The sequence below is a fragment of the Aphelocoma coerulescens genome, unplaced genomic scaffold (assembly GCF_041296385.1).
Source record: "Aphelocoma coerulescens isolate FSJ_1873_10779 unplaced genomic scaffold, UR_Acoe_1.0 HiC_scaffold_60, whole genome shotgun sequence".
NCBI classification, from domain to species: Eukaryota; Metazoa; Chordata; class Aves; order Passeriformes; family Corvidae; genus Aphelocoma; species Aphelocoma coerulescens.
This window is the reverse complement of record NW_027183949.1, coordinates 371,903-441,000: the sequence shown is the minus strand read 5'-3', so window position 1 is coordinate 441,000 and position 69,098 is coordinate 371,903. Positions and strand designations below refer to the sequence as shown.

Genomic DNA, 69,098 nt, shown 5'->3' with positions numbered 1-69,098 from the left:
TTAAAACCCACCCCAAGCTCCCAGATTCAGTCCTTGTTTTATCTAGCACTGCACCCTTGAGCCAGATGTCTTCTTCTTCTCTTCCAACCATGCCTGCTGGGAAAGCAGCCCCTGCATGCCTTGTTCCTCTGCTAAAAGTTCACAGACACGGCAAAAATGGAATGAAGCCTTTTGGTATCAAGCCCAAGGCTTTGTGTGCCAAGGCAGAGGCAGGCAGGACGCAGAGCTGCCAGCAAAGGAAGGGGCCAGCCAGGTGGGGCAGCCGGGGGGATGAGGACAGCCTGCAGGGACAGAGGCGCAGGGCAGGGACAGCGTGGCACAGCCTGGGCTGGAGAGGGCAGAGGGATGGGCAGCAGCTGCAAGGCCCTGACAGAGCCAACTTGTGCAGCACTTGGGCCACGGCTGCTGTCCCTGGCCCTGAGGCCAGCAGGAGACAAGTGACCCTTGCAGCCCTGGGGCCTCAGTGCCTCCTTGTCCCTGCCCAGCAGCCTGGCAGGGGCCGCCCCATGGTGCTGCCCTTGGCACTGCCCATCCCCACATCCCAGTGCCCCGGCAAGAGCCCTGAGCACTGAGGGAGGGACAGGATCTGCCTTGCCAGGGGCTGGGGCTCAGGCCTTGGCCCTTTGCATTCCTCAAACACATCCAGCTTTGCTCAGCAGCAGAGACACCTTTCCCTTGCTTGTCCCCCCCTGTCATCACTGCCTGCAGTGTTCTGCTCTGACTGGAACCTGGGGACACTTTCTCAGTCCTGTCCCTCAGTGGCACCCATTAAAACTTCAAGAAACTTCAGTGTTTCACTTTAACTTTGAGTTGTTGACAAGTTTTTTGGACACACTCTCAGGGACTGAGACCAATGTAAACAACACCAGAGCCCCAAGAGGGTCATTACAGTCCTTGTGCTGTGTCTGTGCTGCTGAGCTGGGCCGGGCTCCTGGCACAGAGGCATCTCCTGGCAACCAAAAAGACATTTCTCCTAATGAGCAGCTCCTTTCCCAGCCCAGCAGGGCTGCAGGCACTGCCTGCAGGTGCCTGAGAGGAGTGAAGCAGACAGAGGCTTAAAGCCGCTGGAAGGACAATTCTGAGCTTATTCATGGAGAAATCTTCACCACTCCTGACACAGTGAGTCTCTGGCTGCAGGGATCCTCTAGAGCTGGCCCATGACAGGACTGCCATGGCTGTGAGGATGGCTCTGCTGCCGTTCCTGCTTTGGGGGAGGATGTGCTGCAGAGCGGGGCTGCCCTGGGCACCATCAGAGGGACAGGGCAGGACGGCTCCTGCTGCCAGGGCCGGCTGCAGGCTGTGAAGGTGGGCAGCAGCCAGGGGTGCCCAGGGCTGTCCTGCAGAGCAGCTCCTGCAGCCCTGAGGGCTCTTTGCCAGGCCAGGGCATCTGCCACCTGCCAGGGGCAGCTCTCAGCCTGCCTGGGAGCTCCCCATGGGCGCTGGAGCGGAGCTGTGGCTGCAAGGAGTGACTGCTGCAGGGCAGGTCCTGCTGCTGTGGAGAGGCTGCTGTGGGGGCCAGGGCTGCTCCGAGCTCCAGCTCATGCCCAGCTCATTTCTGAGGGGACTCTTCATGAGCACATTCAGGGCATGGGATTCCTGCTTGAGTCTCTGCTTTCCTCAGTCTATGCTCCCACTTCTCCCAGGCTCAGCTTGGTGGGAATAGAAACTCAGCTGTGCAGGGCAGAGCAGGGCCTGAGGCTCTTAAACCATCCCGCCGAGGATTCCTGGGAGCCTCAGCAAGTGCCTGCACCTCGCCAGGCTCCAGCTCCAGCCAGCATCACCTTTCCATGGTGCCCAGGCCCGGGGGAGCTGTTCTTTAATCGCCGCAGCCCCGAGCGGCTGCCGGGCAGGGCTGGCCCAGGGGCTGGGCTGGGCTCCGGCAGCAGCGGCAGGGACGGAGCCCGGGCCGCAGGAGCAGCTCCCGGCTGGGCCAGCTCCAGCAGCAGAGCCGTGGGCAGGGAGGGAGGGAGGCAGCGCTGAGGGCAGCCCTGCTGAGGGGAGCTGTGGCAGCTGCCGGCGCTGCCCTGCAGTGCAGACACCGCCCTGAGCAGCGCAGCTCCGGTGTCCCCTCGCAGCCAGCACAGCCCTCAGCCCGGGGGCTCGGGGCCCTCAGCCCGGGGGCTCGGGGCCCTCAGCCCGGGGGCTCGGGGCCCTCAGCCCGGGGGCTCGGGGCCCTCGGTGCCCTCCTGGGCCGGCAGAGCAGCAGCAGAGATGAAGGGCATCTCTGCGGCCACGGGCCCGTTCCTGCTGCCCGGGGCCTGAGGGCGACTGTCCTGCCCTGGTGCTGCCCGGGAGGGGCTGGGCAGCGCTGGGCAGGGAAAGGCTTTTCCTCAGGGCCCGGCTCTCTCTCCTTGCCCTGCTCAGCTGCTCCTGCCGCTGCTGAGGGGCTCTCTGGGAATGGCACTTCCAGCTGCAGGCTCAGGCCCAGCCCTGGGGCTCCTCCTGTGCAGGCTGAGCACAGCAATGGGGTGTCCCAGCTCCCTCTGCCCCGGGAGCTCTGGGCAGGCCGGGCTGGGAGGCTGGCAATGAGCCGGCTCTCCTCCAGCAGTGCCATGGACAGGAGCCTCGCTGTGCCCTCGGGATGCCATCCCAGCTGTCAGCTGCCTTCCAGGAGACACTGGGGCCGGGAGTGTCCTTGGCCAGCAGTGGGGCTGAGACTCTCAGAAAGGCTGAGCCACTTTGCTCTGCTGTGGCTCCCTCTGCTCTCAGCTGTGCCAGGCTGATTTTCAGGGGAACACAGTGACTGCCCTCGATCTCAGGAAGGGCAGCTGGGGACAGATGGAGCGACAGAGCAGCTCCCCTCACCCTTCACTGAGTTACAGCCAATGCTCTTGCATTGCTCAGCTCTCTCTGCTCTCCCTGGGCACAGCAGGAAACCCTCTCAAAGTGCCTTTGGCCATCACCGTTCCTTGGCCCTGGCACAGGAGATGCTGCCCAGCTCCTCTGCCTCAGGAGCAGTTCTGTTTGACAAAGTCCAACCCCAGGACTGGCCCTTGTCCCCCTGTCCCATGACCCCACTGCTGCAGAGCAGAGCTGATTCCTCGGTGTCCATGGGCACAGCCCCTGCTCGTCACGGCAACGGGGCCAGATCCCAGCAGAGCTCCAGGCACGAGGCTGAGGGAAGGGCTCTGAGAAAAGGAAAATTGGGTGGCACAGAGAGGCAGGGGCAGGGCTGGGAGAAAGGGCTTGGGCATTGCTCAGGAAAGTCTCCCCTGACTTGTCACTGTCTCCTCCTAGAACAGATCCCCATGGCCAGAGGCAGCAAATGTCCAACAGCAGCTCCATCAGCCACTTCCTCCTGCTGCCATTGGCAGACACGCGGCAGCTGCAGCTCCTGCACTTCTGCCTCTTCCTGGGCATCTCCCTGGCTGCCCTCCTGGCCAACGGCCTCATCATCAGCGCCGTAGCCTGCGGCCAGCACCTGCACAGCCCCATGTTCTTCTTCCTGCTCAACCTGGCCCTCACCGACCTGGGCTCCATCTGCACCACTGTCCCCAAGGCCATGCACAATTCCCTCTGGGGCACCAGCCACATCTCCTACTCAGCATGTGCTGCTCAGGTGTTTCTCTTTCTGTTCTTCATCTCAGCAGAGTTTTCCCTCCTCACCATCATGTGCTACGACCGCTACGTGTCCATCTGCAAACCCCTGCACTACGGGACCCTCCTGGGCAGCAGAGCTTGTGCCCACATGGCAGCAGCTGCCTGGGCCAGCGCCTTTCTCTATGCTCTGCTGCACACGGCCAATACATTTTCCCTGCCCCTGTGCCAGGGCAATGCCCTGGGCCAGTTCTTCTGTGAAATCCCACACATCCTCAAGCTCTCCTGCTCACACTCCAGCTCCCGCAGGGAACTTGGGCTCCTTGCAGTTAGTATCTGTTTAGCCTTTGGGTGTTTTGTGTTCATGGTTTTCTCCTATGTGCAGATCTTCAGGGCCGTGCTGAGGATCCCCTCTGAGCAGGGACGGCACAAAGCCTTTTCCACGTGCCTCCCTCACCTGGCCGTGCTCTCCCTGTTCCTCAGCACTGGCTTTTTTGCCAACCTGAAGCCCCCCTCCATCTCCTCCCCATCCCTGGATCTGGCCCTGTCAATTCTGTACTCGATGGTGCCTCCAGCCCTGAACCCCCTCATCTACAGCCTGAGGAACCAGGAGCTCAAGGCTGCAGTGTGGACACTGGTTGCTGGACGATTTAGGAAACATTAAACTGGTTGCCAATTTTTGCAAATCACTTGTAAAAAAACTCGTCTTTGATAGTTCTTGTGGTTTAGTTCTGGGGTTATTTTTTCTGCCTTCAGTAATTTATTGTTGTCCACAAAGCAAGGGCAATATTTCTTGCCTTTCTCCTTTTGTTTCTCTCCGCCTTGGCTGTGGCCCCAGACTGTGTCAATGAGGAGCTGTGCTCTCGCTGCTTTTAATGAACTCAAGGGTCTGCCAGCAAAGTTCCCAGCAGAGATGCCCCTTTAGTTGCCTTCTGTGGAGCTGCAGCAGCAATGTCTGTGTGCAGAGCTGGGGGCAGATCAGGGGGGCACAGCAGCTGTGCCCAGGAGCAGCAGCCCTTGGTGCTGCCAGTGCTGCTCCCGTGCCACTGCCCCGCTGCCCTCCTGCCCCTGGTGTTGCTGCAGGGCCTGAGTGCTCTGGGGCTCGCTCCCAGCCCTGGGGTGGCAGTGCCGGGGCTGCAGCAGGGACAGGCCATGGGCACTGCTGGGCCAGCGCTGACGCCTCAGGGCAGGGCCTGGGGGCTCCAGGCTCCTTGCCCAGGCTCTCTCAAGAGCACGCCCAGGCCAGTGCTCAGCAGAGAAAACCCCCGTGAGCAGCCCCAGGGTGGCCGTGGGCAGGGTGGGGGCAACCAGCATGGCTGGTGCTCTGCAGGGTCCCTGGGGGAGCCGGGAAGGAGCAGCAGAGCAGGGGCTGATCCATCCCCCCTGCGCTGGACACCCCAGGGCAGCGTCCCAGAGCGGCCTCATGCACCTGCCAGCAACATCCCCCCTCTGCAGCCCTGGCCTCTCCCCAGCTCAGAGAGGGGCTGGATCCTTGCAGGCACACACACGGCAGGACTGGCTCAGGAGCCCCTGTTTGCACTGCACAGCCCAGGCGTGAGCACCCCACGGTCTTGGTGTGGGGAGAGGAACCTGAGTGAGCACAAATGCCATCAGCCCCTGGGGGCCAGCAAGGGCTGGGGGGCGGCAGGGAAACCTCTCAGCTTTGTCGTGGCCTCTCAAGTCAGCCAGAAAGTTTGTTCCCATCAGCTCTGAGTTTCCTGTCCCACTGCAGACGTTGTTGCTCAGAGCCAGGGCTGCCTGGCAGCCACCCCCAAACAGCCCTGAGCATTTCCTCTGCTTCACCTTTGCTTTCTTTCCTCTTTCCTGCTCCACATTTCTTGCTCTTGCCCTTCCCTGTCCCCTCCCCTGCAAACAGCCCAGCCCTGGTTGCCCTTTCCTCTCTGGCCCCACTCCCCATTTCAGTTCCTGCCTTGGCACCACGGGAACGTCCCTTGGGGAGCAGGATCATCCTACAAGTGCTGCAGGAATTGTCTGCAGGGCCCTGCAGTGCCTCGAGCTGTTCCCTTGCCAGAGGCACCAGAGGCCAGGGGGGCACATCTGGGCTGCTGTGTCTGGGTGTGGGGCTCCCTGTTGTGGGGCAGTGAGGAGGAGCTGCAGAGGCTCCGCAGGACTGACAGGATGGGCTTTGGGGCCCGTGTGGAGAAGCTGAGGGACAGGGGCTGCTGGACCTTCTGAAGAGGAGGCCCAGGGCTCATCCTGCAGCTGCTTCAAGGGTGGTTTCGAGAATCACAGAATCAACCAGGCTGGAAAAGACCTTGGACATCATCAAGCCCAAGCCGTGCCCTGACACCTCCTTGTCTCCCCTGAGCCTCCTCTTCTCCAGGATAAACAAGCCCAGCTCCCTCAGCTGCTCCTCACAGCACTTGTGTTCCAAACCCCTCACCAGCCTTGTTGCCCTTCTCTGGACACGCTCCAGCCCCTCAATGTCCTTCCTAAATTGGGGGCCCAGAACTGGACACAGCACTCAAGGTGCGGCCTCACCAGTGCCCAGGACAGGGGAAGAATCCCTGCCCTGGTCCTGCTGGCCACTCCATTCCTGATCCAGGCCAGGAGCAATTGGCCTTCTTGGCCACATGGGCACACTGCTGGCTCATGTCCAGCCTGCTGTCCATCAGTGCCCCCAGGTCCCTTTCTGCCTGGCCGCTGTCCAGCCACTCTGTCCCCAGCCTGTAGCGCTGCAGGGGTTGTTGTGGCCAAAGTGCAGGAGCTGGCACTTGGTCTTGTTGAACCTCCCATGGTTGGATTTGGGCCCTGCATCCAGCCTGTGCAGGTCCCTGTGCAGAGCCCTCCTACCCTCCAGGAGATCCACACTCACACCCAGCTTGGTGTCATCTGCAGATTTGCTGGTGCTGGACTCAATGCCCTCATCCAGATCGTCAATGAAGACATTGAAATCCACGCTGGCCGGGTCTGATCCCTTGGCCACCCTGTCGGTGCCGTGGGATGGCACTCAAGGTGATCTGTTCCATAACCTTGCTGGGCACCGAGGTCAGGCTGACAGGCCTGGAGTTCTCCAGATCCTCCTTCCAGCCCTTCTTGTGGATGGGGTCACATTGGCACCTCCAGTCCTCTGGGAGCTCCCCAGTGAGCCAGGGCTGATGGTAAATGATGGAGAGTGGCTTGGGGAGCTCATCCAGCAGCTCCCTCATCCCCCTAGGATGGATCCCATCTGCTCCCAGAGACACCTGTGAGCATCTGAGGGGCTCAGCAGTCACCAGCTGCTTCTTCCTGGATTACAGGGGCTGTTCTGCTCCCTGTCCCCATCTACCAGCCCAGGAGGCCACTTGTCCTGAGGACGACTTGCCTTAATCTTGGAAACTGAGACAAAGAAGGGGTTAAGTAGCTCAGCCTTTTCCTCATCTTTAGTTACTAAATTCCCTTGACCACCTAACAGACAATGCAGGTTCTCCTTGCCCTTCCTTTTGCCAATAATGTGTTAATAAAAGTATTTTTTATTGTCCTTCACAGAAGTGGCCAGATTGAGTTCTAACTGGGCTTTTGCCTCTCTAAGTTTTTTCCTACATGACCTAAAAACTCCCTTAAACATTTCCTGAGACACCTGACCCTCCTTCCAAAGGTGATGCACCCTCTTTTTTCCCTGAGGTCCTTCAAAAGCTCCTTGCCCATCCAGGCTGTTTGTTTTCCTCCTTGGCTCATCTTTTGGCACACAGGGACAGTCTGTTCCTGCGCCTTCAAGATTTCAGTTTAGAAGCACTTCCATCTTTCCTGGAGCCCTTTGTTTTTAAGGGCTGCTTCCCAAGGAACTCTCCAAATAAGTCTCTTGAATAGGCCAAAGTCTGCTGTGGCTTTTGTCGAGGTGGACAGAACAGCACACACTTGTTGTAATCCAAAGTCGTAGAAGTTTTGATTTTCTCTCCTGCTGTTCTTATACCTCTTCACAATGGCTGTGGCCTGTTGAGATTGGCTGCTGAGCAAACAATGCCAAGGCTGTCTAACAAGCAATGACCATTCAGGCAGTAAAACAATCAGCTGTACAAGCAAAGGTAGAGCTGCTACATATTATCCACAAGCTCTTCCTTGTACACTCTCCATGTCCCATTACAAGAACAGCCTCTCCTTGTGTCCAGAACATCTTCTCTCACTGATTATCTTCTTGGCCTTCTCTGTGGGTTTCACTGAAGCTGCAGAATTTCACTGTCATATTCTCACAGGTAAATTCTGACTGTCTTTAGGTCTAATTCTGTGAGGCCCCCAGTCCAGCTGTCAGCCTCATCAGCACAGCAGTGAGATTTGTGTCCCCTGGCTGTGGCTGCTGTCCCTCGCACTGAGGCCCATGAGCAGACACCAGTTCCTGCCAGCCCCAGGGCTTGTGGCCTCCTCCCGCAGCCCCCAGAGCTTTGGAGGGCTCCTGCTGCTCTCCTGCCCTCCCCATCCCTCACCCCACATCCCCCTGCTGCGGGACAGCCACCAGCATCCTGTGAGGCCACCGATGCCCATGGCCAGGGGATGGGGTCAGGGCTTGGCTGTGCTGCTTGGCCAAGCCCAGGCAGGGCTTTCACAGCCACATCCCAGAGCCCATTTCCCACCTGGAGCCGGGGCTGCCTCTGAGTTCTGCTTCCCCAGCCCCAGGGACGCTCTCCTTGTCTGCTCATTGCCCCCACGCTCTCTTGGCAGCGATGGCCTCAGTGGGGGCTGCTGACATCCTCAGCAACTTGGAGGTTGCTGCTCAATTCTCCTTCTGCAGAGGCTTCTTCAGCCTTCAGCTCTTCAGTTCAGGAATTCAGTGCCAAAGGACCATTAACATTCAAAACACCCTAACAGGACAAGTCCCCAGGAATCATTGAGGCTTTAATTCTTTTGTGGCTAATTAGAGCAATACCGGAAGTGTTTTCAAAGAGAACACATTATTTTAAAAATTTAATGAAATATTATCTTTTCCCCACTTTATTCTTTTCTTGTTTATACATTAACAATTCAAAACACCCGAACAGGACAAGCCCCTGGGAATCATTTATGCCTTCAATTCTTTTGTGGTTAATTAGACAGATTTCAGAAGTCTATTCCAAGTGAATATACTGTGGTAACAATACAAGGAGAAATGATTTCTCTTCTGTGCCCTGGTTACCTTCTTCCTGTTATATACTGATATCGGGGATCTCCAGCTGATATTGATCCTGGCTCCTCCTAATGCAGTCTGAATAGATCTGAACATCAAGGCCCTTTATGGCTGACAATCAATCACACTTTGTCCCTACCCCCACCCCACCATTTCCCTCATCCAACCCCTGGCACTCAGAGCAGCCTCGTGCAAATCTGAGCTTCCTCCACTCGCACTGAGGGACAGGACTGAGAAAGTGTCCCCAGGTTCCAGTCAGAGCAGAACACTGCAGGCAGTGATGACAGGGGGGGACAAGCAAGGGAAAGGTGTCTCTGGTGCTAAACAAAGCTGGATGTGTTTGAGGAATGCAAAGGGCCAAGGCCTGAGCCCCAGCCCCTGGCAAGGCAGATCCTGTCCCTCCCTCAGTGCTCAGGGCTCTTGCCGGGGCACTGGGATGTGGGGATGGGCAGTGCCAAGGGCAGCACCATGGGGCGGCCCCTGCCAGGCTGCTGAGCAGGGACAAGGAGGCACTGAGGCCCCAGGGCTGCAAGGGTCACTTGTCTCCTGCTGGCCTCAGGGCCAGGGACAGCAGCCGTGGCCCAAGTGCTGCACAAGTTGGCTCTGTCAGGGCCTTGCAGCTGCTGCCCATCCCTCTGCCCTCTGCAGCCCAGGCTGTGCCACGCTGTCCCTGCCCTGCGCCTCTGTCCCTGCAGGCTGTCCTCATCCCCCCGGCTGCCCCACCTGGCTGGCCCCTTCCTTTGCTGGCAGCTCTGCGTCCTGCCTGCCTCTGCCTTGGCACACAAAGCCTTGGGCTTGATACCAAAAGGCTTCATTCAATTTTTACCATGTCTGTGAACTTTTAGCAGAGGAACAAGGCATGCAGGGGCTGCTTTCCCAGCAGGGATGGTTGGAAGAGAAGAAGAAGACATCTGGCTCAAGGGTGCAGTGATAGAAAAAACAAGGACTGAATGTGGGAACTTGGGGTGGGTTTTAAGGAAATGGGTGAATTGTAATACGCATGTAGCGACTGGATGTGAGCAACACACTTGCAGAGTCACGTGTCCACGTAAGGTTAGGAGTTATCCCCTGCTGGAGCTCAGGCCTGAATAAATGATGCTCTCTTTAACACCAAATCAGTGTTAAGGAGTCTTATGCTGATATTTCGGAGATTTGGTGACAGCAGAGACTCACAGAACAAGGAGTCAACAGTGACACTGTGGGACCCCATGGAACCAATGGTCCATTGTCATAGTGCAGATCCAAGGATCCGTGGTGGCACTGTGGAACCAAGGAGATCGTTGTTGACAGGATGAACGCTCATGGAACCATGAGCCACTGTGACACAGAGTGGCCACATGGAGCCAAGGGCCCATTGTGACTCTGCAGATCCAAGGAGACTCTTGTGACTGAGGAACCTCATGGAACCAAGGGTCCATTGTTACACTGTGGGGCCCTGTGGAACCAAGGGGACCACAGTGACATTGTGGGGCTTCATGGAACAATGGAGACCATTATGGCACTTTGGGACCCACTGGAACCAAGGGGCCATTGTGACACTGCAGAGCCTCCTATAACCAAGGGGCCATTATAGCATGGCAGGGCCTCATGGAATCAAGGGGACCATTGTGAAACTATCGGGCATCATTGAACCAAGCGTCCATTGTGGCACAGTGGGGCCTCATGAAACCAAAGGGCCATTTTGACACTTTGAGGTCTTGTGAAACCAAAGGACCCTTGTGGCACTTCAGGGCCTTGTGGAACCAAGGTGACCATAGTGACACTGTGGGGCTCAATGGAACCAAGGGGCCCTTGTGACACTGTGGGGTCTCATGGAACCAATGGTCTACTGTGACACTGCAGGGCCTTATGGAATCACTGAGACTGTTGTGACACCACAGGCCCCATTGAACCAAGGGGCCATTGTGACACTACAAGGCCTCATGGAAACAAGGAACCATTGTGACACTATGGGACCTTCTCTGGCCAAGGGGCCGTTGTGTCACTGTGTGGCACCATGGAACCAAGGAGAGCATTGTGACACTCCAGGGCCCCATGGAACTAAGGATTCATGTAACGGTGTGGGGACTCATGGAATCAAAGGTCCATTGTGATATTGCAGGGCCTCCTGGGCCTGGGCAGCAATGGCAAATTGATTTCTCAGAGCTGCCCAGGAAAGGGGGAGATCGGTACCTGTTGGTGCTAACAGATTCCTTTTCAGGATGGCCAGAAGCTTTCCCTGCCTGAACTGCCAAAGCACGAGAAGTAACAAAAGTATTGCTACAGGAAATAACACCCGGTTTTGGAGTCCCATCCACAACGTCCTCAGGCAGAGGCCACACTTTATTTCAAAAATTGTACAGCAAATGAGCCACCACTGAGGCAGAGACTGGGAACTTCACACTCCATATCATCCTCAGTCGAGTGGCCAAGTAGAGAAAATGAACCATTTGATTAAGCAGCAAGTTACAAGATTAAGACAAGAGACAAAATTACCTTGGCCTCGGGTTCTTCCATTGCCATTATTATGAATTCGAACCAAGCCGAGAGTAAAAGAGAAATTGAGTCCTTTTGAAATATTGTACGGGAGGCCATACAGGGTCCAAGAAGGCATCACCCCCACCCAAGTAGGGGAGGAAACCCTACACAAATACATGATGGCCCTAAACAAACAGCTCAAAGAAATTGAAAAACATGCAGCTAGGGCTCGAAAGAGAGAATTAGACGGAGCAGTACATGATATACAACCCCGAGATTATGTATATGTGAAATCTTTTGCAGAAAAGGCCCCAGAACCACAGTGGGAAGGACCATTCCAGGTGCTCCTGACCACCTTTACTGCAATCAGGATCAAAGAACAAGCTGCCTGGATTCATCCTACCCGAGTGAAGAAGGCTCCTGAAAGATTCTGGAAAGTCACGCCGAGTGACAATGAACTGAAATTAAAACTTACTGAGGAAAGAGTTACAAACGCAACTGTTTGGGAAGGAAGGAACATCTGGGGATGTGAATTGTGTTTGTTCCAGACGGATTCCATGAAGCTCAGCAAGAACCCATGAAATTTACCCAAACTGGCCCAGAATGCTGTGACAAATGCTTAACTGGCTGTTCTGAGTTCAGACTTAAAATAGAGGGATGTGCAGTTAAAGATTTTAAACTTGACTTTAACATAACCCAAATTTGTACTCAAACTGAGGTTAAGGCAACTCCCATGTTTTGGATCCAAACCGCCCCTTTTTGGCTCCAAAGTCCCCCTTTTGGGACGAAACTCGTCCTTCTTGAGGCCAAATTCGCCTTTTTTAGGGTCAGAGTCCCCTTTTTTTATTCCAAACTCCCCTTTTTAGGTCGAAACTGCCCCTTTTTGGTGATCAAACCCCCAGATTTGGGCCAAATTTTTCCTTTTTGGGTCCTAGGTCCTATTTGGGTGCCCAAACTCCCTTTTTCAGCCACAAATTCTCCCCTTTTTTGGACCCAAATGCCCATTTTGGGACACCAAACTCCCCTTTTTCATCCCAAATCGCCCTGTTTAGCCCCAAATTTCCCCCCTGGATCTCATTGGGTCCCCTGGGTTGAACTTTTAGGGGTCAGGCTCCCATTGTTTTAAATCCAAACTCTCCTTTTTAGGTCGAAACTGCCCCATTTTGCTGCTCAAAGCCCCAGCTTTGGGCCAATTTGTTCCTTTTTGGGTCCAAATTCCCATCTGGGTGCCCCAAATCCCCTGTTTTGGCCCCAAATTCTCCCTTTTGGACCCAAAATCATATGTGTTTTAATCCAAACTGCCTTTTTTTCGCTCCAAAGTCCCCCTTTTGGGACCAAACTCTTCCTTTTTGAGGCCAAATTCCCCTTTTTAGGGGTCAGAGTCCCATGTTTTTATTCCAAACTCCCCTTTTAAGGTCAAAACTGCCCCTTTTTGGTGCTCAACCCCCAGGTTTGGGCCAAATTGTTCCTTTTTGGGTCCAAACTCCCATCTGGGTGCCCCAAATCCCCTTTTTTTGCCCGAAATTCTCCCTTTTTGGTCCCAAACTCCCATTTTTTGGATCCAAACTGCCCCTTTTTGGCTCCAAAGTCCCCTTTTGGGACAAAATTCTCCCTTTTTTATGCTGAACTCCCATTTAGGGGTCAGGCTTGTTGCAGTGGGGATACTGTAACACGATGTATCAAACCAGGAGGCCCGTAGAACAGAAGTATATATATGGACAGACTCTTGGTCGATGTTTCAGAGATGTTTATTTCCCAGCCGCATGGCCGGGGCTCTGCCCAGGAACCCTCCCAGTCTGGACCAAGGGTCCCTGCCCGCGCAGGAAACACAAACCAACCAACGGGAACGAGGCTGCCCAGGGGCAGCGAAACCTCGTGCCTCCCTCAGGGCCCCTCTCCCAGGGCCACATGGCAGGGGGAGGGACCCCGACATTTCACCCATTTATTTTTAACAAAAGAGATGTAAAACTTAACATTGAAAGCAACAAGGACAGTTTCAAAACAAAACAAGCCACCCTCCTGAGTCTTTAAATGTCCAAACAGATTCTGTGGAACATCTTAGGGCTGACAGAAGGGAGACAGAACTCTCTGAGCATGCTTTGTGGGGAAACCGAGGCAGGAGAGGGTTTCATTTCTTCCCTTCCCCTTTTCATCCCCCACTCAGCATTGGAAAGGGATTTTTGGGGAAACAGCTGGCAAAGGTATGGTTTTGTGAGAGAAACCATGGGTGAAAAAGCGGATTGGGAATACACTGGGGGTAATAGGACATAGGGTAGAAGGGAAAGGTGGGATTAGGAAAGGGAGACTGTAGGGGGGCCCTACAATGGAGATATTGTCTGACATGACTGCGATTTTTAGCATATATACTGCCTTTTACAGAAACACCATCAGGCCCAGTGACTTCTGATGCTTGTAACCCTTTTCTACCTTGTATAATTTTGAATTCCCCCACCTCTCCATCTCCCAAGCTTGGGATGCATTTTTCAGGGTTATTCTTTTTAATAGCAGTTCTATGAATGAATATGTCTTGCTGGTTGTCACATCTTGTTATAAAACCATAATTTTGTTTAACATTATACCATTTTGCTATTCCTAAAACCTTAGCTACAATGATATTTTCCTTTTTCCGAGTGGCTGCTGTTTTCTGTCTCGGTGCGTTCTTGCTTTCTCTTTCGCTTGCTCCCCTGTTGGAATTTCCAGGGCTGCTCGTGCCTGCGCGCTCTTCCCGGGGTCGCATTTGAGGCCGCGAGGGCCGGGCCGGGCCGCGCCGCTCAGTTCTCTGTGCGTCGCCTCCTCTGGTCGCAGCTTTGCTGCTGATGCCAGGCGCTGCAGCCACGTCTTGGCCGGGCCCCCAAGCGATGACTCCCCCATGCCCTGCTTCAAGCATGCGTTTCTGCTGGGCGCGGCTCCGCTCCGCTGCCACCGCCGCCCGCGCGCCGCCCCTCTCGGTTGGGCATTCACGGGGCTCACTCCGCCATGCACCGCCAGGTCCTGCCACTCCTGCTGCGCCTCGCTCCGCCACCGACACTGCAGCTCCCGCCGGTCTGCCCGCACGTGGGAACTGCCTTGCTGCTGCTCGCAGAGCACTCGATGCACGTGGGCGAGGCCGCATGGTGCCTGAGGCAGGCTTCCCTTCGCCAGGACACATTGCTCAACAGTCTCAGTAATTAAATAATATTAATGAAAATATTCTTCCATCGGCATAGATTTTGACTCAAAAATTAACTGTGTCCAAAGGGTGTTCCAAAAGTCTTTGGTAAGAATTAAATCCCAAGAAACATAGAAAAAGTTCTTAAACAACCATGCCAGGAAGTGTTTCAGTTCTTTTTGAGCTTGAATTAAGCTAAAATTTACAAATCGTTGTTCAAGAATCATTTTACGTTTAAGATAAATGTCCATTTGCGGCTCTGAGAGCCAAGAGTCTTCCCATGGTTCCTCCATAGTTTAGATATGGAATAGCAAAACAAAAACAAGAAGAGGAATCCAAAGTTTCTTTATTCACACATCAGTTGCTTAGGGATCGGGGATGGTTCTGCTCTCAATTCGCCACCATTTGTTACAGTGAGGATACTGTAACAGGCATATCAAACAAGGAGTCCCATGGAAAAGAAATATATATGGACCGATTCATGATAGATGTTGAAGAGAAGTTTATTTCTCCAGCCGCATGGCCGGGGCCCTGCCGAGGAACTGTTCAATCACGGGACCCGAGGGTCCTTGCCCGTGCAGGGGAACACAAACCAACCAGTGGGGAACGAGGCTGACCAGGGGCTCGGGAAACCCCATCTCTGTCCCAGGGCCCCTCTCCCAGGGCTACATGGCAGGGGGAGGAGACCCCAACAGTCCTCGGTTATTTTATTAACAGCTCTTAAATCCTGTGCTATTCGGTGTGATCCATCAGGCTTTTTGACAGGTAAAATGGGAGTATTGAATTCAGACTGGCACTCTTTCAAAAGTCCTATCTGCAAAAAGTTTTCAATTACGGGGCTAATTCCTTCCCTGTCTTCCTTCTTCAAAGGATATTGTTTAACTCTAACTGGTTGTTTTCCTTCCTTAAGCTTAACTTGTACAGGGAGTGCATTCTTTGCTCTCCCTGCTATGTTAGAAGCTCATACCCCAGGGAATACTTGATCTATTATTTTCTTGCCTGTCTCTTCTTCATTTTCAACTTTGGTTTCAGTTGCTATCAACATCAGACTTAACAATTCTATGGATTATTGATCGTTAAGCTCCAAAGTAACTTCTCCATTTTTAAATTCTATTTTTGCCTCTAGTTGCTCCAGTAAATCTCTTCCCAAAAGGGCTGAGGGGGCATTAGGCATGTATAAAAACGTATGAATTCCCTGTTGTCTCCCGAGTTTCTCTTTCAATGGTTTGCAGAAGTATGCTCTTTCAGATTGACCAGTTGCTGCCCTCACTGCAACAGACTCATTTGTTCTTGGCATTAAAGCCTTATTTAGCACTGAGGATGTTGCCCCTGTGTCTATTAAAAACTCCATTTCTTTTTCTTGGTTCCCTAGTTTAATTATAACCAGAGGGTCCCCTAGGGTGGGAACCTCCGGTGCCCTTCAGTCTTCTTTAGCACCAGCAGCCACTCCCTCCCTCTTTTGGTCTTCTCTTCTTTGATGGTCGCCTTTTCTTTGTTCTGGGCATTGGTTCTTCCAATGTCCGATTTCCCTGCAAAAAGCGCGCTGATTTCTCCCTAACCGGGGTGGTCCTTGCCCATGTGCCCCTCCTTCTTTTTCTTTTACTATTGCTATTAATTTCCTCATCCCTTGCTTACATCCTTCTTCTCTATTGCTAAAAACGCTCCATGCTCCTTCTAGCAAAGTCTCTCAATCCCGTGCTGTCGGCCCCGTATTTTCTGAAGTTTGTGTCGAAGGTCCCCTGTAGATTGTCCTAAAAATAAGCTCACCAGGTGTTGCGTCCCTTCCTCAGATTCGGGGTCTAATGTCGTATGACGACTCATTGCATCTCGCAAGTGTCCTAAAAACTCAGAGGGTGTTTCAGAGGGACCTTGCTTAATTGCAGATAGGGCTGAGCAGTTCATGGTTTTAGGAACTGCCCTCTCCAGTGCCTTTGCTATGAAATCTTGGTAACCCTCTAATCTTTCCATGTCACTGTCATCATTAGGATCCCACTGCGCATCTTGGAGAGGAAAAACATCCTTAACTCTCATTTGGGTTATTTTGCAAGCGTCCTCTGCTAAACTCCCTGCTGCTTTCAAAACTAATCGTTTTTCTGTCTCTGTAAGAGCATCTAGCAACAGGTGAAGATCTAACCAGTCAGGTCTATATTGTTTAACCATGAATCTAAATTTCTTTGCAACACCTATTGGGTTGCTCCGATAACATTTAGCAATCTTTTCCCAAGCCTCCAGATCTACTGTAGAAAAAGGGATTTTAACTAACATTGTTTTTCCCTCAGAACTTCCTGCCTCTCTCCAAGGTGCTTGTATGATTTCTTTAGCTTGTTTCCAGGTATGTGATGCTATGGGGCCCTCTGGGAAAAGCAGCTCTTCCCCCTCACTGCCACTGCTGGAAATAGTTGAGCTTTAGGGATCTTTTTCCAAGAGGGTATAGGTGAAGTGGAAAATGAAGCGGAAGCTGAAGTTGGGACTGGAGTTAATTCAGCTGTACTTAGAGCTGGAGCTGGAGTTGAGATGGTAATAGCTTTAATTGGAGTGGGGGATGGAACATAAGCTGGAGTTGGGATTGAGATCAAAGTGGGGGTGAGATAGGAGCTGAGGTAGGAGTTGGTCCCCTGGGAAATGAGGTGGGGGGTGACGTAGGAGTAAATTCCTCTCTTTTAGGAGGTGGTTTAAACCAATCCCCCAGCTCTTGCTCCAGTGAGTCAGCTGGATACACTTTATCAGGCTGTGTGCAGCGTTGGTTTCTTGAACAGGTACTGCAACATCCTTTAGGCTTTCCCTTATTAATTTTATTATCCTTTTCTAGGGCCGATACTGAGGGATAGGAAGGGGACTTAATTCCACAGTCCCTCTGCCACTCGGGGTGGTTTTGGAGGGAGAAAAATAAATCAGCATAGGTTACTTCTTCCCATCTCTGCCCTCGTCTCAAAAAAAGCATAAGCTGTAATAGGGTCTCATAATCTACAGTTCCAGCTGGTGCCATCTAACACCTTCTTTGAGCTTATGAAGTGGCCACCATTGTGTGCAAAACTTGAGAAGAGTCTTTTTGTTTTCTGTACAACCACAACCCACAAATTCTTTCCAGTGTGTCAGAATACACCTTAGAGGACTAGTTTGAGGGAGCTCTTTACTCTGGCTGCTTCCCATTACTTTCTCTTACAGCCCTTTCTGCACAGTCCACAGCTCAGGTTAAAATCAGCTTTAAGGGCTGTCAATACTGACTACACTTTCTGCACTGGGTTACAAAGCAATAATAACATCTGGTACAAACCTCACACTGCAATAATGTCCACACACAATGCTGGCTTCTAAATACACTAAAAATTAGAAAAATTTCTGCAAACACAAGCTATTCCGCTCACTTAGTCAAAATCCTGTATTTTGCTACCAGTTGCTCCCATTTCAAAGCTACCAAGTTCCTTCTTGGGGTTTGATATAACTTTTAAATAAAATTTTTCAATTGTGAATTCTTAGGGATCTAACTCAAACTGATGAGGCAAATGAATTTTTAGTTATCTCGCCAGCTTAAAATAGATTTAAACTTCCTTTCTTCTTCAGCTGCAATTATAACTTTTGACACAGGCTGGTGGTATTACCTGTACAATACACCTCAGACAGCAACACTGTCTCTATCGCTTCTTAGGGTCCGAGCCCTTTTAGGGTGAACACAGGGTGTTACAGCCGATACCATCCCCTCATAACCAGATATACACCCCACAATTATAAGTAAAAAACATAAATAGAACAAACCACAGCACACAGTGTTCACTTTCAAACATTCACCATACACACTTCGTCTTTCTCCAGCCACCTCGTTGTGGCTGCAAACTCTTCTCTTGCTCTGTGTTAAGCACGTCTCAACAAACCGTCACACATCAGTTCACACAGTTAACACATGCTCCCCACAGCATAAACACTCATGCCCTGCATACCACAATTAAACCGCTGGTTCTCGTTGACAGCCCGTGCCCTCTACGGCACCAACAACAGCATAAACATCTGTGCCCTCTCTATGGCACAACAAACAAGCATTTGCCTTTAAAACTGCTAGCCCTGAATTGCTGGCAAACCAAAACCAAGCCCTCCACGGCACAACAAACGGCAAAATCCCCTCTGCCGACAGGCACTGCCTGAGCCTCCCCGGCCCGGCACCGCAGCTCCACAAGTGGCCTTTAGCCGGCCACTGGACACCAGTGCAGCTTGCAGGCACACTACACAGGCACCAGCTGTGCGGGGGACGTCTCCCTCCGACTGACCAAGGGCCTTTCATGACCACGCGTACGCCTTACAGGTCACTGTTCCACTGCTCCAGTGGTTTCTTTAAACACACCGTATTGTCCAGAGTTTCAGTAGTCAGGAGTCCTTGTCTGTTGCTGGATGGACAATCCGGGCAGCGGAGCCCTCTCTCCAGGAATATCCCGGGAGCTCCCTGAGGGGTCCACCAACCCGGGCTGGTCTCACAGCCAAACAGAACTTTCTCCTGGCTGGCTCGCCAGAATGATTCATTAAATCCCGATATCCACAGACAAAAGACCCTCTAACTGATTAAAGTTAGAAAGTGGTGTGTTTATTCAGGCACTGGCGGGCAGCATGGGAGCAGCCTCCTAAAGACATGCCAGTGAAGCACAAGGTTCTTTGTTCTCTCTTTATTACTCAAAGTTTTACATCTTCTACATATGTATGACCCCAGCACCTCCCATCCTCTGCTTCGTATTAAAATGAGATCATTAGTCTTTCACGCATGCACAGTTTCTCTCTTGAATTGGGTCAGTGGTCTCCAATTGGGTCAGTGGTCCTGAAAGATGAAGTCAGGAATGTCTTCCTCACAGTGACCTTTTTACCTTCTTGCTGTTGGCAGGCCTTCATGACCTCTTGGCACAACCCAAGATCTCCTACTTTTGATTAATTATGAAAGCCAGGAGCTGTTCTTAGTTCTACTGGTTTCAGTCAGTTTCAATTTGTTTTGATGACAGTTCATTTATTCTATTTCCTTCTACGAACAAAATTTAAAACAAAATATCATGGCAAATACAACATCACTTAGCTCTAGCTTAGGCATCTACTAATATTAACTTATCTTGTTTCTCTATTCTATATTTAATTAATTAAAATGTCCTCTAACTCTTAGTTAAAATTTCAACCTTTTAGAACCTTGACAATATGACACCGTGGGGAATCATGGAATCAAGGAGCCCATTGAGACACAGCGGGGCCTCATGGAAACAAGGGGACCATTGTGGCAAAGCAGGGCCTAATGGAAGCATGGAGAGCATTGGGACATTGTGGGGAATCATGGAAGCATGGAGAGCATTGTGACACTAAGGAAACTCCTGGAACCAAGATGACCACTGGCACATAATGGAACCTCATGGAACCAAGCCTCCATGATGACTTTGTAGGACCTCATGGAGCACAGGATCCATTGTGACACAGCAGGACCTGGTGGAACCAAGGAGCCTTTGTGATACTCCAGATCCACATGGAAGCCAGGGTGCACTGAGACACAGCGGGGCCTTGTTGGAACCAAAGACACCTCTGCAAAAAGCAGGCTAGCTCATAGAAGCAAGGAGTCTATTGTTACAACATAAAACCTATGGAACCACGGGGCCATTGTGACACTGCGGGCCTCGATGGAAAAAAGTTGATAGTATGTTTGATAGTAATGAATCTCATGGAAACTATGGGACATTTTGACACTGCAGAACCTCATGGAGCCAGGGAGACCTCACTGAGGAACCTTATGGAACCAAGGGGCCATTTTCACACTACAGAACCAAGGAGATCATTGTTGATGGTACAAACCTCATGGAACCAAGGGGCCATTGTTATACAGCGAGGCCGCATGGAACCAAGGGGTGCATTGTGACACTGCAGGGCCCTGTGGAACCAAATATTCATTGTGACACAGAGGGGCTGCTTGTAACCAATTGCGATACTGCGGATCCAAGAGACCAAGGTGACACTACGGCACTTCATGGAACCAAGGGGCTGTTGTGCCACACCAAGGCCTCGTGGAACCAAGGAGAGCATTGTGGCAGAGCAGAAGCAAGGAGGCCATTTGGACAGTATGGACCCTAAGGGAACCAAGGCTCCATTGTTCTACAGCAGGGCCTCCTGAAACCAAGGAGCCATTGTGAAACTGTGGGGCATCATGGAGTCAAGGGCACCACTGATACCGAAATCTGCTGGAGAGAAACCTTCTCACACAGTTTGGAGGATTTGAAAGCAGCTATTCTTTATTACAGCATGGTGGTCACTCGGGTGATCCTTCATGCATTTGGGTGCACTGAACATGGAGTGAACAGAGTTTTTATCAGACACACTGATTACATATTCATTAGCTATCCCCACTTCCTTTGACTTTATTTGACATCGTTGTAGCCCTTATCACAAGTCCGATCTATTTCTCCAAGGCTGTGCTGTTCTGTCCTGCTGTCCTTGATAAGAGTTGATGTTGTTCTGTCCTACTGTCCTTGTCACAGTGCTCACCCCACATGAGGGGTGTCTGCAACCCACCCCAGCCAATGGGCTTGGGGTGGGCAAGTGTTCCCAAGGGAACGGGGATGGGACAACTGGGCTGGACTGACCCAAGGGATGTTCCATTCCGTGTCACACCATGATCAGCAAGAAACTGAGACAAGCAGGAGGTGGAGGGCATTAATTTCTTTTTTAAGACATTTTTCTTTCAAACAGCACCTACACATACAGAACCCTCTCCTGCCACAAGGTGGTTGAACATTTTCCGCTGATTGGAGATTTCCTGTGCATTTGCTTCGCCTCTGTTTGTGGCTTTTGCTTTTTGTGGTTGGTTTGTTTGTGGGGATTTTGTGTGGTTCTTGTGGGTGTGTTTTGCTTTGGTATTTTTGGTTGGGTTTTGGTTTTTGTCCCTATTGAACTGCCTTTCTTCTGATGCATAAGATTTTCTCCCTTTTCTTGTGTCTCGGTTGGCACCTGATGGCAAGACAAATGTATCCAACTCAGTCCTCTTGCCCAATTCTGTTTTGCAGTCACCATTAACTGGATGAGTTTGGTCACAGACTCCCTGTAACTTGGCAGCATCCACAAAGGCGTTGAAAGTGCATTTCATCCCATTGTAGAGAGAATAGAAATGTTCCCCAGTGGTGGTCAAGGGCTGGCCACTGAGGGATGGCACCAGGGAGTGGCTGCCAAGAGGACTCTGTACCATGGCTGACATTTGACCCTCATTGTTCAGCCCAACTCCCACCCACCCCATGTTCCACTTCTTCAGCCCAGCTCCCACCAACCTGGCTCTGAGGAGACCCCAGCAGACACTGGCACAGGCCTGGCTGGAGTCTGGGCACACAACATGCCCTTCTTTTCCCTCCCACAGGGCTTCTGCAATCCCTGCCTTGTCCTGCCAGTGCCTGGAATGGCTGCAGGAGCATTTGCCACATGCCCTTCCCTGCTGAGCCTGACCAGTCTGGGACTCTCCCAACACCTGGATGAGAAGGACAGTTCTTTCCCATAGGAAAGAAAGCACAGAGCCCTGGTGTTTCAGGGGCAGATTAGAGGCAACAAGCAGAGGCCAAGGCCAGCCAGAGCTGTCTGTCCTGGCAGCTTTTGTCTGGGAGAAACCCTTGCATATAGGCAATTTTGGAGGAGAAATACCAGTTTTGGCCATGGGTGCCTGGACAGGAGGGACGGTTCTTTCCTATAGGAAGGAAAGCCCAGAGCCCCAGTGTGTGAAGGCAGGTGAGAGCCAGCTCTCAGGAAGCCAAGGGCAGCCAGAGTTGTTGGTATGGCAGCTTTTGTGTGGGAGCAATCCCTAGATATAGGGAATTTTGGAGACAAAATCCCATTTCAGACATGGGCACCTGGATGAGAAGGGCAGCTCTTTTCCGTTTGAAGGAAAGCCCAGAGCCCCAGTGTTTCAGGGGCACATGAAAGAGACCCTTGACATGCCAAGGTCAGTTGGAGCAGTCAGGCCAAGCCAACCACACCTGTTACCTGTTCCCTCGGATCCACGGGGCCCCGCAGTGTCACAATGTTTGTGTCATATTGGGTCCTTGGTTCCATGAGGCCCCGCTGTGTCACACTGGCTTCTTGTTTCCATGGGCCCCCACAGTGTCCCAATGGTCCCCCCTTGCTTCCATGAGGCCTTGCAGTGTCACTGGGGCCTTCTTGGTACCGCAGTATCACAATGGACTCTTGGTTCCATGGGGATTCACAATGGCAGAAGGGTCTCCTTAGTTCCTGCAAAACCCCTGATTGAAGGAGGCCTTGAAGTGTCATAATGGTCTTAGGAACTCCATGAGGCCCTGCAATATCACAATGGACCTTTGATTCCATGAGTCCCCCCACCGTTACATGAATCCTTAGTTCCATGGGGCCCTGGAGTGTCACAATGCTCTCCTTGGTTCCATGGTGCCACACAGTGACACAACGGCCCCTTGGCCCGAGAAGGTCCCATAATGTCAAAATGGTTCCTTGCTTCCCTGAGACCCCACAGTGTCACAAGGGCCCTTGGTTCCATTGAGCCCCACAGTGTCACTATGGTCGCCTTGGTTCCACAAGGCCCTGAAGTGCCACAAGGGTCCTTTGGTTTCACAAGGCCTCAAAGTGTCAAAATGGCTTTTTGGTTTCATGAGGCCCCACGGTGCGACAATGGACCCTTGGTTCAATGATGCCCCACAGGGTCACAACGGTCCCCTTGATTCCATGAGGCCCTGCCGTGCTATAATGGCCCCTTGGTTATAGGAGGCTCTGCAGTGTCACAATGGCCCCTTGGTTCCAGTGGGTCCCAAAGTGTCATAATGGTCTCCATTGTTCCATGAAGCCCCACAATGTCACTGTGGTCCCCTTGGTTCCACAGGGCCCCACAGTGTCACAATGGACCCTTGGTTCCATGAGGTTCCTCAGTCACAAGGGTCTCCTTGGATCTGCAGAGTCACAATGGCCCCTTGGCTCCATGTGGCCACTCTGTGTCACAATAGCTCATGGTTCCATGAGCGTTCATACTGTCAACAACGATCTCCTTGGTTCCACAGTGTCACCATGGTCTACTTGGGTCTGCATTGTCACAATGGACCCTTCATCCATGCGGCCCTGTTGCATCAAAATATTCTCCTTGGGTCCACAAGGCCCAGCAGTGTCACAGTGTCCCCTTGGTTCCACGGGGCCTTTGTCTGTCACAATGTACTTTTTCTTCCATGAAGTTTCTCAGTGTGACAGTGGCCCCTTGGCTCCATGTGGCCCCATTGTGTCACAATGGCTCCGACTTGCATGAGGCAACACAGTGTTAAAATGGCCCCTTGGTTCCATGAGGTTCCATATTGCCACCGTTGACCCCGTGGTTCTGTGAGTCCCTGCTGTCACCAAATCTCCAAAATATCAGCATAAGACTCCTTAACACTGATTTGGTGTTAAAGAGAGCATCATTTATTCAGGCCTGAGCTCCAGCAGGGGATAACTCCTAACCTTACATGGACACGTGACTCTACAAGTGTGTTGCTCACATCCAGTCGCTACATGCGTATTACAATTCACCCATTTCCTTAAAACCCACCCCAAGTTCCCACATTCAGTCCTTGTTTTTTCTAGCACTGTACCCTTGAGCCAGATGTCTTCTTCTTCTCTTCCAACCGTCCCTGCTGGGAAAGCAGCTCCTGCATGCCTTGTTCCTCTGCTAAAAGTTCACAGACACGGTAAAAATGGAATGAAGCCTTTTGGTATCAAGCCCAAGGCTTTGTGTGCCAAGGCAGAGGCAGGCAGGACGCAGAGCTGCCAGCAAAGGAAGGGGCCAGCCAGGTGGGGCAGCCGGGGGGATGAGGACAGCCTGCAGGGACAGAGGTGCAGGGCAGGGACAGCGTGGCACAGCCTGGGCTGCAGAGGGCAGAGGGATGGGCAGCAGCTGCAAGGCCCTGACTGAGCCAACTTGTGCAGCACTTGGGCCATGGCTGCTGTCCCTGGCCCTGAGGCCAGCAGGAGACAAGTGACCCTTGCAGCCCTGGGGCCTCAGTGCCTCCTTGTCCCTGCTCAGCAGCCTGGCAGGGGCCGCCCCATGGTGCTGCCCTTGGCACTGCCCATCCCCACATCCCAGTGCCCCGGCAAGAGCCCTGAGCACTGAGGGAGGGACAGGATCTGCCTTGCCAGGGGCTGGGGCTCAGGCCTTGGCCCTTTGCATTCCTCAAACACATCCAGCTTTGCTCAGCACCAGAGACACCTTTCCCTTGCTTGTCCCCCCTGTCATCACTGCCTGCAGTGTTCTGCTCTGACTGGAACCTGGGGACACTTTCTCAGTCCTGTCCCTCAGTGGGAGTGGAGGAAGCTCAGATTTGCACGAGGCTGCTCTGAGTGCCAGGGGTTGGATGAGGGAAATGGTGGGGTGGGGGTAGGGACAAAATGTGATTGATTGTCAGCCATAAAGGGCCTTGATGTTCAGATCTATTCAGACTGCATTAGGAGGAGCCAGGATCAATATCAGCTGGAGATCCCCGATATCAGTGTATAAAAGGAAGAAGGTAAAGAGGGCACAGAAGAGAAATCATTTCTCCTTGTATTGTTACCAGAGTATATTCACTTGGAATAGACTTCTGAAATCTGTCTAATTAACCACAAAAGAATTGAAGGCTGAAATGATTCCCAGGGGCTTGTCCTGTTAGGGTGTTTTGAATTGTTAATGTATAAACAGGAAAAGAATAAACTCTGGGAAAAAGATACTATTTCATTTATTTTTTAATATAATATGTTCACTTTGAAAACACTTCCGGAATATTCCAATTAACCACAAAAGAATTGAAGACCTCAATCATTCCTGGGCCTTGTCCTGTTAGAGTGTTCTGAATGTTAATGGTCCTTTGGCACTGAATTCCTGACCTGAAGAGCTGAAGGCTGAAGAAGCCTCTGCAGAAGGAAAATTCAGCAGCAACCTCCAAGTTGCTGAGGATGTCAGCAGCCCCCACTGAGGCCATGGCTGCCAAGAGAGCGTGGGGGCAATGAGCAGACAAGGAGAGCGTCCCTGGGGCTGGGGAAGCAGAACTCAGAGGCAGCTCCAGCTCCAGGTGGGAAATGGGCTCTGGAATGTGGCTGTGAAAGCCCTGCCTGGGCTTGGCCAAGCAGCACAGCCAAGCCCTGACCCCATCCCCTGGCCATGGGCATCGGTGGCCTCACAGGATGCTGGTGGCTGTCCCGCAGCAGTGGGATGTGGGGTGTGGGATGGGGAGGGCAGGAGAGCAGCAGGAGCCCTCCAAAGCTCTGAGGGCTGCGGGAGGAGGCCACAAGCCCTGGGGCTGGCAGGAACTGGTGTCTGCTCATGGGCCTCAGTGCGAGGGACAGCAGCCACAGCCAGGGGACACAAATCTCACTGCTGGGGTGATGAGGCTGAAAGCTGGACTGGGGCCTCACAGAATTAGACATAAAGGCATTCAGAATTTGCCCGTGGGAATATGACAGTGAAATTTTGCAGCTTCAGTGAAAGCCACAGAGAAGGCCAAGAAGATAATCCATGAGAGAAGATGTTCTGGACACAAGGAGAGGATGTTCTTGTAATGGGACATGGAGAGTGTACAAGGAAGAGCTTGTGGATAATATGTAGCAGCTCTACCTTTGCTGGTACAGCTGATTGTTTTACTGCCTGAATGGTCATTGCTTGTTAGACAGCCTTGGCATTGTTTGCTAAGCAGCCAATCTCAACAGGCCACAGCCATTATGAAGAGGTATAAGAACAGCAGGAGAGAAAATCAAAACTTCTATGACTTTGGATTACAACAAGTGTGTGCTGTTCTGTCCACCTCGACAAAAGCTACAGCAGACTTTGGCCTATTCAAGAGACTTATTGGGAGAGTTCCTTGGGAAGCAGCCCTTAAAAACAAAGGGCTCCAGGAAAGATGGAAGAGCTTCAGAACAGAAATCTTGAAGGCGCAGGAACAGACTGTCCCTGTGTGCCAAAAGATGAGCCAAGGAGGAAAACAAACAGCCTGGATGGGCAAGGAGCTTTTGAAGGCACTCAGGGAAAAAAGAGGGTGCATCACCTTTGGAAGGAGGGTCAGGTGTCTCTGGAAATGTTTAAGGGAGTTTTTAGGTCATGGAGGAAAAAAAGTAGAGAGGCAAAAGCCCAATTAGAACTCAATCTGGCCACTTCTGTGAAGGACAATAAAAAATACTTTTATAAACACATTAATGGCAAACGGAAGGGCGAGGAGAACCTCCATTCTCTGTTAGATGGGGGAGGGAATTTAGTAACTAAAGATGAGGAAAAGGCTGAGCGACTCAACCCCTTCTTTGCCTCAGTTTCCAAGATTAAGACAGGTCGTCCTCAGAACAAGTGGCCTCCTGGGCTGGTAGATGGGGACAGGGAGCAGAACAGCCCCTGTAATCCAGGAGGAAGCAGCTGGTGACTGCTGAGCCCCTCAGATGCTCACAGGTGTCTCTGGGAGCAGATGGGATCCATCCTAGGGGGATGAGGGAGCTGCTGGATGAGCTCCCCAAGCCGCTCTTCATCATTTACCATCAGTCCTGGCTCACTGGGGAGCTCCCAGAGGACTGGAGGTGCCAATGTGACCCCATCCACAAGAAGGGCTGGAAGGAGCATCTGGGGAACTCCAGGCCTGTCAGCCTGACCTCGGTGCCCAGCAAGGTTATGGAACAGATCACCTTGAGTGCCATCCCACGGCACCTACAGAGTGGCCGAGGGATCAGACCCAGCCAGCGTGGATTTCAATGTCTTCACTGATGATCTGGATGAGGGCATTGAGTCCAGCACCAGCAAATCTGCAGATGACACCAAGCTGGGTGTGAGTGTGGATCTGCTGGAGGGTAGGAGGGCTCTGCACAGGGACCTGCACAGGCTGGATCCAGGGCCCAAATCCAACCATGGGAGGTTCAACAAGACCAAGTGCCAGGTCCTGCACTTTGGCCACAACAGCCCCTGCAGTGCTACAGGCTGGGGACAGAGTGGCCGGACAGCGGCCAGGCAGAAAGGGACCTGGGGGCACTGATGGACAGCAGGCTGGACATGAGCCAGCAGTGTGCCCACGTGGCCAAGAAGGCCAATGGCTCCTGGCCTGGATCAGGAATGGAGTGGCCAGCAGGACCAGGGCAGGGATTCTTCCCCTGTACTGGGCACTGCTGAGGCTGCACCTTGAGTGCTGTGTCCAGTTCTGGGCTCCCAATTTATGAAGGACATTGAGGGGCTGGAGCGTGTCCAGAGAAGGGCAACAAGGCTGGTGAGGGGTCTGGAACACAAGCCCTATGAGGAGCAGCTGAGGGAGCTGGGCTTGTTTATCCTGGAGAAGAGGAGGCTCAGGGGAGACAAGGAGGTGTCAGGGCACGGCTTGGGCTTGATGATGTCCAAGGTCTTTTCCAGCCTGGTTGATTCTGTGATTCTCTGAAACCACCCTTGAAGCAGCTGCAGGATGAGCCCTGGGCCTCCTCTTCAGAAGGTCCAGCAGCCCCTGTCCCTCAGCTTCTCCACACGGGCCCCAAAGCCCATCCTGTCAGTCCTGCAGAGCCTCTGCAGCTCCTCCTCACTGCCCCACAACAGGGAGCCCCACAGCCAGACACAGCAGCCCAGATGTGCCCCCCTGGCCTCTGGTGCCTCTGGCAAGGGAACAGCTCGAGGCACTGCAGGGCCCTGCAGACAATTCCTGCAGCACTTGTAGGATGATCCTGCTCCCCAAGGGACGTTCCTGTGGTGCCAAGGCAGGAATGGAAATGGGGAGTGGGGCCAGAGAGGAAAGGGCAACCAGGGCTGGGCTGTTTGCAGGGAAGGAGACAGGGATGGGCAAGAGCAAGAAATGTGGAGCAGGAAAGAGGAAAGAAAGCAAAGGTGAGGCAGAGGAAATGCTCAGGGCTGTTTGGGGGTGGCTGCCAGGCAGCCCTGGCTCTGAGCAACAACGTCTGCAGTGGGACAGGAAACTCAGAGCTGATGGGAACAAACTTTCTGGCTGACTTGAGAGGCCACGACAAAGCTGAGAGGTTTCCCTGCCGTCCCCCAGCCCTTGCTGGCCCCCAGGGGCTGATGGCATTTGTGCTCACTCAGGTTCATCTCCCCACACCAAGACCGTGGGGTGCTCACGCCTGGGCTGTGCAGTGCAAACAGGGGCTCCTGAGCCAGTCCTGCCGTGGGTGTGCCTGCAAGGATCCAGCCCCTCTCTGAGCTGGGGAGAGGCCAGGGCTGCAGAGGGGGGATGTTGCTGGCAGGTGCATGAGGCCGCTCTGGGACGCTGCCCTGGGGTGTCCAGCGCAGGGGGGATGGATCAGCCCCTGCTCTGCTGCTCCTTCCCGGCTCCCCCAGGGACCCTGCAGAGCACCAGCCATGCTGGTTGCCCCCACCCTGCCCACGGCCACCCTGGGGCTGCTCACGGGGGTTTTCTCTGCTGAGCACTGGCCTGGGCGTGCTCTTGAGAGAGCCTGGGCAAGGAGCCTGGAGCCCCCAGGCCCTGCCCTGAGGCGTCAGCGCTGGCCCAGCAGTGCCCATGGCCTGTCCCTGCTGCAGCCCCGGCACTGCCACCCCAGGGCTGGGAGCGAGCCCCAGAGCACTCAGGCCCTGCAGCAACACCAGGGGCAGGAGGGCAGCGGGGCAGTGGCACGGGAGCAGCACTGGCAGCACCAAGGGCTGCTGCTCCTGGGCACAGCTGCTGTGCCCCCCTGATCTGCCCCCAGCTCTGCACACAGACATTGCTGCTGCAGCTCCACAGAAGGCAACTAAAGGGGCATCTCTGCTGGAAACTTTGCTGGCAGATTCTTGAGTTCATTAAAAGCAGCGAGAGCACAGCTCCTCATTGACACAGTCTGGGGCCACAGCCAAGGCGGAGAGAAACAAAATGAGAAACGGAAGAAATATTGCCTTTGCTTTGTGGACAACAGTAAATTACTGAAGACAGAAAAAATAACCCCAGAACTAAACCCACAAGAACTATCAAAGACGAGTTTTATTACAAGTGATTTGCAAAAATTGGCAACCAGTTTAATGTTTCTTAAATCGCCCAGCCATCAGTGCCCACACTGCAGCCTTGAGCTCCTGGTTCCTCAGGCTGTAGATGAGGGGGTTCAGGGCTGGAGGCACCACCGAGTACAGAACTGACAGAGCCAGATCCAGGGATGGGGAGGAGATGGAGGGGGGCTTCAGGTAGGCAAGTGCTGCAGTGCTGAGGAGCAGGGAGAGCACAGCCAGGTGAGGGAGGCACGTGGAAAAGGCTTTGTGCCGTCCCTGCTCAGAGGGGATCCTCAGCACGGCCCTGAAGATCTGCACATAGGAGAAAACCATGAACACAAAACACCCAAAGGCTAAACAGGCACTAACGGGAAGAAGCCCAAGTTCCCTGAGGGAGCTATATTGTGAGCAGGAGAGCTTGAGGATGTGTGGGATTTCACAGAAGAACTGGCCCAGGGCATTGCCCTGGCACAGGGGCAGGGAAAATGTATTGGCCGTGTGCAGCAGAGCATTGAGAAAGGCACTGGCCCAGGCAGCTGCTGCCATGTGGGCACAAGCTCTGCTGCCCAGAAGGGTCCCGTAGTGCAGGGGTTTGCAGATGGACACGTAGCGGTCATAGCACATGACGATGAGGAGGCAATACTCTGCTGTGATGAAGAACATAAAGAGAAACACCTGAGCAGCACATGCTGAGTAGGAGATGTGGCTGGTGCCCCAGAGGGAATTGTGCATGGCCTTGGGGACAGTGGTGCAGATGGAGCCCAGGTCGGTGAGGGCCAGGTTGAGCAGGAAGAAGAACATGGGGCTGTGCAGGTGCTGGCTGCAGGCTACGGCGCTGATGATGAGGCCGTTGGCCAGGAGGGCAGCCAGGGAGATGCCCAGGAAGAGGCAGAAGTGCAGGAGCTGCAGCTGCCGCGTGTCTGCCAATGGCAGCAGGAGGAAGTGGCTGATGGAGCTGCTGTTGGACATTTGCTGCCTCTGGCCATGGGCATCTGTGGAAAAGTAATCCTGGAATAGTTGGCTTTGCAGAGGACTTTCAATATCCCAGCCCAGCTTGGTGGCACTTTCCCCCCACTGCCTGCCCAGGGCTCTGCTGCCTGGGGCTGTCCCTGCCAGCAGCTGCTCCCTGTGCCCAGGCCTGGGCCCTGCCAGTGCTGCCAGAGCCCAGCCCGGCCCTGGGGGCTCAGCTCTGCCCTGCAGACCCCTCCCAGCCCAGGGCACTGCCCAGGGGCAGCTCTGGCTCTGCAGGCTCTGATGCCAAAGTCAGAGCACCCCTGAGGAGGCTGCAAAAGCGACGCTGATGCTGCCTGGAAGGGACCCTGTGCTGATTTCTGTCACTGCCCGGTTTCTTCAGATCTCAGAGAAAAGTTTTTGTTATTTTTCTCAGCCTGAACTGAGAGATGAATATCCCTGTGCAATTTCCCTTCCAGGCAACCCAGAACAGTAGTTTAAAAAATCAGGATTCTTCCCTTTTATGCATTCCCTGCCTTGCTGTGCTCCCTGTATAATCTACTAGGGAATATCCTGGAGTTAAATGTCCTGCTGGGAGCAGTCAATGTACAATGCAGCATCCCCACCACACAAGAAGGACACTTCCAAGCCTGACCAGCTGTCTCCTTCCACCCACACCTTGTCCCCCAGCACTGAGAGCAGCTCCCCGGGCCGGCTGAGAGCTGCCCCTGGCAGGCAGCAGAGTCCCTGCCCCAGCTCAGCGCCCTGGGCTGCAGCACCCTGCTCTGCAGGACAGCCCGGGGCACCCCTGGCTGCTGTAGCCAGGAGATAATCAGAAAATGGACTTACAGAATCTGTAGGCATTGGGATGTTGCAGCTCCAGGAGATCACTGCAGGAGCTGCAGCTGCCTTGTCCTGCAGCCAGAGGCTTCCTGTGTCAAGGGCTGGCCATGATTCTCGCGCAGTCACTTCTCAGCATCTTCCCAGCCCTGCCTGACTGAAGCTCTCTGTGCCTCTGTGCTGTGCCCAGGCTGGCTGCAGGCAGTGGCCCAGCCCTGCTGGGCTGTGCCCAGGAGCTGCTCGTGGCCAGAGCTGTCTCTCTGCAGCGCTGCCGCTTGCCAGGAGCTGCCTCTGTGCCAGGAGCCCGGCCCAGCTCAGCAGCACAGACACAGCACAAGGACTGTAATGACCCTCTCGGGGCTTTGGTGCTGAGGCCCTGAACATCAGTCCCTGAGAGGGAGCTGAAGAAACCTCTCAGGAATTCAAAGTTACAGTCAAACTCTGAAGTTTCTTGAAGTTTTAATGGGTGCCACTGAGGGACAGGACTGAGAAAGTGTCCCCAGGTTCCAGTCAGAGCAGAACACTGCAGGCAGTGATGACAGGGGTGGGACAAGCAAGGGAAAGGTGTCTCTGCTGCTGAGCAAAGCTGGATGTGTTTGAGGAATGCAAAGGGCCAAGGCCTGAGCCCCAGCCCCTGGCAAGGCAGATCCTGTCCCTCCCTCAGTGCTCAGGGCTCTTGCCGGGGCACTGGGATGTGGGGATGGGCAGTGCCAAGGGCAGCACCATGGGGCGGCCCCTGCCAGGCTGCTGAGCAGGGACAAGGAGGCACTGAGGCCCCAGGGCTGCAAGGGTCACTTGTCTCCTGCTGGCCTCAGGGCCAGGGACAGCAGCCGTGGCCCAAGTGCTGCACAAGTTGGCTCTGTCAGGGCCTTGCAGCTGCTGCCCATCCCTCTGCCCTCTCCAGCCCAGGCTGTGCCACGCTGTCCCTGCCCTGCGCCTCTGTCCCTGCAGGCTGTCCTCATCCCCCCGGCTGCCCCACCTGGCTGGCCCCTTCCTTTGCTGACATCTCAACTCCACCATCTCTGAATCCACCCTTCAAACCCTCTCGGGTTTCTCCTGTTCTGACCTCAGTCTCTGTCATAGGTTAGCAAGCTGAGTCTCAGAAGTGATGTCCTTGCTAAGGGGTGCTTACAGCTTCCCCTCATGACCTGACAGAACCTATCAGCTGGCCAGTTTGAATATGGACAATTCTTTGAGCCACTTAAAGTTGTGACCGCCTCTGTGATACACACTGAAGAATAGAAAAACTCCCCCCCCAGCTCTCTCTCGTTTCTGGCGCTGGGACAGGTGGCTGCGGGGCCCAAGCGGGGCCCAGTGGGCCCGGCCCCTGCTCAGGCCAGGCCGGGCTGGGCCACGGCTCCAGGATGACCCCCCCCAGCAGGGCTGTGGGCAGCCAGAGCAGCTCGGAACCCCCCCCTCCTCCTCCACTGCGTCCGAGATTTCAACAAAAGCGGCTCCGCTGTCCAGCAGAGGTCTGGTGACCAACAGCGATAAGCCACATTCCAGCTGCAAAGCTGAGGTGAGATTAACCCTTTTATTGCTGTGAAGAGCTGAAAACCTGAGGGAAGAAAAAGAGGAGATGCTTAAAGCTGAAAGTCTGTTGTGAAGCTATGATATATCAGAGTATCCCGTTGTAATTTCATGAAGATATGGGGGGTGGAGTGTTCAACTCGTAAGCAAAAGCACCTGCTCTGAGATAGGCAGATGCTGACGCAGCTGTAATTTCATGAGAAGTTTGGACAGGGAGAGATGGACCAGATGAGGACTGTTGCTCCAAACGGGAAAGGAGAAACCTCAGTCCCTAGAGATGCTCCCAGAGATAGTCCTAACGATGAAGATGAGGAAGACCCTTTGCTCCCAGGGAAGGAGAAGGGCCTCTGGTTTTTGTTTCTGAACGGCTCAACCTTAAAATTGTACCCCAAACAACTTCAAGAGTGGACCCTCGAAAGCAGTTGCAGGAAAAGCTGCAAGTCGGGGGAAGGGACTCACATCACGAGCAGAGAGACTCCTCTTCCTAAATGGACTGAACAATATTTGGAAGTGGGCAGCTGGCTCATTGTGATAATGTTTTCATAGCATGAGCAAGAAGAGACTTCTCTTTCTAACTGGACTGAACAAGGTTATTATGGAAGTGGTAACAGACTGAACATCTGAAGGGTTGTCTTTACATTGTCAGTGGGAGAAAGGAGGAAGGTGGGGGGAGGAGGAGAGTTCTGAAGCTATGGTATAATTTTTTTTCCCTCTTTTAGGTCTGTTAATAAACTTCTTTAGATTCTTTCAAGTTTGGTGCCTGCTTTGCGTTTCTCCTAATTCTTATCTCACAGAAGATAAACAGTAATGAGTATTTTGGACCAAACCACTACAGTCTCCAAACCACTGAGCCCAGGCATCTCCACCTCCACATACTGATCCTGTAGTTGAGGTCTCTAAGCCCCATCATTCTTTGATTCTTATTTTACCAACTGCTTCTCCATAGGGCTGCAAATACCTGCTTTCACCATGTTAGCATTTTCATCTCACCTAATCCCTTATATTTCCATGAAAATCAAAGAATTGCCATACCAGGGACATGAATTGCCATATTTGTGCAGAAACCATTCAAAATTCAAACCGTCTAAAACAAGTCAGAGAATGTTCCAACATTTCTGCATGAAAGATTCCCCAAGTGGGTCAGTGGCAGACTCTCCCAGGATGACCTCACAGATGAGGATGGGGTTTTTCCTCTGGGTCTGAGACTCATGGAGGTCAGACAGAAAGAGCATTTTCCAGACTTCCTGAGGGATGCCTAGAAAAGGACACAGGAAGGCAAGGGAAGGGATCATGGCGGTTTGTAGAGGCACAAGTTTGAGAAAACAGAGAGAGAACGGCATGAAGGGAGCTGGTGGCTCTGCATCTTCTCCTGCCATGGCAGAGCACACAAACAGCCCATCCCTGGGTCCCTTTCTCTGCTGGCTGGGCTTTGGCCTGGCCTGGAAACCTCCCAAGGTCCCTCCCAGGAGGAGTCCTGGGCGTTTCTCTCCCCCATGGTTCTGCCCCTCCTGATCCAGCAGCTGTGGGGCCGCAGAGCTGGGGCAGGGCAGGGACAGGGCGGGCTCTGACAGGGCCCATGAGGCCACTGCCAGGAGGTGACAGCAAGGACAGTTTGCAAAGGGGAAATGTAGAAATGGTGACTTTGTTGTTTTTAGGCAGAGAAAGCTTGGCTGGAGCGTGTGAGAAGGATGAAAGACAAGGGGTGTTGGGTGAAACAGGATGTTCAGCCAGGAGATGAGGAAAGATTTTTCCCCAGTTGCAGGGCTAGACAGAGCAGGGTGGCCATGAGCCCGGCCGGCCTCCCTGTGTGCCAGGGCTGGTCAGGTTGTGCAACAGAGGTGCCCCAGAATCAGAGCCCAGGTGGGGCCTCTCCCTGCTGCCTCACTCCTTCACCTCCCCAGGGATGGAATTCCTGTTGTGTGGGGTCTCTGATGTGCTGGGTGACCTCACAGTGCTTCCTGGCCACAATGTCTGCTGAGGGCCGGCCAGGCTGCTGCACTGGGAGTGACCTCACAGCCATCACCATTCCAGCCCTGTCCCCTGGGCCTGGCTCTCCCCTTTCCTCTGCCCCTGTCTTGTCTCTGCTGGCATGAGCAGTTTTGTCATTAATATCTTGTCCCCAGGTTATGGGGCCAATTGCTTCCCAACCAGGCTCCTGGAGCAGAAGAGGCTTCACAATCCCCGTGTGAACACTGAGAGACGAAGGGCAAATGGGAAATTATAGCAGGTTGTGATTGCAAAGGGGCTGTGTGGATGGGGGACAGCAGCTTTCTGGGGAAAATGTGGGGCATTTGGGTTGTAAAACACCAGATCTGCACAGAGCAGGTTGGAAGCAAATTTGATCTGAGCATTTGCTGTATCAGGGACAGAGCCCCTGGGCACAATGTGCCTTGGTCTGCTCATGGGGCTGTGGGACCTCACCCTGTGCATATTCCTGTCTGTGCTCCTCTCAGGGATCTTTTCCAGAGCAGGGAGAGGCACCAGGATTGCTTTGTTGCTGTGCTGCAGGATATCAGTTTGTGCTGTGAGAACATCAAGGGCAGTGGGGGTCATTTGGGATGTGTCCCCAGTGCTGCTCTCCTGCCCTGGCCTCGGGTGCTACCTCTGGGAATTCATTAATAATTGTGCCCAGCCTGTGGGGGGAACAGGGGAGGATGATGATTTTGCCCAGCCTTTCACCCCCTTCTCCTCCTTCAGGCCTTTTCCAACAGCTTTGGGGAATTCTGAATTCCCTCTGGATGTTAAGGAAAGCCTGTTCTTGCTGCTGTGTCTGCCGGGTCTCCTCAGTGGGGTCCACACCATGTTTAGAGTCAGGACAGAAGTTTCCAGGACGGTCATTCAGAGACCTGCCCCGAGGGTGGATAGTCACGAGTGGCATGGAATGTGGGAGGGAATGGGCCAGTATTTGGAGAACTCCTCTCCTCCAATGGTTTGGAAGTTCACCCCTGAACAGCCACAGGACCCCATTAAAGTGATAGAATACGTGAAGGAAAATGCTGCAGCAGCTCCAGAGAGGTGCAAAGTGATGCAGCCTGCTGGGCCCTGGCTACTGTTTCTGGGACACTGCTGGTCACTGGACAGCACCCTCAGGGGGAGGAGGAGGAAAGCAGAGCAACAGGCACCGTGGGCACTCCAACTGCAGCTGAGCCAGAGGAACAGCCCCTGCCGGAGCAGCTCCTGCTATACAGGAGAAGACATCTGAGACCAAATCATCACCAATCCCTCAGTGAGGGATGAAGAGGAAGAGGCAGGGCCCTCACAACCGGAGGAAGAGGCAAGGCCACAGATAATCACCCACTCCCGGTCCTCAGGTGAGCTGTGAGATGTGTGAAAAGATTTCAGCCGCCAGTCGGGAGAGCCCCTGGTGACCCGGCTGCTCCGTGCTGGGATATCGCGGCTCCCATGTGGAGCTGGATGGTGGTGAAGCCAAGCAGCCGGGATCCCTGTCCCGGGATTTGGGCATTGACGGGGTGTAAGGACCTGATAATAAGAAAAATGCCTCAAAAATTGCTTTGTCATTGTGTCTGCTCATTGTAATCTCTTTGAACACCTGGAGACTGTGTCCCCCATGTTTCCCTTGTCCCCCATTCTGTGTCCCCCATCCAACATCCTCCAAGTCCCCACTCCATGTCCCCCATTTCATGTCCCCCACCTCCTGTCCCCCATTTCCCCCATCTTCCGTGTCCCTCATCCCATTCCCCCCTTCCATGTCCTTATCCTGTGGCCCCCACTCCATGTCCCATCTCCCATGTCCCCTTGTCCCCCATCCCATGTCACTCATCACCCATCCCCCATGCCCCACATCCCCCATGCCCCACATTTCCCTCTCCATCCCATGTCCCTCATCCCCATCTCCCATCCCCCACATCCCCCCATTCCCATTCCATCTGCCCCATCCCACATCCCCCATATCCCCATCCCATGTCTTCAATTCCATGTCCCATCCCATTGTCCCACACGCCCATATCCCCCGTTCCATGTCCCATCCCATTGTCCCACACCCCCATATCCCCTATTCCATGTCCCATCCCATTGTCCCACACCCCCATATCCCCCGTTCCATGTCCCATCCCATTGTCCCACACCCCCATATCCCCTATTCCATGTCCCCCATTCCATGTCCCATCCTGTTGCTGCCTGTTCTGAGCTTCCCCTCCCATGAGGACACTTGCCTCTGCCATGTGCTCTGAGCTCCTTTGTTCCAAGCTCGGGCAAACCCAAATGTAACTCAGACTCTTTAGCAGTGTCTAATTGGCCGGTCACCCCGGGTCTGCCCCCAGTCCTCCCCTTTCCCCTTCTCCGAATAAAAGAGAGGATCAAGGGAGGCCCCGCCTCTCTTGGCTCTGCTACCCCTTCTGCAAACGCCTCTTGTCATCTGTTTCTTTTGAAAGCTTCTAACTGTGGGAAATTGAGCGAGCAGACAGCTGTATTTCTCCCTCTTTGCTTCTGCTGGAGGTATTTGCTTTGCAGCTGACACAGTTACCGATTTTAGAGCTACTGAAATGCTGGATTGCCCGTGCCACCTCTCTGGGTTGTTTGAGGCTTTCTAAGGCATTGAACTACTAGCACAAGCCGGTAAAAAGCTGAAAAGATACCTCCCTCACCATCCCACTTGTCCCACACCCCCACGTCCCCCATTCCATGTCCCCCATTCAATGTCCCATCTCTCCTCCCTGCCCCAGCCCCGTATCCCTGCCCGTGACCCCACGGTGTCACCACGATGTCACAGAGGCCCCACCGAAGTCACAGTGCCACCAGCAGCGTCACCGAGTGTCCTAGGGACACAACAGGAGCTAGGCTGGTGGTGGGACATCCCACACCCCCCACATCCAGATCCCACATCCTGATCCCACATCCTGAGAGAGTGCAGAATGACCTCTCACCCTCCTGTACCCCTGGGAATGTCAGATCTGTCAGGATCCTGACTCAGTTTCCCTCAATTCCCAGAGTGGAAGGAAATTTGGGACGTGGTGGCCGACTTTGTCCTGGACCAGCTCCTGCTGCGGAACAAGGTCACCCCAGTTCCCCCACCATGTTCCCTCCTGGGGGTCGAGGTCACCTCTGGCTCATTCCAAAATCCTGAAATTCCACTTCCAGGGCGAGCAGATCCCAAAATCCCAAAGTTCTGCTTGCAGGGGGTACAGATCTCAAGATCCCAAAACTCCGGTTCCATGGAACGCAGACCCCAAAATCCCAAGTTTCCACTTCAAAATCCCAAAATTCCACTTCTGTGGGGAACCAGATCCCAAAATCCCAAAAATTCCGGTTGCAGGGGGTGCGGATCCCAACCCTTGGCACCCTGGATGTGCTGCCCGGGCAGGCGCAGGTTGGGGACATGGAGGTGACAACGCAGAGGCCGATTTTTTGCCTGGCCAGGAGTTTGGTCCAGAGCCACAATTTGATGGATGACTGGGAATTCCAGCCCGGTAGGACCATGGGCATTCTGAGGTGGACACGGATGGAGGGGGAGAGTTGAGGGAAGGGGTGGAAAATGGGGAGTTGAAAGGTGTGAAAAGAAACCAAAAAAATGTGAGGACACCCTAAAAATCCATGAGGAGATGCCAAAAAACCACAAGGAGACCCCTAAAAAATACAAGGAGATCCCAAAAATCACAAGGAAACCCCCAAAAAACCCAAGAAGAGATCCCAATAAAATGCATGAGGAGCCCCCCAAACCCATGAGGACACCCTAAAACGGCCCATGAGAAGAACCCAAAAATCACGAGGAACCCCAAAAAAACTGTGAGGAGACCCAAAATATTTTACAAGACCCCAAAAAGCACATGACAAGAACCCAAAAAAACTAGAAGAAAACCCCATAAACCTACGGGAAAACCCCCAAAATCATGAGAAGACCCCATAAACCCACGGGAAAACCTCCCAAAACCCATAAGAAGAACCCAAAAAAACATGAGAAGCCCACAAAAATCATAAGGAGACCCCATAAACTCCAAGAAGACCCCCAAAAAGCACACAGTGACTACATAAAACCATAAGAAGACCCCAAACGACCATGAGGAGACCCTCAAAATACATTACAAGACCTCGAAAAAGCACGTGGCAAGACCCAAAAAACCATGAGACCAGAAAAAACAACATGAAGACCTCAAAACCACAAGGAGATCCCATAAAACAATGAGGAGATCCCCCAAAATATAGGGATATCCCATTAAACCATGAGAACCCCCCCAAAAAAACACATTTTGCCATTAATGTAGTTATAAAAAAATTTTATTATCCTTCAGAGAAGCAGCCAGTTAAGTTCTAATGGAGCTCTCACCCCTCTAATTTTCTTTCTGCGTGACCTAACAACATCCTTAAACATTTCCTGAGTTTCCTACCCCTCTGCCCAAAGGTGATGCACCCGCTTTATTTTTTCCCCTGAGTGCCTGCAAAAGCTCCTTGCCCACTCCAGGCTGGTCTTCTTCTCGGCCAGCTCATCTTTCGGCACATAGGGACAGCCTGCTCCTGTGCCTTCAGGATTTCTTTCTTGTCGTGTGGCCATTGTTTCTGGACACCTTTGTTTTTAAGAGCTGTTTTCCAAGGTACTCCCCAAATCTGCGTCCTGAATAGGCCAAAGTCCACCCTCCAGAATTCCAGTGTAGAAGGTTTGTTGATTCCTAATGGAACCATGGAGAGCATTGTGACATTGTGGGGAATCATGGAACCATGGAGAGCATTGTGACACTAAGGAAACTCATGGAACCAAGGCGACCACTGGGACACAATGGAACCTCATGGAACCAAGCCTCCATGATGACTTTGGAGGGCCTCATGGAGCACAGGATCCATTGTGACACAGCAGGACCTGGTGGAACCAAGGAGCCTTTGTGACACTCCAGATCCACATGGAACCCAGGGTGCACTGAGACACAGCGGGGCCTTGTTGGAACCAAAGACACCTCTGCAAAAAGCAGGCTAGCTCATGGAAGCAAGGAGTCCATTGTTACAACATAAAACCTATGGAACCAAGGGACCATTGTGACACTGCGGGGCCTCATGGAACCAATTGTCCATGATGACAGTGCGGATCAAAGGAGACCATGGTGACACTGCGGAACCTCATGGAACCAAGGAGACCATTGTGACACAGGTGATCCACGTGAAGCCAAGGAGCCATTGTGCCACTTTGGGCTTCTTCCCTTGAGCTCTGCAGCTGGCTGTCCCAGCCCAGCGCACCATGTGCCACCTGCTCTCCTCAGGGCTCTGCCTGCACACAGCCCCAGGAGAAGTTTTCCTGTTTTTAAGGAAAGAATCGAAAAGCCTGAGCAGGTTTCCTAAACAACAAACCCTACTCAGGAGCCACATGCTCAGTACAGGCTGCCTGCAATGATGTCCCCTTTCTCCAAGGGACAGTGGGAGCAGGAATGATCTCTGGGAGAAGAATTCTCTGTGTCTTTCCACTGAATTCTCTGTCCCTGTCCTTTCCCTGGCTCTCTGTTGCAGATGGAAGCTGCTGGTGCCATTCTCAGCTTGAAGCCCTCTTTTGATGCAAGCAGATGTGTCCCAGGTGTGTTCAGCAGCTGTTGCTCAATGTTTATGCAAAGCTTTTGTGTTCCTCATGGAACCAAGGAGCCATTGTGACACTGCAGGGGCTGATGGCATCAAGGAGACAATTGTGACAGTACAGAACCTCCTAGAAACAAGGCTCCATTGTGACACCCTGGGGAATCATGGGATCAAGGAGCCCATTGTGACACGGCCAGGCCGCACGGAACCAATGGTCCATTGTTCCACTGCGGATTCAAGGAGAGCACGGTGACACCACGCAACATCATGGAACCATGCGTCCATTGTGACACAGCGGGGCCTCATGGAAACAAGGGGACCATTGTGGCAAAGCAGGGCCTAATGGAAGCATGGAGAGCATTGTGACATTGTGGGGAATCATGGAAGCATGGAGAGCATTGTGACACTAAGGAAACCCATGGAACCAAGGCGACCACTGGGACACAATGGAACCTCATGGAACCAAGCCTCCATGATGACTTTGGAGGGCCTCATGGAGCACAGGATCCATTGTGACACAGCAGGACCTCGTGGAACCAAGGAGCCTTTGTGATGCTCCAGATCCACATGGAACCCAGGGTGCACTGAGACACAGCGGGGCCTTGTTGGAACCAAAGACACCTCTGCAAAAAGCAGGGGAGCTCCTAGAACCAAGGAGTCCATTGTTACAACATAAAACCTATGGAACCAAGGGACCATTGTGACACTGCAGGGCCTCATGGAAGCAATTGTCCATTATGACAATGCGGATCAAAGGAGACCATGGTGACACTGTGGAACCTCATGGAACCAAGGAGACCATTGTGACACAGGTGATCCACATGAAGCCAAGGAGCCATTGTGACACTCTGGGCCTCAATGGAAAAAAGGACATTGTTGATTGTAATGAAGCTCATGGAAACTATAGGACATTGTGACACTGCAGAAACTCATGGAGCCAAGCAGACCACATGGAGCAACCTTATGGAACCAAGGGGCCATTTTCACACTACAGAACCAAGGAGACCATTGTTGACGGTACAAACCTCATGGAACAAGGGGCCATTGTTATACAACGAGGCCTCATGGAACCAAGGGACCATTGTGACACTGCAGGGCCCTGTGGAACCAAATATTCATTGTGACACAGCGGGGCTGCTTGTAACCAATTGCGATACTGCGGATCCAAGAGACCACGGTGACCCTACGGCACTTCATGGAACCAAGGGGCTGTTGTGACACACCAAGGCCTCGTGGAACCAAGGAGAGCATTGTGGCAGAGCAGAAGCAAGGAGGCCATTTGGACAGTATGGACCCTAAGGGAACCAAGGCTCCATTGTTCTACAGCAGGGCCTCCTGAAAGCAAGGAGCCATTGTGAACCTGTGGGGCATCATGGAGTCAAGGGCACCACTGCTACTGAAATCTGCTGGAGAGAAACCTTCTCACACAGTTTGGAGGATTTGAAAGCAGCTATTCTTTATTACAGCATGGTGGTCACTCAGGTGATCCTTCATGCATTTGAGTGCACTACGCATGGAGTGAACAGAGTTTATATCAGACACACTGATTCATTAGCTATCCCCACTACCTTTGACATCGTTGTACCCCTTATCACAAGTCCTATCTATTTCTCCAAGGCTGTGCTGTTCTGTCCTACTGTCCTTGAGAAGAGTTAATGTTGTTCTGTCCTACTGTCCTTGTCACACTGCTCGCCCCACATGAGGGGTGTCTGCAACTCCCCCAGCCAATGGGCTTGGGCTGGGCAAGGATTCCCAAGGGAACAGGGATGGGACAGCTGGGCTGGACTGACCCAAGGGATGTTCCATTCCGTGTCACACCATGATCAGCAAGAAACTGAGAGAAGCAGGAGGTGGAGGGCATTAATTTCTTTTTTAAGACCTTTTTCTTTCAAACAGCACCTACACATACAGAACCCTCTCCTGCCACAAGGTGGTTGAACATTTTCTGCTGATTGGAGATTTCCTGTGCATTTGCTTTGCCTCTGTTTGTGGTCTTTGCTTTTTGTGGTTGGTTTGTTTGTGGGGTTTTTGTGTTGTTGTTGTGGGTGGGTTTTGCTTTGGTATTTTTGGTTGGGTTTTGGTTTTTGTCCCTATTGAACTGCCTTTCTTCTGATGCATAAGTTTTTTCTTCCTTTTCTTGTGGCTTGGTTGGCACCTGATGGCAAGACAAATTTATCCAACTCAGGCCTCTTGCCCAAATATGTTTTGCAGTCACCATTAACAAGATGAGTTTGGTTACAGACTCCCTGCAACTTGGCAGCATCCACAAAGCAGTTGAAAGTGCATTTCATCCCATTGTAGAGATATTAGAAATGTTCCCCAGTGGTGGTCAAGGGCTGGCCACTGAGGGATGGCACCAGGGAGTGGCTGCCAAGAGGACTCTGTACCATGGCTGACATTTGACCCTCATTGTTCAGCCCAATTCCCACCCACCCCATGTTCCACTTCTTCAGCCCAGCTCCCACCAACCTGGCTCTGAGGAGACCCCAGCAGACCCTGGCACAGGCCTGGCTGGAGTCTGGGCACACAACATGCCCTTCTTTTCCCTCCCACAGGGCTTCTGCAATCCCTGCCTTGTCCTGCCAGTGCCTGGAATGGCTGCAGGAGCATTTGCCACATGCCCTTCCCTGCTGAGCCTGACCAGTCTGGGACTCTCCCAACACCTGGATGAGAGGCATGGTTCTTTCCTATAGGAAGGAAAGCCCAGAGCCCCAGTGTTTCAGGGGCACATGAAAGAGACCCTTGACATGCCAAGGTCAGTTGGAGCAGTCAGGCCAAGCCAACCACACCTGTTACCTGTTCCCTCGGATCCACGGGGCCCCGCAGTGTCACAATGTTGGTGTCATATTGGGTCCTTGGTTCCACGAGGCCCCACTGTGTCACACTGGCTCCTTGTTTCCATGGGGCCCAACAGGGTCCCAGTGGTTCCCCCCTGCTTCCATGAGGCCTTGCAGTGTCACAGGGGTCTCCTTGGTACCGCAGTATCACAATGGACTCTTGGTTCCATGGGGATTCACAATGTCAGAAGGGTCTCCTTGGTTCCACAAGGTCCTGCAGAGCCCCTTGATTCAAGGAGGCCTTGAAGTGTCATAATGGTCTTCAGAACTCCATGAGGCCCCGCAATATCACAATGGACCTTTGATTCCATGAGTCCCCACACTGTTACATGAATCCTTAGTTCCATGGGGCCCTGGAGTGTCACAATGCTCTCCTTGGTTCCATGGTGCCACACAGTGACACAACGGCCCCTTGGCCTGAGAAGGTCCCATAGTGTCACAATGGTTCCCTGCTTCCATGAGGCCTTGTAGTGTCACAATGGCCTCCTTGGTTCCATGGGGCTGCAAAGTGTCACAATGGCCCCTTGGTTCAATGGGGCCTGTGGTGTCACAACAGTCTCTGTGATTCCATAAGGCCCTGCAGTGTCACAGTAGACCATTGGTTCCATGAGACCCCACAGTGTCACAAGGGCCCCTTGGTTCCATTGAGCCCCACAGTGTCACTATGGTCGCCTTGGTTCCACAAGGCCCTGAAGTGCCACAAGGGTCCTTTGGTTTCACAAGGCCTCAAAGTGTCAAAATGGCCCTTTGGTTTCATGAGGCCCCACTGTGCCACAATGGACCCTTGGTTCTGCAGTGTGAGAATGCCCCCTTGGGCCCTTGGAGCCTCACAGTGTCACTGTTGTGCCCTTGGTTCCACAAGGCCCTGCAGGGCCACAATGGTCCTTCGGTTCCACGAGGCCTCCAAGTGTCACAATGGTCTGCATGGTTCCATGGAGCCCCACTGGGTCACAGTGGTGAAAGGAATGAGATCAATTTGTCTTTACAAACAAACTGTGGGTCTGCTGATAGGTAGATACTGAGAGATAAAAGAAGCAATGGCAAGAACCATAAATTCCAAAAGAAAAGAAAAAGGGAGGGGTATACATTGGTAGGGTCTGTTTTAAGTGATTTGGGAAGTCTGTAGCTCTCAAGTACCTCAGCCAATGGGCAAAGAGAGAGGGAAATCGGCCAGGAAATTAGAAGAGAAAGGAGACTACATCCTCTAACAACTTGACAGACCCCAGAGAAATGCCCCATGTCCTCTTCCTTTATTCAAATACAGTATTGGGACTCCTCTGTCTCCATTTTGGACATAAACCTCTGGTGTTTTGGATTAATTTTCCTGACAATGGCTTCCTTGGTTCCGTGATGCCGTTTAGTGTAACAATGGTCTCCTTGGTTTCATGGCATCAGAATGGACCCTGGGTGCCATGGAGCCCCACAGGGTCACAATGGACCCCTTGATTCCATGAGGCCCTGCCGTGCTATAATGGCCCCTTGGTTATAGGAGGCTCTGCAGTGTCACAATGGCCCCTTGGTTCCAGTGGGTCCCAAAGTGTCATAATGGTCTCCATTGTTCGATGAAGCCCCACAATGTCTCTGTGGTCCCCTTGGTTCCACAGGGCTCCACAGTGTCACAATGGACCCTTGGTTCCATGAGGTTCCTCAGTCACAAGGGTCTCCTGGGATCTGCAGAGTCACAAACCCTTGGCTCCATGTGGCCACTCTGTGTCACAGTGGCTCATGGTTCCATGAGCGTTCATACTGTCAACAACGATCTCCTTGGTTCCACAGTGCCACCATGGATCCTTGGATCTGCATTGGCACAATGGACCATTGGTTCCATGGGGTCCCACAGTGTCACTGTTGATTCCTTGGTTCTGTGAGGCCGCACTGTCACCAAATCTCCGAAATATCAGCATATTACTTATGACTCCTTAACACTGATTTGTTGTTAAAGAGAGCATCATTTATTCAGGCCTGAGCTCCAGCAGGGGATAACTCCTAACCTTACGTGGACACGTGACTCTACAAGTGTGTTGCTCACATCCAGTCGCTACATGCGTATTACAATTCACCCATTTCCTTAAAACCCACCCCAAGTTCCCACATTCAGTCCTTGTTTTTTCTATCACTGCACCCTTGAGCCAGATGTCTTCTTCTTCTCTTCCATCCGTCCCTGCTGGGAAAGCAGCCCCTGCATGCCTTGTTCCTCTGCTAAAAGTTCACAGACATGGTAAAAATGGAATGAAGCCTTTTGGTATCAAGCCCAAGGCTTTGTGTGCCAAGGCAGAGGCAGGCAGGACGCAGAGCTGCCAGCAAAGGAAGGGGCCAGCCAGGTGGGGCAGCCGGGGGGATGAGGACAGCCTGCAGGGACAGAGGGGCAGGGCAGGGACAGCGTGGCACAGCCTGGGCTGGAGAGGGCAGAGGGATGGGCAGCAGCTGCAAGGCCCTGACAGAGCCAACTTGTGCAGCACTTGGGCCACGGCTGCTGGCCCTGGCCCTGAGGCCAGCAGGAGACAAGTGACCCTTGCAGCCCTGGGGCCTCAGTGCCTCCTTGTCCCTGCTCAGCAGCCTGGCAGGGGCTGCCCCATGGTGCTGCCCTGGGCACTGCCCATCCCCACATCCCAGTGCCCCGGCAAGAGCCCTGAGCACTGAGGGAGGGACAGGATCTGCCTTGCCAGGGGCTGGGGCTCAGACCTTGGCCCTTTGCATTCCTCAAACACGTCCAGCTTTGCTCAGCACCAGAGACACCTTTCCCTTGCTTGTCCCCCCCTGTCATCACTGCCTGCAGTGTTCTGCTCTGACTGGAACCTGGGGACACTTTCTCAGTCCTGTCCCTCAGTGGCACCCATTAAAACTTCAAGAAACTTCATTGTTTCACTTTAACTTTGAGTTGTTGAGAAGTTTTTTGGACACACTCTCAGGGACTGAGGCCAGTGTAAACAACACCAGAGCCCCGAGAGGGCCATTACAGTCCCTGTGCTGTGTCTGTGCTGCTGAACTGGGCCGGGCTCCTGGCACAGAGGCAGCTCCTGGCAACCATAAAGACATTTCTCCTAATGAGCTGCTCCTCTCCCAGCCCAGCAGGGCTGAGGGCACTGCCTGCAGGTACCTGAGAGGAGTGAAGCAGACAGAGGCTTAAAGCAGCTGAAGGACAATTCTGAGCTTATTCATGGAGAAATCTTCACCACTCCTGACACAGTGAGCCTCTGGCTGCAGGGATCCTCTAGAGCTGGCCCATGACACGGCTGCCATGGCTGTGAGGATGGCTCTGCTGCCGTTCCTGCTTTGGGGGAGGATGTGCTGCAGAGCGGGGCTGCCCTGGGCACCGTCAGAGGGACAGGGCAGGACGGCTCCTGCTGCCAGGGCCGGCTGCAGGCTGTGAAGGTGGGCAGCAGCCAGGGGTGCCCAGGGCTGTCCTGCAGAGCAGCTCCTGCAGCCCTGAGGGCTCTTTGCCAGGCCAGGGCATCTGCCACCTGCCAGGGGCAGCTCTCAGCCTGCCTGGGAGCTCCCCATGGGCGCTGGAGGGGAGCTGTGGCTGCAAGGAGTGACTGCTGCAGGGCAGGTCCTGCTGCTGTGGAGAGGCTGCTGTGGGGGCCAGGGCTGCTCCGAGCTCCAGCTCATGCCCAGCTCATTTCTGAGGGGACTCTTCATGAGCACATTCAGGGCATGGGATTCCTGCTTGAGTGTCTGCTTTCCTCAGTCTGTGCTCCCACTTCTCCCAGGCTCAGCTTGGTGGGAATGGAAACTCAGCTGTGCAGGGCAGAGCAGGGCCTGAGGCTCTTAAACCATCCCGCCGAGGATTCCTGGGAGCCTCAGCAAGTGCCTGCACCTCGCCAGCCTCCAGATGCAGCCAGCATCACCTTTCCATGGTGCCCAGGCCCGGGGGAGCTGTTCTTTAATCGCCGCAGCCCCGAGCGGCTGCCGGGCAGGGCTGGCCCAGGGGCTGGGCTGGGCTCCGGCAGCAGCGGCAGGGACGGAGCCCGGGCCGCAGGAGCAGCTCCCGGCTGGGCCAGCTCCAGCAGCAGAGCCGTGGGCAGGGAGGGAGGGAGGCAGCGCTGAGGGCAGCCCTGCTGAGGGGAGCTGTGGCAGCTGCCGGCGCTGCCCTGCAGTGCAGACACCGCCCTGAGCAGCGCAGCTCCGGTGTCCCCTCGCAGCCAGCACAGCCCTCAGCCCGGGGGCTCGGGGCCCTCAGCCCGGGGGCTCGGTGCCCTCAGCCCGGGGGCTCGGGGCCCTCGGTGCCCTCCTGGGCCGGCAGAGCAGCAGCAGAGATGAAGGGCATCTCTGCGGCCACGGGCCCGTTCCTGCTGCCCGGGGCCTGAGGGCGACTGTCCTGCCCTGGTGCTGCCCGGGAGGGGCTGGGCAGCGCTGGGCAGGGAAAGGCTTTTCCTCAGGGCCCGGCTCTCTCTCCTTGCCCTGCTCAGCTGCTCCTGGCGCTGCTGAGGGGCTCTCTGGGAATGGCACTTCCAGCTGCAGGCTCAGGCCCAGCCCTGGGGCTCCTCCTGTGCAGGCTGAGCACAGCAATGGGGTGTCCCAGCTCCCTCTGCCCCGGGAGCTCTGGGCAGGCCGGGCTGGGAGGCTGGCAATGAGCCGGCTCTCCTCCAGCAGTGCCATGGACAGGAGCCTGGCTGTGCCCTCGGGATGCCATCCCAGCTGTCAGCTGCCTTCCAGGGGACACCGGGGCCGGGAGTGTCCTTGGCCAGCAGTGGGGCTGAGACTCTGAGAAAGGCTGAGCCACTTTGCTCTGCTGTGGCTCCCTCTGCTCTCAGCTGTGCCAGGCTGATTTTCAGGGGAACACAGTGACTGCCCTCGATCTCAGGAAGGGCAGCTGGGGACAGATGGAGCGACAGAGCAGCTCCCCTCACCCTTCACTGAGTTACAGCCAATGCTCTTGCATTGCTCAGCTCTCTCTGCTCTCCCTGGGCACAGCAGGAAACCCTCTCAAAGTGCCTTTGGGCATCACCGTTCCTTGGCCCTGGCACAGGAGATGCTGCCCAGCTCCTCTGCCTCAGGAGCAGTTCTGTTTGACAAATTCCAACCCCAGGACTGGCCCTTGTCCCCCTGTCCCATGACCCCACTGCTGCAGAGCAGAGCTGATTCCTCGGTGTCCACGGGCACAGCCCCTGCTCGTCACGGCAACAGGGCCAGATCCCAGCAGAGCTCCAGGCACGGGGCTGAGGGAAGGGCTCTGAGAAAAGGAAAATTGGGTGGCACAGAGTGTCAGGGGCAGGGCTGGGAGAAAGGGCTTGGGCATTGCTCAGGAAAGTCTCTCCTGACTTGTCACTGTCTCCTCCTAGAACAGATCCCCATGGCCAGAGGCAGCAAATGTCCAACAGCAGCTGCATCAGCCACTTCCTCCTGCTGCCATTGGCAGACACGCGGCAGCTGCAGCTCCTGCACTTCTGCCTCTTCCTGGGCATCTCCCTGGCTGCCCTCCTGGCCAACGGCCTCATCATCAGCGCCGTAGCCTGCGGCCAGCACCTGCACAGCCCCATGTTCTTCTTCCTGCTCAACCTGGCCCTCACCGACCTGGGCTCCATCTGCACCACTGTCCCCAAGGCCATGCACAATTCCCTCTGGGGCACCAGCCACATCTCCTACTCAGCATGTGCTGCTCAGGTGTTTTGCTTTGTGTTCTTCATCTCAGCAGAGTTTTCCCTCCTCACCGTCATGTGCTACGACCGCTACGTGTCCATCTGCAAACCCCTGCACTACGGGACCCTCCTGGGCAGCAGAGCTTGTGCCCACATGGCAGCAGCTGCCTGGGCCAGTGCCTTTCTCAATGCTCTGCTGCACACGGCCAATACATTTTCCCTGCCCCTGTGCCAGGGCAATGCCCTGGGCCAGTTCTTCTGTGAAGTCCCACACATCCTCAAGCTCTCCTGCTCGCAATCCAACCTCAGGGAGCTTGTGCTTATTGTGCTGAGTGCTTTTCTGTATTTTGGCTGTTTTGTGTTCATGGTTTTCTCCTATGTGCAGATCTTCAGGGCCGTGCTGAGGATCCCCTCTGAGCAGGGACGGCACAAAGCCTTTTCCACGTGCCTCCCTCACCTGGCCGTGCTCTCCCTGTTCCTCAGCACTGCAGCATTTGCCTACCTGAAGCCCCCCTCCATCTCGTCCCCATCCCTGGATCTGGCCCTGTCAGTTCTGTACTCGGTGGTGCCTCCAGCCCTGAACCCCCTCATCTACAGCCTGAGGAACCAGGAGCTCAAGGCTGCAGTGTGGGCACTGATGGCTGGACGATTTAAGAAACATTAAACTGGTTGCCAATTTTTGCAAATCACTTGTAATAAAACTAGTCTTTGATAGTTCTACTTGGTTTGGTTCTGGGGTTATTTTCTCTGCCTTCAGTAATTTATTGTTGTCCACAAAGCAAGGGCAATATTTCTTCCATTTCTCATTTTGTTTCTCTGCACCTTGGCTGTGGCCCCAGACTGTGTCAATGAGGAGCTGTGCTCTCGCTGCCTTTAAATGAACTCAAGGATCTGCCAGCAAAGTTTCCAGCAGAGATGCCCCTTTAGTTGCCTTCTGTGGAGCTGCAGCAGCAATGTCTGTGTGCAGAGCTGGGGGCAGATCAGGGGGGCACAGCAGCTGTGCCCAGGAGCAGCAGCCCTTGGTGCTGCCAGTGCTGCTCCCGTGCCACTGCCCCGCTGCCCTCCTGCCCCTGGTGTTGCTGCAGGGCCTGAGTGCTCTGGGGCTCGCTCCCAGCCCTGGGGTGGCAGTGCCGGGGCTGCAGCAGGGACAGGCCATGGGCACTGCTGGGCCAGCGCTGACGCCTCAGGGCAGGGCCTGGGGGCTCCAGGCTCCTTGCCCAGGCTCTCTCAAGAGCACGCCCAGGCCAGTGCTCAGCAGAGAAAACCCCCGTGAGCAGCCCCAGGGTGGCCGTGGGCAGGGTGGGGGCAACCAGCATGGCTGGTGCTCTGCAGGGTCCCTGGGGGAGCCGGGAAGGAGCAGCAGAGCAGGGGCTGATCCATCCCCCCTGCGCTGGACACCCCAGGGCAGCGTCCCAGAGCGGCCTCATGCACCTGCCAGCAACATCCCCCCTCTGCAGCCCTGGCCTCTCCCCAGCTCAGAGAGGGGCTGGATCCTTGCAGGCACACCCACGGCAGGACTGGCTCAGGAGCCCCTGTTTGCACTGCACAGCCCAGGCGTGAGCACCCCACGGTCTTGGTGTGGGGAGAGGAACCTGAGTGAGCACAAATGCCATCAGCCCCTGGGGGCCAGCAAGGGCTGGGGGACGGCAGGGAAACCTCTCAGCTTTGTCGTGGCCTCTCAAGTCAGCCAGAAAGTTTGTTCCCATCAGCTCTGAGTTTCCTGTCCCACTGCAGACGTTGTTGCTCAGAGCCAGGGCTGCCTGGCAGCCACCCCCAAACAGCCCTGAGCATTTCCTCTGCCTCACCTTTGCTTTCTTTCCTCTCTCCTGCTCCACATTTCTTGCTCTTGCCCTTCCCTGTCCCCTCCCCTGCAAACAGCCCAGCCCTGGTTGCCCTTTCCTCTCTGGCCCCACTCCCCATTTCAGTTCCTGCCTTGGCACCACGGGAACGTCCCTTGGGGAGCAGGATCATCCTACAAGTGCTGCAGGAATTGTCTGCAGGGCCCTGCAGTGCCTCGAGCTGTTCCCTTGCCAGGGGCACCACAGGCCAGGGGGGCACATCTGGGCTGCTGTGTCTGGGTGTGGGGCTCCCTGTTGTGGGGCAGTGAGGAGGAGCTGGAGAGGCTCTGCAGGACTGACAGGATGGGCTTTGGGGCGCGTGTGGAGAAGCTGAGGGACAGGGGCTGCTGGACCTTCTGAAGAGGAGGCCCAGGGCTCATCCTGCAGCTGCTTCAAGGGTGGTTTCAGAGAATCACAGAATCAACCAGGCTGGAAAAGACCTTGGACATCATCAAGCCCAAGCCGTGCCCTGACACCTCCTTGTCTCCCCTGAGCCTCCTCTTCTCCAGGAGAAACAACCCCAGCTCCCTCAGCCACTCCTCACAGCACTTGTGTTCCAGACCCCTCACCAGCCTTGTTGCCCTTCTCTGGACACGCTCCAGCCCCTCAATGTCCTTCCTAAATTGGGGGCCCAGAACTGGACACAGCACTCGAGGTGCGGCCTCACCAGTGCCCAGGACAGGGGGAGAATCCCTGCCCTGGTCCTGCTGGCCACTCCATTCCTGATCCAGGCCAGGAGCCATTGGCCTCCTTGGCCACGTGGGCACACTGCTGGCTCATGTCCAGCCTGCTGTCCATCAGTGCCCCCAGGTCCCTTTCTGCCTGGCCGCTGTCCAGCCACTCTGTCCCCAGCCTGTAGCGCTGCAGGGGTTGTTGTGGCCAAAGTGCAGGAGCTGGCACTTGGTCTTGTTGAACCTCCCATGGTTGGATTTGGGCCCTGGATCCAGCCTGTCCAGGTCCCTGTGCAGAGCCCTCCTACCCTCCAGCAGATCCACACTCGCACCCAGCTTGGTGTCATCTGCAGATTTGCTGGTGCTGGACTCAATGCCCTCATCCAGATCATCAATGAAGACACTGAAATCCACGCTTGGGGAGCTCATCCAGCAGCTCCCTCATCCCCCTAGGATGGATTCCATCTGCTCCCAGAGACACCTGTGAGCATCTGAGGGGCTCAGCAGTCACCAGCTGCTTCCTCCTGGATTACAGGGGCTGTTCTGCTCCCTGTCCCCATCTACCAGCCCAGGAGGCCACTTGTCCTGAGGACGACCTGTCTTAATGTTGAAAAGATAGGCAAAGAAGAGGTTAAGTAGGTCAGCCTTTTCCTCATCTTTAGTTACTAAATTCCCTCCTCCATCTAACAGGGAATGGAGGTTCTCCTTGCCCTCCCTTTTGCCATTAATGTGTTTATGAAAATATTTTTATTGTCCTTCACAGAAGTGGCCAGATTGAGTTCTAACTGGGCTTTTGCCTCTCTAAGTTTTTTCCTACATGACCTAAAGACTCCCTTAAACATTTCCTGCGATACCTGACATTCCTTCAAATGTGATGCACCCTCTTTTTTCCCTCATGTCATAGGTTAGCAAGCATAGTCCCGGAAGGGATATCCTTGCTAAGGGGTGCTTACAGCTTCCTCTGGGACCTGATAGAACCTATCAGCTGGCCAGTTTGAATATCGACAATTCTTTAAGCCACTTAAAGTTGTGACCGCCTCTGTGATCCACACTTAAGAATAGACAAACTCCCCCCCAAGCTCTCTCTCGTTTCCAGTGCTGGCACAGGTGGCTGCAGGCCCCGTGTGGGGGCTAGCAGGCCCGGCCAGGCCCTGCTTGGGCCAGGCCGGGCTGGGCCACGGCCAGCCTGGAGCCATGGGCCTGTTCCAGCCGTGGAACCCCGCCCCCACTGCCTTGCCGTGGGTGACCGGAGCAGCTCGGAACCCCCCCTCCACTGCGGCCGAGATTCAGCAAAGCGGCACCTCTGTCCGGCAGAGGTCAGTGACCAACAGCGATAAGCCACATTCCAGCTGCAAGGCCGAGGTGAGATTAACCCTTTTATTGCTGTGAAGAGCTGAAAACCTGAGGGAAGAGAGAGAGGAGATGCTTAAAGCTGAAAGTCTGTTGTGAAGCTATGATATATCAGAGTATCCCGTTGTAATTTCATGAAGATATGGGGGGTGGAGTGTTCAACTCGTAAGCAATAGGCAGATGCTGCCGCAGCTGTAATTTCATGAGAAGTTTGGACAGAGAGAGATGAACCAGATGAGGACTTTTGCTCCAAAGAGGAAAGGAGAAAAACCTCAGTTCCTAGAGATGCTCCCAGAGATAGTCCTAACGATGAAGATGAGGAAGACCCTTTGCTCCCAGGAAAGGAGAAGGGCCTCTGGTTTTTGTTTCTGAACGGCTCAACCTTAAAATTGTACCCCAAACAACTTCAAGAGTGGACCCTCGAAAGCAGTTGCAGGAAAAGCTGCAAGTCGGGGGAAGGGACTCACATCACGAGCAGAGAGACTCCTCTTCCTAAATGGACTGAACAATATTTGGAAGTGGGCAGCTGGCTCGTTGTGATAATGTTTTCATAGCACGAGCAAGAAGAGACTTCTCTTTCTAACTGGACTGAACAAGGTTATTATGGAAGTGGTAAACAGACTGAACATCTTAAGGGTTGTCTTTACATTGTCAGTGGGAGAAGGGAGGAAGGTGGGGGGAGGAGGAGAGTTCTGAAGCTATGGTATAATTTTTTTTCCCTCTTTTAGGTCTGTTAATAAACTTCTTTAGATTCTTTCAAGTTTGCTGCCTGCTTTGCGTTTCTCCTAATTCTTATCTCACAGAAGATAAACAGTAATGAGTATTTTGGACCAAACCACTACAGTCTCCAAACCACTGAGCCCAGGCATCTCCACCTCCACATACTGATCCTGTAGTTGAGGTCTCTAAGCCCCATCATTCTTTGATTCTTATTTTACCAACTGCTTCTCCATAGGGCTGCAAATACCTGCTTTCACCATGTTAGCATTTTCATCTCACCTAATCCCTTATATTTCCATGAAAATCAAAGAATTGCCATAGCAGGGACATGAATTGCCATATTTGTGCAGAAACCATTCAAAATTCAAACCGTCTAAAACAAGTCAGAGAATGTTCCAACATTTCTGCATGAAAGATTCCCCAAGTGGGTCAGTGGCAGACTCTCCCAGGATGACCTCACAGATGAGGATGGGGTTTTTCCTCTGGGTCTGAGACTCATGGAGGTCAGACAGAAAGAGCATTTTCCAGACTTCCTGAGGGATGCCTAGAAAAGGATACAGGAAGGCAAGGGAAGGGATCATGGTGGTTTGTAGAGGCACAAGTTTGAGAAAACAGAGAGAGAACGGCATGAAGGGAGCTGGTGGCTCTGCATCTTCTCCTGCCATGGCAGAGCACACAAACAGCCCATCCCTGGGTCCCTTTCTCTGCTGGCTGGGCTTTGGCCTGGCCTGGAAACCTCCCAAGGTCCCTCCCAGGAGGAGTCCCTGTGCATTCCCCTCCCCCATGGCTCTGCCCCTCCTGATCCAGCAGCTGTGGGGCAGCAGAGCTGGGGCAGGGCAGGGACAGGGCGGGCTCTGACAGGGCCCATGAGGCCACTGCCAGGAGGTGACAGCAAGGACAGTTTGCAAAGGGGAAATGTAGAAATGGTGACTTTGTTGTTTTTAGGCAGAGAAAGCTTGGCTGGAGCGTGTGAGGAGGATGAAAGACAAGGGGTGTTGGGTGAAACAGGATGTTCAGCCAGGAGATGAGGAAAGATTTTTCCCCAGTTGCAGGGCTAGACAGAGCAGGGTGGCCATGAGCCCGGCCGGCCTCCCTGTGTGCCAGGGCTGGTCAGGTTGTGCAACAGAGGTGCCCCAGAATCAGAGCCCAGGTGGGGCCTCTCCCTGCTGCCTCACTCCTTCACCTCCCCAGGGATGGAATTCCTGTTGTGTGGGGTCTCTGATGTGCTGGGTGACCTCACAGTGCTTCCTGGCCACAATGTCTGCTGAGGGCCAGCCAGGCTGCTGCACTGGGAGTGACCTCACAGCCATCACCATTCCAGCCCTGTCCCCTGGGCCTGGCTCTCCCCTTTCCTCTGCCCCTGTCTTGTCTCTGCTGGCATGAGCAGTTTTGTCATTAATATCTTGTCCCCAGGTTATGGGGCCAATTGCTTCCCAACCAGGCTCCTGGAGCAGAAGAGGCTTCACAATCCCCGTGTGAACACTGAGAGATGAAGGGCAAATGGGAAATTATAGCAGATTGTGATTGCAAAGGGGCTGAGTGGATGGGGGACAGCAGCTTTCTGGGGAAAATGGGGGGCATTTGGGTTGTAAAACACCAGATCTGCACAGAGCAGGTTGGAAGCAAATTTGATCTGAGCATTTGCTGTATCAGGGACAGAGCCCCTGGGCACAATGTGCCTTGGTCTGCTCATGGGGCTGTGGGACCTCACCCTGTGCATATTCCTGTCTGTGCTCCTCTCAGGGATCTTTTCCAGAGCAGGGAGAGGCACCAGGATTGCTTTGTTGCTGTGCTGCAGGATATCAGTTTGTGCTGTGAGAACATCAAGGGCAGTGGGGGTCATTTGGGATGTGTCTCCAGTGCTGCTCTCCTGCCCTGGCCTCGGGTGCTACCTCTGGGAATTCATTAATAATTGTGCCCAGCCTGTGGGGGGAACAGGGGAGGGTGATGATTTTGCCCAGCCTTTCACCCCCTTCTCCTCCTTCAGGCCTTTTCCAACAGCTTTGGGGAATTCTGAATTCCCTCTGGATGTTAAGGAAAGCCTGTTCTTGCTGCTGTGTCTGCCGGGTCTCCTCAGTGGGGTCCACACCATGTTTAGAGTCAGGACAGAAGTTTCCAGGACGGTCATTCAGAGACCTGCCCCGAGGGTGGATAGTCACGAGTGGCATGGAATGTGGGAGGGAATGGGCCAGTATTTGGAGAACTCCTCTCCTCCAATGGTTTGGAAGTTCACCCCTGAACAGCCACAGGACCCCATTAAAGTGATAGAATACGTGAAGGAAAATGCTGCAGCAGCTCCAGAGAGGTGCAAAGTGATGCAGCCTGCTGGGCCCTGGCTACTGTTTCTGGGACACTGCTGGTCACTGGACAGCACCCTCAGGGGGAGGAGGAGGAAAGCAGAGCAACAGGCACCGTGGGCACTCCAACTGCAGCTGAGCCAGAGGAACAGCCCCTGCCGGAGCAGCTCCTGCTATACAGGAGAAGACATCTGAGACCAAATCATCACCAATCCCTCAGTGAGGGATGAAGAGGAAGAGGCAGGGCCCTCACAACTGGAGGAAGAGGCAAGGCCACAGATAATCACCCACTCCCGGTCCTCAGGTGAGCTGTGAGATGTGTGAAAAGATTTCAGCCGCCAGTCGGGAGAGCCCCTGGTGACCCGGCTGCTCCGTGCTGGGATATCGCGGCTCCCATGTGGAGCTGGATGGTGGTGAAGCCAAGCAGCCGGGATCCCTGTCCCGGGATTTGGGCATTGACGGGGTGTAAGGACCTGATAATAAGAAAAATGCCTCAAAAATTGCTTTGTCATTGTGTCTGCTTATTGTAATCTCTTTGAACACCTGGAGACTGTGTCCCCCATGTTTCCCTTGTCCCCCATTCTGTGTCCCCCATCCAACATCCTCCAAGTCCCCACTCCATGTCCCCCATTTCATGTCCCCCACCTCCTGTCCCCCATTTCCCCCATCTTCCGTGTCCCTCATCCCATTGCCCCCTTCCATGTCCTTATCCTGTGGCCCCCACTCCATGTCCCATCTCCCATGTCCCCTTGTCCCCCATCCCATGTCACTCATCACCCATCCCCCATGCCCCACATCCCCCATGCCCCACATTTCCCTCTCCATCCCATGTCCCTCATCCCCATCTCCCATCCCCCACATCCCCCCATTCCCATTCCATCTGCCCCATCCCACATCCCCCATATCCCCATCCCATGTCTTCAATTCCATGTCCCATCCCATTGTCCCACACGCCCATATCCCCCGTTCCATGTCCCATCCCATTGTCCCACACCCCCATATCCCCTATTCCATGTCCCATCCCATTGTCCCACACCCCCATATCCCCCGTTCCATGTCCCATCCCATTGTCCCACACCCCCATATCCCCTATTCCATGTCCCCCATTCCATGTCCCATCCTGTTGCTGCCTGTTCTGAGCTTCCCCTCCCATGAGGACACTTGCCTCTGCCATGTGCTCTGAGCTCCTTTGTTCCAAGCTCGGGCAAACCCAAATGTAACTCAGACTCTTTAGCAGTGTCTGATTGGCCGGTCACCCCGGGTCTGCCCCCAGTCCTCCCCTTTCCCCTTCTCCGAATAAAAGAGAGGATCAAGGGAGGCCCCGCCTCTCTTGGCTCTGCTACCCCTTCTGCAAACGCCTCTTGTCATCTGTTTCTTTTGAAAGCTTCTAACTGTGGGAAATTGAGCGAGCAGACAGCTGTATTTCTCCCTCTTTGCTTCTGCTGGAGGTATTTGCTTTGCAGCTGACACAGTTACCGATTTTAGAGCTACTGAAATGCTGGATTGCCCGTGCCACCTCTCTGGGTTGTTTGAGGCTTTCTAAGGCATTGAACTACTAGCACAAGCCGGTAAAAAGCTGAAAAGATACCTCCCTCACCATCCCACTTGTCCCACACCCCCACGTCCCCCATTCCATGTCCCCCATTCAATGTCCCATCTCTCCTCCCTGCCCCAGCCCCGTATCCCTGCCCGTGACCCCACGGTGTCACCACGATGTCACAGAGGCCCCACCGAAGTCACAGTGCCACCAGCAGCGTCACCGAGTGTCCTAGGGACACAACAGGAGCTAGGCTGGTGGTGGGACATCCCACACCCCCCACATCCAGATCCCACATCCTGATCCCACATCCTGAGAGAGTGCAGAATGACCTCTCACCCTCCTGTACCCCTGGGAATGTCAGATCTGTCAGGATCCTGACTCAGTTTCCCTCAATTCCCAGAGTGGAAGGAAATTTGGGACGTGGTGGCCGACTTTGTCCTGGACCAGCTCCTGCTGCGGAACAAGGTCACCCCAGTTCCCCCACCATGTTCCCTCCTGGGGGTCGAGGTCACCTCTGGCTCATTCCAAAATCCTGAAATTCCACTTCCAGGGCGAGCAGATCCCAAAATCCCAAAGTTCTGCTTGCAGGGGGTACAGATCTCAAGATCCCAAAACTCCGGTTCCATGGAACGCAGACCCCAAAATCCCAAGTTTCCACTTCAAAATCCCAAAATTCCACTTCTGTGGGGAACCAGATCCCAAAATCCCAAAAATTCCGGTTGCAGGGGGTGCGGATCCCAACCCTTGGCACCCTGGATGTGCTGCCCGGGCAGGCGCAGGTTGGGGACATGGAGGTGACAACGCAGAGGCCGATTTTTTGCCTGGCCAGGAGTTTGGTCCAGAGCCACAATTTGATGGATGACTGGGAATTCCAGCCCGGTAGGACCATGGGCATTCTGAGGTGGACACGGATGGAGGGGGAGAGTTGAGGGAAGGGGTGGAAAATGGGGAGTTGAAAGGTGTGAAAAGAAACCAAAAAAATGTGAGGACACCCTAAAAATCCATGAGGAGATGCCAAAAAACCACAAGGAGACCCCTAAAAAATACAAGGAGATCCCAAAAATCACAAGGAAACCCCCAAAAAACCCAAGAAGAGATCCCAATAAAATGCATGAGGAGCCCCCCAAACCCATGAGGACACCCTAAAACGGCCCATGAGAAGAACCCAAAAATCACGAGGAACCCCAAAAAAACTGTGAGGAGACCCAAAATATTTTACAAGACCCCAAAAAGCACATGACAAGAACCCAAAAAAACTAGAAGAAAACCCCATAAACCTACGGGAAAACCCCCAAAATCATGAGAAGACCCCATAAACCCACGGGAAAACCTCCCAAAACCCATAAGAAGAACCCAAAAAAACATGAGAAGCCCACAAAAATCATAAGGAGACCCCATAAACTCCAAGAAGACCCCCAAAAAGCACACAGTGACTACATAAAACCATAAGAAGACCCCAAACGACCATGAGGAGACCCCCAAAATACATTACAAGACCTCGAAAAAGCACGTGGCAAGACCCAAAAAACCATGAGACCAGAAAAAACAACATGAAGACCTCAAAACCACAAGGAGATCCCATAAAACAATGAGGAGATCCCCCAAAATATAGGGATATCCCATTAAACCATGAGAACCCCCCCAAAAAAACACATTTTGCCATTAATGTAGTTATAAAAAAATTTTATTATCCTTCAGAGAAGCAGCCAGTTAAGTTCTAATGGAGCTCTCACCCCTCTAATTTTCTTTCTGCGTGACCTAACAACATCCTTAAACATTTCCTGAGTTTCCTACCCCTCTGCCCAAAGGTGATGCACCCGCTTTATTTTTTCCCCTGAGTGCCTGCAAAAGCTCCTTGCCCACTCCAGGCTGGTCTTCTTCTCGGCCAGCTCATCTTTCGGCACATAGGGACAGCCTGCTCCTGTGCCTTCAGGATTTCTTTCTTGTCGTGTGGCCATTGTTTCTGGACACCTTTGTTTTTAAGAGCTGTTTTCCAAGGTACTCCCCAAATCTGCGTCCTGAATAGGCCAAAGTCCACCCTCCAGAATTCCAGTGTAGAAGGTTTGTTGATTCCTAATGGAACCATGGAGAGCATTGTGACATTGTGGGGAATCATGGAACCATGGAGAGCATTGTGACACTAAGGAAACTCATGGAACCAAGGCGACCACTGGGACACAATGGAACCTCATGGAACCAAGCCTCCATGATGACTTTGGAGGGCCTCATGGAGCACAGGATCCATTGTGACACAGCAGGACCTGGTGGAACCAAGGAGCCTTTGTGACACTCCAGATCCACATGGAACCCAGGGTGCACTGAGACACAGCGGGGCCTTGTTGGAACCAAAGACACCTCTGCAAAAAGCAGGCTAGCTCATGGAAGCAAGGAGTCCATTGTTACAACATAAAACCTATGGAACCAAGGGACCATTGTGACACTGCGGGGCCTCATGGAACCAATTGTCCATGATGACAGTGCGGATCAAAGGAGACCATGGTGACACTGCGGAACCTCATGGAACCAAGGAGACCATTGTGACACAGGTGATCCACGTGAAGCCAAGGAGCCATTGTGCCACTTTGGGCTTCTTCCCTTGAGCTCTGCAGCTGGCTGTCCCAGCCCAGCGCACCATGTGCCACCTGCTCTCCTCAGGGCTCTGCCTGCACACAGCCCCAGGAGAAGTTTTCCTGTTTTTAAGGAAAGAATCGAAAAGCCTGAACAGGTTTCCTAAACAACAAACCCTACTCAGGAGCCACATGCTCAGTACAGGCTGCCTGCAATGATGTCCCCTTTCTCCAAGGGACAGTGGGAGCAGGAATGATCTCTGGGAGAAGAATTCTCTGTGTCTTTCCACTGAATTCTCTGTCCCTGTCCTTTCCCTGGCTCTCTGTTGCAGATGGAAGCTGCTGGTGCCATTCTCAGCTTGAAGCCCTCTTTTGATGCAAGCAGATGTGTCCCAGGTGTGTTCAGCAGCTGTTGCTCAATGTTTATGCAAAGCTTTTGTGTTCCTCATGGAACCAAGGAGCCATTGTGACACTGCAGGGGCTGATGGCATCAAGGAGACAATTGTGACAGTACAGAACCTCCTAGAAACAAGGCTCCATTGTGACACCCTGGGGAATCATGGGATCAAGGAGCCCATTGTGACACGGCCAGGCCGCACGGAACCAATGGTCCATTGTTCCACTGCGGATTCAAGGAGAGCACGGTGACACCACGCAACATCATGGAACCATGCGTCCATTGTGACACAGCGGGGCCTCATGGAAACAAGGGGACCATTGTGGCAAAGCAGGGCCTAATGGAAGCATGGAGAGCATTGTGACATTGTGGGGAATCATGGAAGCATGGAGAGCATTGTGACACTAAGGAAACCCATGGAACCAAGGCGACCACTGGGACACAATGGAACCTCATGGAACCAAGCCTCCATGATGACTTTGGAGGGCCTCATGGAGCACAGGATCCATTGTGACACAGCAGGACCTCGTGGAACCAAGGAGCCTTTGTGATGCTCCAGATCCACATGGAACCCAGGGTGCACTGAGACACAGCGGGGCCTTGTTGGAACCAAAGACACCTCTGCAAAAAGCAGGGGAGCTCCTAGAACCAAGGAGTCCATTGTTACAACATAAAACCTATGGAACCAAGGGACCATTGTGACACTGCAGGGCCTCATGGAAGCAATTGTCCATTATGACAATGCGGATCAAAGGAGACCATGGTGACACTGTGGAACCTCATGGAACCAAGGAGACCATTGTGACACAGGTGATCCACATGAAGCCAAGGAGCCATTGTGACACTCTGGGCCTCAATGGAAAAAAGGACATTGTTGATTGTAATGAAGCTCATGGAAACTATAGGACATTGTGACACTGCAGAAACTCATGGAGCCAAGCAGACCACATGGAGCAACCTTATGGAACCAAGGGGCCATTTTCACACTACAGAACCAAGGAGACCATTGTTGACGGTACAAACCTCATGGAACAAGGGGCCATTGTTATACAACGAGGCCTCATGGAACCAAGGGACCATTGTGACACTGCAGGGCCCTGTGGAACCAAATATTCATTGTGACACAGCGGGGCTGCTTGTAACCAATTGCGATACTGCGGATCCAAGAGACCACGGTGACCCTACGGCACTTCATGGAACCAAGGGGCTGTTGTGACACACCAAGGCCTCGTGGAACCAAGGAGAGCATTGTGGCAGAGCAGAAGCAAGGAGGCCATTTGGACAGTATGGACCCTAAGGGAACCAAGGCTCCATTGTTCTACAGCAGGGCCTCCTGAAAGCAAGGAGCCATTGTGAACCTGTGGGGCATCATGGAGTCAAGGGCACCACTGCTACTGAAATCTGCTGGAGAGAAACCTTCTCACACAGTTTGGAGGATTTGAAAGCAGCTATTCTTTATTACAGCATGGTGGTCACTCAGGTGATCCTTCATGCATTTGAGTGCACTACGCATGGAGTGAACAGAGTTTATATCAGACACACTGATTCATTAGCTATCCCCACTACCTTTGACATCGTTGTACCCCTTATCACAAGTCCTATCTATTTCTCCAAGGCTGTGCTGTTCTGTCCTACTGTCCTTGAGAAGAGTTAATGTTGTTCTGTCCTACTGTCCTTGTCACACTGCTCGCCCCACATGAGGGGTGTCTGCAACTCCCCCAGCCAATGGGCTTGGGCTGGGCAAGGATTCCCAAGGGAACAGGGATGGGACAGCTGGGCTGGACTGACCCAAGGGATGTTCCATTCCGTGTCACACCATGATCAGCAAGAAACTGAGAGAAGCAGGAGGTGGAGGGCATTAATTTCTTTTTTAAGACCTTTTTCTTTCAAACAGCACCTACACATACAGAACCCTCTCCTGCCACAAGGTGGTTGAACATTTTCTGCTGATTGGAGATTTCCTGTGCATTTGCTTTGCCTCTGTTTGTGGTCTTTGCTTTTTGTGGTTGGTTTGTTTGTGGGGTTTTTGTGTTGTTGTTGTGGGTGGGTTTTGCTTTGGTATTTTTGGTTGGGTTTTGGTTTTTGTCCCTATTGAACTGCCTTTCTTCTGATGCATAAGTTTTTTCTTCCTTTTCTTGTGGCTTGGTTGGCACCTGATGGCAAGACAAATTTATCCAACTCAGGCCTCTTGCCCAAATATGTTTTGCAGTCACCATTAACAAGATGAGTTTGGTTACAGACTCCCTGCAACTTGGCAGCATCCACAAAGCAGTTGAAAGTGCATTTCATCCCATTGTAGAGATATTAGAAATGTTCCCCAGTGGTGGTCAAGGGCTGGCCACTGAGGGATGGCACCAGGGAGTGGCTGCCAAGAGGACTCTGTACCATGGCTGACATTTGACCCTCATTGTTCAGCCCAATTCCCACCCACCCCATGTTCCACTTCTTCAGCCCAGCTCCCACCAACCTGGCTCTGAGGAGACCCCAGCAGACCCTGGCACAGGCCTGGCTGGAGTCTGGGCACACAACATGCCCTTCTTTTCCCTCCCACAGGGCTTCTGCAATCCCTGCCTTGTCCTGCCAGTGCCTGGAATGGCTGCAGGAGCATTTGCCACATGCCCTTCCCTGCTGAGCCTGACCAGTCTGGGACTCTCCCAACACCTGGATGAGAGGCATGGTTCTTTCCTATAGGAAGGAAAGCCCAGAGCCCCAGTGTTTCAGGGGCACATGAAAGAGACCCTTGACATGCCAAGGTCAGTTGGAGCAGTCAGGCCAAGCCAACCACACCTGTTACCTGTTCCCTCGGATCCACGGGGCCCCGCAGTGTCACAATGTTGGTGTCATATTGGGTCCTTGGTTCCACGAGGCCCCACTGTGTCACACTGGCTCCTTGTTTCCATGGGGCCCAACAGGGTCCCAGTGGTTCCCCCCTGCTTCCATGAGGCCTTGCAGTGTCACAGGGGTCTCCTTGGTACCGCAGTATCACAATGGACTCTTGGTTCCATGGGGATTCACAATGTCAGAAGGGTCTCCTTGGTTCCACAAGGTCCTGCAGAGCCCCTTGATTCAAGGAGGCCTTGAAGTGTCATAATGGTCTTCAGAACTCCATGAGGCCCCGCAATATCACAATGGACCTTTGATTCCATGAGTCCCCACACTGTTACATGAATCCTTAGTTCCATGGGGCCCTGTAGTGTCACAATGCTCTCCTTGGTTCCATGGTGCCACACAGTGACACAACGGCCCCTTGGCCTGAGAAGGTCCCATAGTGTCACAATGGTTCCCTGCTTCCATGAGGCCTTGTAGTGTCACAATGGCCTCCTTGGTTCCATGGGGCTGCAAAGTGTCACAATGGCCCCTTGGTTCAATGGGGCCTGTGGTGTCACAACAGTCTCTGTGATTCCATAAGGCCCTGCAGTGTCACAGTAGACCATTGGTTCCATGAGACCCCACAGTGTCACAAGGGCCCCTTGGTTCCATTGAGCCCCACAGTGTCACTATGGTCGCCTTGGTTCCACAAGGCCCTGAAGTGCCACAAGGGTCCTTTGGTTTCCCAAGGCCTCAAAGTGTCAAAATGGCCCTTTGGTTTCATGAGGCCCCACTGTGCCACAATGGACCCTTGGTTCTGCAGTGTGAGAATGCCCCCTTGGGCCCTTGGAGCCTCACAGTGTCACTGTTGTGCCCTTGGTTCCACAAGGCCCTGCAGGGCCACAATGGTCCTTCGGTTCCACGAGGCCTCCAAGTGTCACAATGGTCTGCATGGTTCCATGGAGCCCCACTGGGTCACAGTGGTGAAAGGAATGAGATCAATTTGTCTTTACAAACAAACTGTGGGTCTGCTGATAGGTAGATACTGAGAGATAAAAGAAGCAATGGCAAGAACCATAAATTCCAAAAGAAAAGAAAAAGGGAGGGGTATACATTGGTAGGGTCTGTTTTAAGTGATTTGGGAAGTCTGTAGCTCTCAAGTACCTCAGCCAATGGGCAAAGAGAGAGGGAAATCGGCCAGGAAATTAGAAGAGAAAGGAGACTACATCCTCTAACAACTTGACAGACCCCAGAGAAATGCCCCATGTCCTCTTCCTTTATTCAAATACAGTATTGGGACTCCTCTGTCTCCATTTTGGACATAAACCTCTGGTGTTTTGGATTAATTTTCCTGACAATGGCTTCCTTGGTTCCGTGATGCCGTTTAGTGTAACAATGGTCTCCTTGGTTTCATGGCATCAGAATGGACCCTGGGTGCCATGGAGCCCCACAGGGTCACAATGGACCCCTTGATTCCATGAGGCCCTGCCGTGCTATAATGGCCCCTTGGTTATAGGAGGCTCTGCAGTGTCACAATGGCCCCTTGGTTCCAGTGGGTCCCAAAGTGTCATAATGGTCTCCATTGTTCGATGAAGCCCCACAATGTCTCTGTGGTCCCCTTGGTTCCACAGGGCTCCACAGTGTCACAATGGACCCTTGGTTCCATGAGGTTCCTCAGTCACAAGGGTCTCCTGGGATCTGCAGAGTCACAAACCCTTGGCTCCATGTGGCCACTCTGTGTCACAGTGGCTCATGGTTCCATGAGCGTTCATACTGTCAACAACGATCTCCTTGGTTCCACAGTGCCACCATGGATCCTTGGATCTGCATTGGCACAATGGACCATTGGTTCCATGGGGTCCCACAGTGTCACTGTTGATTCCTTGGTTCTGTGAGGCCGCACTGTCACCAAATCTCCGAAATATCAGCATATTACTTATGACTCCTTAACACTGATTTGTTGTTAAAGAGAGCATCATTTATTCAGGCCTGAGCTCCAGCAGGGGATAACTCCTAACCTTACGTGGACACGTGACTCTACAAGTGTGTTGCTCACATCCAGTCGCTACATGCGTATTACAATTCACCCATTTCCTTAAAACCCACCCCAAGTTCCCACATTCAGTCCTTGTTTTTTCTAGCACTGCACCCTTGAGCCAGATGTCTTCTTCTTCTCTTCCATCCGTCCCTGCTGGGAAAGCAGCCCCTGCATGCCTTGTTCCTCTGCTAAAAGTTCACAGACATGGTAAAAATGGAATGAAGCCTTTTGGTATCAAGCCCAAGGCTTTGTGTGCCAAGGCAGAGGCAGGCAGGACGCAGAGCTGCCAGCAAAGGAAGGGGCCAGCCAGGTGGGGCAGCCGGGGGGATGAGGACAGCCTGCAGGGACAGAGGCGCAGGGCAGGGACAGCGTGGCACAGCCTGGGCTGGAGAGGGCAGAGGGATGGGCAGCAGCTGCAAGGCCCTGACAGAGCCAACTTGTGCAGCACTTGGGCCACGGCTGCTGTCCCTGGCCCTGAGGCCAGCAGGAGACAAGTGACCCTTGCAGCCCTGGGGCCTCAGTGCCTCCTTGTCCCTGCTCAGCAGCCTGGCAGGGGCTGCCCCATGGTGCTGCCCTGGGCACTGCCCATCCCCACATCCCAGTGCCCCGGCAAGAGCCCTGAGCACTGAGGGAGGGACAGGATCTGCCTTGCCAGGGGCTGGGGCTCAGACCTTGGCCCTTTGCATTCCTCAAACACGTCCAGCTTTGCTCAGCACCAGAGACACCTTTCCCTTGCTTGTCCCCCCCTGTCATCACTGCCTGCAGTGTTCTGCTCTGACTGGAACCTGGGGACACTTTCTCAGTCCTGTCCCTCAGTGGCACCCATTAAAACTTCAAGAAACTTCATTGTTTCACTTTAACTTTGAGTTGTTGAGAAGTTTTTTGGACACACTCTCAGGGACTGAGGCCAGTGTAAACAACACCAGAGCCCCGAGAGGGCCATTACAGTCCCTGTGCTGTGTCTGTGCTGCTGAACTGGGCCGGGCTCCTGGCACAGAGGCAGCTCCTGGCAACCATAAAGACATTTCTCCTAATGAGCTGCTCCTCTCCCAGCCCAGCAGGGCTGAGGGCACTGCCTGCAGGTACCTGAGAGGAGTGAAGCAGACAGAGGCTTAAAGCAGCTGAAGGACAATTCTGAGCTTATTCATGGAGAAATCTTCACCACTCCTGACACAGTGAGCCTCTGGCTGCAGGGATCCTCTAGAGCTGGCCCATGACAGGACTGCCATGGCTGTGAGGATGGCTCTGCTGCCGTTCCTGCTTTGGGGGAGGATGTGCTGCAGAGCGGCTGCCCTGGGCACCGTCAGAGGGACAGGGCAGGATGGCTCCTGCTGCCAGGGCCGGCTGCAGGCTGTGAAGGTGGGCAGCAGCCAGGGGTGCCCAGGGCTGTCCTGCAGAGCAGCTCCTGCAGCCCTGAGGGCTCTTTGCCAGGCCAGGGCATCTGCCACCTGCCAGGGGCAGCTCTCAGCCTGCCTGGGAGCTCCCCATGGGCGCTGGAGGGGAGCTGTGGCTGCAAGGAGTGACTGCTGCAGGGCAGGTCCTGCTGCTGTGGAGAGGCTGCTGTGGGGGCCAGGGCTGCTCCGAGCTCCAGCTCATGCCCAGCTCATTTCTGAGGGGACTCTTCATGAGCACATTCAGGGCATGGGATTCCTGCTTGAGTCTCTGCTTTCCTCAGTCTGTGCTCCCACTTCTCCCAGGCTCAGCTTGGTGGGAATGGAAACTCAGCTGTGCAGGGCAGAGCAGGGCCTGAGGCTCTTAAACCATCCCGCCGAGGATTCCTGGGAGCCTCAGCAAGTGCCTGCACCTCGCCAGCCTCCAGATGCAGCCAGCATCACCTTTCCATGGTGCCCAGGCCCGGGGGAGCTGTTCTTTAATCGCCGCAGCCCCGAGCGGCTGCCGGGCAGGGCTGGCCCAGGGGCTGGGCTGGGCTCCGGCAGCAGCGGCAGGGACGGAGCCCGGGCCGCAGGAGCAGCTCCCGGCTGGGCCAGCTCCAGCAGCAGAGCCGTGGGCAGGGAGGGAGGGAGGCAGCGCTGAGGGCAGCCCTGCTGAGGGGAGCTGTGGCAGCTGCCGGCGCTGCCCTGCAGTGCAGACACCGCCCTGAGCAGCGCAGCTCCGGTGTCCCCTCGCAGCCAGCACAGCCCTCAGCCCGGGGGCTCGGGGCCCTCAGCCCGGGGGCTCGGTGCCCTCAGCCCGGGGGCTCGGGGCCCTCGGTGCCCTCCTGGGCCGGCAGAGCAGCAGCAGAGATGAAGGGCATCTCTGCGGCCACGGGCCCGTTCCTGCTGCCCGGGGCCTGAGGGCGACTGTCCTGCCCTGGTGCTGCCCGGGAGGGGCTGGGCAGCGCTGGGCAGGGAAAGGCTTTTCCTCAGGGCCCGGCTCTCTCTCCTTGCCCTGCTCAGCTGCTCCTGCCGCTGCTGAGGGGCTCTCTGGGAATGGCACTTCCAGCTGCAGGCTCAGGCCCAGCCCTGGGGCTCCTCCTGTGCAGGCTGAGCACAGCAATGGGGTGTCCCAGCTCCCTCTGCCCCGGGAGCTCTGGGCAGGCCGGGCTGGGAGGCTGGCAATGAGCCGGCTCTCCTCCAGCAGTGCCATGGACAGGAGCCTCGCTGTGCCCTCGGGATGCCATCCCAGCTGTCAGCTGCCTTCCAGGGGACACTGGGGCCGGGAGTGTCCTTGGCCAGCAGTGGGGCTGAGACTCTGAGAAAGGCTGAGCCACTTTGCTCTGCTGTGGCTCCCTCTGCTCTCAGCTGTGCCAGGCTGATTTTCAGGGGAACACAGTGACTGCCCTCGATCTCAGGAAGGGCAGCTGGGGACAGATGGAGCGACAGAGCAGCTCCCCTCACCCTTCACTGAGTTACAGCCAATGCTCTTGCATTGCTCAGCTCTCTCTGCTCTCCCTGGGCACAGCAGGAAACCCTCTCAAAGTGTCTTTGGCCATCACCGTTCCTTAGCCCTGGCACAGGAGACGCTGCCCAGCTCCTCTGCCTCAGGAGCAGTTCTGTTTGACAAATTCCAACCCCAGGACTGGCCCCTGTCCCGCAGTCCCATGACCCCACTTCTGCAGAGCAGAGCTGATTCCTCGGTGTCCACGGGCACAGCCCCTGCTCGTCACAACAACGGGGCCAGATCCCAGAAGAGCTCCAGGCACAGGGCTGAGGGAAGGGGTCAGAGAAAAGGAAAATTGGGTGGCACAGAGTGTCAGGGGCAGGGCTGGGAGAAAGGGCTTGGGCATTGCTCAGGAAAGTCTCCCCTGACTTGTCACTGTCTCCTCCTAGAACAGATCCTCATGGCCAGAGGCAGCAAATGTCCAACAGCAGCTCCATCAGCCACTTCCTCCTGCTGCCATTGGCAGACACGCGGCAGCTGCAGCTCCTGCACTTCTGCCTCTTCCTGGGCATCTCCCTGGCTGCCCTCCTGGCCAACGGCCTCATCATCAGCGCCGTAGCCTGCGGCCAGCACCTGCACAGCCCCATGTTCTTCTTCCTGCTCAACCTGGCCCTCACCGACCTGGGCTCCATCTGCACCACTGTCCCCAAGGCCATGCACAATTCCCTCTGGGGCACCAGCCACATCTCCTACTCAGCATGTGCTGCTCAGGTGTTTTTCTTTCTGTTCTTCATTTCAGCAGAGTATTTTCTCCTCACCGTCATGTGCTACGACCGCTACGTGTCCATCTGCAAACCCCTGCACTACGGGACCCTCCTGGGCAGCAGAGCTTGTGCCCACATGGCAGCAGCTGCCTGGGCCAGCGCCTTTCTCACTGCTCTGCTGCACACGGCCAATACATTTTCCCTGCCCCTGTGCCAGGGCAATGCCCTGGGCCAGTTCTTCTGTGAAATCCCACACATCCTCAAGCTCTCCTGCTCACACTCCAGCTCCCTCAGGGAACTTGGGCTTCTTGCAGTTAGTATCTGTTTAGCCTTTGGCTGTTTTGTGTTCATGGTTTTCTCCTATGTGCAGATCTTCAGGGCCGTGCTGAGGATCCCCTCTGAGCAGGGACGGCACAAAGCCTTTTCCACGTGCCTCCCTCACCTGGCCGTGCTCTCCCTGTTCCTCAGCACTGCCATTTTTGCCTACCTGAAGCCCCCCTCCATCTCCTCCCCATCCCTGGATCTGGCCCTGTCACTTCTGTACTCGGTGCTGCCTCCAGCCCTGAACCCCCTCATCTACAGCCTGAGGAACCAGGAGCTCAAGGCTGCAGTGTGGACACTGATGGCTGGACCATTTAAGAAACATTAAACTGGTTGCCAATTTCTGCAAATCACTTGTAATAAAACTCATCTTTGATAGTTCTTGTTGGTTTGGATCTGGGGTTATTTTCTCTGCCTTCAGTAATTTATTGTTGTCCACAAAGCAAGGGCAATATTTCTTCCGTTTCTCATTTTGTTTCTCTGCACCTTGGCTGTGGCCCCAGACTGTGTCAATGAGGAGCTGTGCTCTCGCTGCCTTTAAATGAACTCAAGGATCTGCCAGCAAAGTTTCCAGCAGAGATGCCC

At 53.9% G+C, this 69,098-nt stretch overlaps 4 protein-coding genes and 2 long non-coding RNA genes across 7 annotated transcripts; 3 read left to right on the top strand and 3 right to left on the bottom strand.

Annotated features, from left to right (window-relative positions):
- The first annotated feature begins 3,265 nt into the window (after positions 1–3,265).
- LOC138102010 (olfactory receptor 14I1-like) lies at positions 3,266–4,201 on the top strand. Its single transcript, XM_068999758.1, has one exon. It carries the CDS (start codon positions 3,266–3,268, stop codon positions 4,199–4,201), a length of 936 nt encoding a protein of 311 aa, XP_068855859.1.
- Positions 4,202–29,169: 24,968 nt separating this feature from the next.
- LOC138102009 (olfactory receptor 14J1-like) lies at positions 29,170–30,118 on the bottom strand. Its single transcript, XM_068999756.1, has one exon. The coding sequence runs from the start codon at positions 30,103–30,105 to the stop codon at positions 29,170–29,172; it is 936 nt and encodes a 311-aa protein (XP_068855857.1). The 5' UTR covers positions 30,106–30,118.
- A 3,379-nt stretch (positions 30,119–33,497) lies between these two features.
- LOC138102032 (uncharacterized) lies at positions 33,498–36,680 on the bottom strand. The gene is made up of 3 exons (XR_011147291.1): positions 36,630–36,680; positions 35,752–35,937; positions 33,498–33,712 (listed from the first exon to the last, which is right to left on the bottom strand). It is a non-coding gene; the product is annotated as an uncharacterized lncRNA (long non-coding RNA).
- Positions 36,681–45,878: 9,198 nt separating this feature from the next.
- On the top strand, positions 45,879–49,046 carry LOC138102037 (olfactory receptor 14J1-like). 2 transcript variants are annotated; one of them, XM_068999789.1, is made up of 2 exons: positions 45,879–45,989; positions 48,086–49,046. In XM_068999789.1, the coding sequence occupies exons 1-2, from the start codon at positions 45,961–45,963 to the stop codon at positions 49,044–49,046; spliced, it is 990 nt and encodes a 329-aa protein (XP_068855890.1). In that variant the 5' UTR covers positions 45,879–45,960. The 2 variants fall into 2 exon arrangements, with proteins under 2 accessions (XP_068855890.1, XP_068855891.1); XM_068999790.1 differs by having other exon boundaries at positions 45,900–46,175.
- Positions 49,047–53,290: 4,244 nt separating this feature from the next.
- LOC138102061 (uncharacterized) lies at positions 53,291–56,523 on the bottom strand. The gene is made up of 3 exons (XR_011147301.1): positions 56,424–56,523; positions 55,546–55,731; positions 53,291–53,505 (listed from the first exon to the last, which is right to left on the bottom strand). It is a non-coding gene; the product is annotated as an uncharacterized lncRNA (long non-coding RNA).
- Positions 56,524–67,905: 11,382 nt separating this feature from the next.
- Positions 67,906–68,841, top strand: LOC138102035 (olfactory receptor 14J1-like). The gene has a single exon (XM_068999787.1). The coding sequence runs from the start codon at positions 67,906–67,908 to the stop codon at positions 68,839–68,841; it is 936 nt and encodes a 311-aa protein (XP_068855888.1).
- The last annotated feature ends 257 nt before the right edge of the window (positions 68,842–69,098 follow it).

Coding starts and splice junctions, on each gene's coding strand:
- LOC138102010 (XM_068999758.1), top strand. CDS start 3,266: ATGTCCAACAGCAGCTCCATCAGCCACTTCCTCCTGCTGCCATTGGCA.
- LOC138102009 (XM_068999756.1), bottom strand. CDS start 30,105: ATGTCCAACAGCAGCTCCATCAGCCACTTCCTCCTGCTGCCATTGGCA.
- LOC138102037 (XM_068999789.1), top strand. CDS start 45,961: ATGGAGAAATCTTCACCACTCCTGACACA. Junction 45,990..48,085: donor TCTTCACCACTCCTGACACA/GTGAGCCTCTGG, acceptor GTCTCCTCCTAG/AACAGATCCCCATGGCCAGA.
- LOC138102035 (XM_068999787.1), top strand. CDS start 67,906: ATGTCCAACAGCAGCTCCATCAGCCACTTCCTCCTGCTGCCATTGGCA.